General features: G+C 35.7%; 3 protein-coding genes across 8 annotated transcripts; 2 read left to right on the forward strand and 1 right to left on the reverse strand.

The window, feature by feature from the left end:
* The first annotated feature begins 2,072 nt into the window (after window positions 1–2,072).
* Window positions 2,073–34,871, forward strand: LOC119190757 (caldesmon-like). Its single transcript, XM_037443441.1, has 10 exons — window positions 2,073–2,177; window positions 6,651–6,770; window positions 23,625–23,798; window positions 24,292–24,461; window positions 24,887–24,971; window positions 25,231–25,453; window positions 28,093–28,223; window positions 28,958–29,052; window positions 29,277–29,379; window positions 29,891–34,871. The coding sequence occupies exons 1-10, from the start codon at window positions 2,073–2,075 to the stop codon at window positions 30,467–30,469; spliced, it is 1,785 nt and encodes a 594-aa protein (XP_037299338.1). The 3' UTR covers window positions 30,470–34,871.
* Window positions 34,872–34,983: 112 nt separating this feature from the next.
* LOC115455899 (probable ribonuclease ZC3H12C) lies at window positions 34,984–42,263 on the reverse strand. 3 transcript variants are annotated; one of them, XM_037444192.1, is made up of 7 exons: window positions 42,245–42,263; window positions 42,009–42,120; window positions 40,012–40,881; window positions 39,297–39,466; window positions 38,523–38,624; window positions 37,097–37,216; window positions 34,984–36,686 (listed from the first exon to the last, which is right to left on the reverse strand). In XM_037444192.1, the coding sequence occupies exons 2-7, from the start codon at window positions 42,036–42,038 to the stop codon at window positions 36,482–36,484; spliced, it is 1,497 nt and encodes a 498-aa protein (XP_037300089.1). In that variant the 5' UTR covers window positions 42,039–42,120; window positions 42,245–42,263; the 3' UTR covers window positions 34,984–36,481. The 3 variants fall into 3 exon arrangements, with proteins under 3 accessions (XP_037300089.1, XP_030040552.1, XP_037300097.1); XM_030184692.2 differs by lacking the exon at window positions 42,245–42,263 and having other exon boundaries at window positions 42,065–42,238; XM_037444200.1 differs by lacking the exons at window positions 42,009–42,120; window positions 42,245–42,263 and adding an exon at window positions 41,960–41,978.
* Window positions 42,264–43,347: 1,084 nt separating this feature from the next.
* On the forward strand, window positions 43,348–58,342 carry LOC115455937 (uridine phosphorylase 1). Of its 4 annotated transcripts, none has more exons than XM_037444717.1 (8): window positions 43,348–43,421; window positions 51,332–51,446; window positions 51,572–51,695; window positions 54,390–54,545; window positions 55,026–55,211; window positions 55,369–55,507; window positions 56,745–56,938; window positions 58,102–58,340. In XM_037444717.1, the coding sequence occupies exons 1-8, from the start codon at window positions 43,352–43,354 to the stop codon at window positions 58,189–58,191; spliced, it is 1,074 nt and encodes a 357-aa protein (XP_037300614.1). In that variant the 5' UTR covers window positions 43,348–43,351; the 3' UTR covers window positions 58,192–58,340. The 4 variants fall into 4 exon arrangements, with proteins under 4 accessions (XP_037300614.1, XP_030040616.1, XP_030040613.1 ...); XM_030184756.2 differs by lacking the exon at window positions 43,348–43,421 and adding an exon at window positions 46,100–46,361; XM_030184753.2 differs by lacking the exon at window positions 43,348–43,421 and adding an exon at window positions 46,845–47,373.
* The last annotated feature ends 13,747 nt before the right edge of the window (window positions 58,343–72,089 follow it).

Genomic DNA, 72,089 nt, shown 5'->3' on the forward strand with positions numbered 1-72,089 from the left:
TAATTATTTGCAATAACAATAATTTGATTATGGATCTATTTCCGTGCATGCAAAGGTTCCTCGAAACATAAGACCACCAATTGTATAAATATATCTTACATTTCATCTATATGTTGTTTCTTTTATGTTTCATTGGTTACGCAATAACAATTCTAATTTTATTTATAGCAATATATTAAAGCAATATTACTATTAGGTGAAGTATAATAATCATTACTATTTTACTTACCGGGAATATTGTTGGAAAACAGTTATCTTTTACTCGCGGTACTTTTAACGTGTGGTTATGCATTTCTTCACAAAATGTAAAGAACGAATATATGTATTTGGTGTAGGATTTCAATCACGTCGCCCAATATTCATTTTGCCCTGGTTTTTAAATTTTTTGGTAATCTAAAAAAATATTCTAATTTCACTTAGTTTGTCGTTCTGGATAATACAATATTGATGTGTGCTCTAACATTCTTTCAAAGATAAAAATCGTAACTGATAAACGGTCGTCTGTTAAAATATCGATATCAATAATTTCTAAACAAATCCATCCATCCTTAAGCTTGAGAGTAAACAAACATAATGATTTTAATGTATATAAATCACGCCTGAAAGGGTCCAAAGCTAAAATCCAAAAAGTAAATGTACAAAGATATTTACTAATTTTCGGTAAAAACAGATACTAACCTATGAAAAGATATTTCGGGGTCTTTCTTGCGTGAATTGGATTTGCATCCTTTCATACAACACTGAGTCATTTTCGAACTTAATAAAGAAACTAAGCAATTGAGAATATGATTATATTACTTAAGTACTTTAAATTCAATATTTATGAAGATTTGTTTACATCGTTTGACACTACATGTACTTGCTGACTGGGCTGCAATAAATGGCGTCTTCTGCCGCAAACCGGTCCCGGTGTCTTGCAGTAAACTAAATTTTGCCATATTTGAATAAAGCAATTATTTTGTCTTTTTTTTGTTGCGTTGCAAATAACCTTTGAGTAAAAGAGATAGACATATATATTTACAAATCTGCGTCGATTTCCCTAACATAAATATAACTTATTCATATAGCTAACTTTTGAGGCAAAGCAAAGGAAACGAGCAAGTTGATTTTTTAGCCAAGTCAATTGTTGACACAGACAGCGGCATCCCTGTTGATGATGTTGCCATACTATTCTCGGACATAAAGTTAATAATAAGAGAGTCTATTCATAACGAATGGAAAGAATATTGGCTGAATACGTTAAAAGTAAAAGGTACTCATTATGTAGTAATTAATATTCATGTGGGAAAGTGTCCTTGGTTCTGTCGATCCAATTTCAACAAGCATCGAAGATATTACACTATATTGAACCGACTTCGGTTTGGACATGGTTGTTTTAAAGCCCATCTTAATCGAATGCGTATTGTTTCGTCCCCCATATGCACAAAAAGTTGATCAAACATATAATCACAAAATATTTGAGTGCCCTGCCTTTAGTATATAAAGATTCATATTTATTGACAAATTAATTAACATCTACTGCAAATCTGAGTTTGTCCCGCGCTCCATATTAGAAATATTAAAACGAACAGAGACGTACCAAGCAATTTATGAATATATCAGCAATGCAGTAATTGATATATAAGGAAAAATGAAAAGAATGAACTTATGACTTGGCTTTGGACTTATTTATATAATAATTAAACAAGGAAATGATATGAAGACTTGGCTGACAGACTTATCGTACTTATCGTATCGCATTGAAAGCATTATTAATGTCGATGCTGTATGGGCTAGAACCCTTTGCCTTCCCAATAATAAAGGGAAAATCAAAAAAAAAAAGCAGAAGGCCGAATGGCCGAAGCCAATAAACTGTCAAAGGTCAAAAGTAAACGTCTATAGATAACGGTTTTATGCATGTAAATTGTAAACAAATAATTATATTTCGAAGATTATTAAGTCGCTATCTATAAATAAAGATTTTTTCAACTTTGCATTTCTAGTATATAGAACATTTCCTCAATACAGTAAACACCTCATGTCTACAATCGTGTTTTTGCCGCGAACGAAAGCGAAACTTTCCCGTTAAAACAATGTTATCAACAACAGATTTAGAAAGGCTAATTGCCGTGAAAAGGCGTGAGATTGAGAAGGAGAAAACGCATCTCGGCCTTTCTGCACCTCCGGACTCCGACCACGTGAGTAAAATTTCAAATAAAACGCACACCTGTTGCTTTATGGCGGGAAGCAGTATTGATTTTTCGCCAGTTTCAGTAGATAAAGTGCAGTGCTATCGATTGCGCTGTACGCAGTCACACGCCGTCGGTCTCTGAAACTAAGACGTCGCGCAGTGAATGTAAATTAGTGTTTACAAGTTTAGTGATTTTCATTAAATAATAAGGTATGGCAACTAGTCATTATTTTTTAATTTATAAATATAACTACAGGGTAATTTCTTTTAAATTAATAAGTTGGAAAAGTGTTTTTTATTATTAATTTCTAAATGTAATATTTTTAGGTATGTTGACATAAGTGTGAAAATTAACAGGATAAAATATTTTGTGGACCTGAAGGGACATCATCTGTTCCCTACCCTTGTATAACGAATAAGTGAGCCATTAATTACTTTCCATTTTACCTGCAGCTGATTAGTTTAGGAAAAGATCTAATTGAGAATGAATCATGGAAACAAAAGAATTCAATATCTGATATAGAAAAATATTTATTACATTATACAAGTGTAGTACAAGACAATATTTATTAATAGTTAAGGCGATACCTCAAGGTCCATTTTCATACATTTTGTTTCACCTTTAATCATGGATATTTCGGCCTTTAAAATTTAATATGACGAAATTTTAAAGGCAGAAATATCCATGATTATTAATTATTTTTATGTTTTTCTTTCAACTGCGAGAACTAATCACTAACTAGACGTGAATTTAAATTCTTTACTTGCCAATACTTGTTTAGTTACCCAGATTAAAGGTGAAACAAAATGTATGAAAATGGAGCTTGAGGTATCGCCTTAAAGTGCTAAATAGTTTAAACCAGATATACTCATTTTTTTTATATGGTCCATAATATAAATAAAATAATAATATGAAATACTTTATTTATCACAGAGGCAAACAAAGCTGCACTTTGTATGTCAAAATTTATTTTAAGAATAATAATTATTATTTCTAAATAACAATTAAAATCACCAAGTTTTAGTTATGGTACTACAGGTTACAATGGAAATCGTTTGACCTATTTAAGTGTCTAAAAATGTAATTAATATATATTCAGGATAGAGCTGAAGGGATGGGAAAAGTTTGTTCAATTCCAATGAGATTTTTGAAGTCAAATAAACCACTTGGAAAAACTTAGCCTGCTTCTGTTTGAGTATCAATCAATGGCTCCTAAGTAAACTGTTGTATCCGGAAAGTAGCGATATTCATTTTTTTACTGTTTCGTTATCTATGTACTGTTTACTACCAAATCCATTTAATTCAAAGGTTGTTAAACGAAATAAATATTCATTAAAAATCTTGATTTGGTTTGATAGTAAACAGACCCTTGATAACGAAATGCTAAAAGGTGAATAAAGCTAATTTTTTAAATATGATAGTTTACATAGGAATCAAAAATTTGTATAGTATATAGTCAAAACTACTAGAAAGTACAATATGTAATTATAATATTCTGTATGTTTTATGTATGATGTATTGTGTAAATAACATTATGCAAACAATAGTGCATGTATTATGTAATGGATTATGAAAGTATTATTTCATTGGTTAGATGTTGATCGACTCATCTATAATATGAGAATATTGTAGCAATAAAAACTTAGATTGTATGTTAATTAATTTGCAGGAAATTGGTAATTTTCAATAATAAAATATTTTTTATTTGCAATAATTTAATAAAAAAATGTACTTAGTCTGGCCATAAATACTGTTACACTTAATTATAAAAAAATATTACATTTGAATTTCGAATCTGTCATTTTTATACGATTGTTCATTGTGTTTTCTCATTTTGGCGCCAATACATTGTAAAATATTTTGCGATATTAAAATGGTGTGGGGTGATAAAGAGAACCGAATCGCTGTGATAGCATTACACAAAGTAGGTATGGAGCCAAATGCAATTTTTAAAACTCTCCATACACTTGGTATTAGTAAAATGTTTGTGTACCGGGCTATTAATAGGTACAATGAGACCTCCTCTGTTTGTGACAGAAAAGATCTGGCCGTCCACGTAGTGTTCGTACGAAAAAGGTGGTCAAAGCAGTAAGGGAAAGAATTCGAAGAAATCCTGTCCGAAAGCAAAAGATTTTATCTCGGGAAATGAAGATAGCACCTAGAACCATGTCGCGTATTTTAAAAGATGACTTAGGACTTGCAGCCTATAAGAGACGCACTGGCCATTTCTTAACTGATAATTTAAAGAAGAATAGGGTGGTAAAATCGAAACAACTACTGAAGCGGTACGCAAAGGGAGGTCACAGAAAAATTTTGTTTACGGATGAGAAAATTTTTACAATTGAGCAACATTTTAACAAACAAAATGACCGTATTTATGCTCAAAGCTCTAAGGAAGCTTCCCAATTAGTCGACAGAGTGCAACGTGGACATTATCCGACTTCAGTGATGGTTTGGTGGGGTGTTAGCTATGAAGGAGTGACTGAGCCATATTTTTGTGAAAAAGGTATCAAAACATCGGCACAAGTGTATCAAGATACCATTCTTGAGAAGGTAGTTAAGCCCCTTAACATCACCATGTTCAATAACCAAGTATGGTCCTTCCAGCAAGACTCGGCGCCGGGTCATAAAGCTCGGTCCACGCAGTCTTGGTTGGAATCGAACGTTTCGGACTTCATCAGAGCTGAAGACTGGCCGTCGTCTAGTCCCGATCTTAATCCGCTGGATTATGATTTGTGGTCAGTTTTAGAGAGTACAGCTTGCTCTAAACGCCATGATAATTTGAGTCCCTAAAACAATCTATACGATTGGCAGTGAAGAATTTTCCCATGGAAAGAGTGCGTGCTTCTATTGATAACTGGCCTCATCGTTTAAAGGACTGTATTGCAGCCAATGGAGACCACTTCGAATAAGCTTTTATATTTTTAATTGTTTTATATTTATGTATTAAACTGACACACTGTAAAAGTAATAAATGTTATTTGCAGTTAACAATTTTCTTTTTTCTTTATTACAATATTTATGGCAAGACTAGGTATATAGCATTAGAATATATAGAATATATGTAAATCATTTTCTTAATTCATTTACATATTTGTTTTTCAGTAATAATTATAGAAATCATAGATACAAAGAGATTATTTAATTATATATTGGTTGTAGATATTCTAACAAATAAATGTTATTAAGGATTATATTCTGGATATTGTCATCTGGTCATACCATCATAAAGTCTAGAATAACTATTTTTCATATATACTTTTTTATTCCTAGCACAGTGAAGTGATTGCACTGCATCTGATGATAAGCACAATGCTGTCCAGATAAAAATATCAAATGGCAACAGTTAGCTATCTCATGCCATTGCCAATAATTTGAATATCATTTGGTATGGAGTAAGGCTGAAAAAAAAACATAGGCTACTTATAAAGTATTTCACGCACAGAATTCCGCGCAGTCGAGTCCGCGACCAATACCTAGTTCTTCAATAAAGTATAATTTATTCATTCCCACTGTAGTATGAGGACTGAGGCATTATGAGTATTGATTACACATTAGTGTAGTGTTCACTGAACCATATTCCATGTTTAATGCCTACAACCATATCTATCTAGCCCAATAGAACTATGTATGACATAATTTACGTCGACCTTCCTTTATTATAACTAGTTTTTGCTTGCTGATTCGTTCACGGTAGCCTACATTACGCTGAGAAAAGACTGCCAGAGGAAGGCTTCAGTTTCAGTGATTAGCTTGCAAAAATAAGCAGTTAAAATATCCTAGGCATTGATAACGTGTTGGTATGAGATTAAAAAAATAAAATCTTTTTCTTTTTAGGTAAGAGAAACTTATATTTATAATGTAGTTTACTTCGCTAATATTTGCCTATAATATTTTATTACTCATCACAATCTTTATTCGGTTTTCCAAGGCGCCAGATTTTGGCAAGACATTGGGACACCGTAGGCTTCATTTCGACGCATTTACTCTGACTTCTCAATATTAAAGCTTTTGCCACCACTTTCTATTCGAACCTAACAATTATTTTTGCGGAAATGGAACAGTGAAAAATTTAGGTGTTCGAGGCTCCTGGGTAGCAAAGCTGGTTGTATTACCCAAGTTTATTGTATAAAAATTACGTAACGATACTTCAGTTTTATGTGAACAGTGTGAGCGATGCATTGAGCTATAAGAAACAATGTTATGTACCGGCGAACTACCTATATTACGCTGTGTGTAAATTAGTGAGACCTCAGTCCCCCCGTGACCATGAAGGCTGCAGTCTTCGAAACGTCGAGAGAAAATTATAGTATAAAAAACCGTGCTGAAATCCGAAAAATACGGCAATTTCAATTCCTTTAGGTCCTGTTTAGATGGTATTACATTTGGCTAAAGAACGTGGAATAATGGATTATGAATTTATTATTTCAATTGTTATAGGATGACAAAGGACATAATGATCCCAGAAGATGTAAGTAGCAAGTGAACTTCGAAAATGTAGTCAGTGAGAAAGAGGATGCTACGGAAGACAAGAAAGACTGCAAGAACCTGTATGATCTCGAAGAGCACATTCCACCAGATTTAGAGAAGTACATCAGGGTGAGTTAGGAACATATTTTGGATAAAAATACTTTTTATTTCGTGTATGCATTAGCAGAGGGGGTTCGGTTTAAAAATATTAAACCTGTCTCTTCATACGGATTTCCTTAGACAATTTGCTTTGATTAGAACGATTTGCAATCCGTATTTATGCATATCAGTTTATTTACCAGTCACCATTATTTTGTCGGCTTCACTTTGGAAAATTTCAACATGTAGTTTGGGAATTACAGTATAAAACTTTAGAAGCAGCCTCTGGACCGTATGTGACTATGCCAAGTTCAAAATTTATGTTAGACTGGCGTCATCACGTCGGCCGTTTCTTTGGCAGGAACCAGGCAAAGTAAGACTTGTACTCCAGAGCCGTAGCTAGGGGGAGGACATTGTGGGGTAATGCCCTATCTTAAAAAACGAATGCCCTACCTTAAGAATCAACTAAATTATACATAACTCAATCAAAATATATGGAGCAGTGGGTTTTTTATTTCACGATTTGGAAGGTGGTCCCATAGTAACCTGACTCATTCACAGGTCAAGTAAGCCAAAAATCGATCGACCAGATCAGATATAGTAACATTTATACTTCCGCCCTAGCTGTAACCACAGCTGCCCTACCTTAAATTCAAATCTATCTACGGCCCTGTTATACTCGATACTAAAGAAGGGCTATAGTATACTAACACGTAGATCTGGATGGCGGAAATAACGAATATATGGCTTTTTAAGAGATATTATTTCCATTGTCAATGCCATTTCAACTAAACAATGAACAAGAGTGGCGGACCACCCGCGCGTCTCATTATATTTTTTACACTGCCATTAGTTTGTTTAGAACATTAGGCTGGTCGCTAAATGGGCGAAGCGCTGTCGTGAGTTGGGGGATTAAGGATCACTAATCTGTCGTTTTATCCTACTGAAAATATTGATTTAACGCCTTAAATACGATATCAATGCATATTATAAAACAACGTCTCCTTTTCTGTCTGTATGTATGTTATCGATTTTTTCAAAATCTACTGAACGGATTTCTATGAAATTTGGTATGGAGATAGTTTAAGACCCTGGGAAGGTATATATAGGCTTTCTATAACGGGGAAAATATATAGCGGGACTGTTATCCCGGAAAACTCCTTCACGCGGGCGAAGCCGCGAGCAAAAACTAGTAAATAATTTCATGCAATTTTCACCTATGGCTGCTATGATGCAAGAGGAAAGTTTATGTATATAATTCATTGGTTTATACGACAAAAAATCTAGGCATATATATATATGCTTCGCTTTCTCTATGAAGCCGGGACAACTTGCCCGTAATAAAATATAACTACGGTTATTTTATCGTCATTTAAACAAAGAATTACAAGGATTAACCAGAGGTCGAAATCATCTCTATGCAATAACCACACGTTCGCGTGTAATTTAGACAGATCTTAAATCTTGAGGCGAAGATTAGCAACGATGTTATTGTTCGTAATAATGTACACTCGTCGATATAAAGCTTTTACTTTGGAACGTAACTATCACAGAGCCATTTTAGAAAAGGAAATTTAAAATTTGGCTTATATAAAAAAAAAAACTTTGGAACTTTAATGTCATAAACCCATTTTAGAAAAAAAAATGGCTGCTGTAAAAAAACGTCGTGAAAAACAAAAAAAAACATCTTTGTTTTTTATTAGCTTTGACTATTTAACTGACATGCCAAGACCAAAGGCCCTAAAAGCAGAAATAAGTCTTAGATAGTGTATTTTTTATATGGACTAGGAAGAGCGACCCACTCCATCTGGTGGTAAGCGAAGCGGAGTCCAGATAGAATGTCGACTTAACATTATCCCTCGCCAGCAGGCACAATGCCAACGGGTTTGAAACCGGGTATACCTGCAAGTGATCAGGAACGCCTATATATATAGATATAACCTCTGTTTTACGGTGGTTGTCATCCGGGCAAATACCCTACCACCAGCACCTGTTTAGGTATTCCGAGTCAAAAATCACACCAAAATAGGGCTAGTTATGTCCCGGTCTCTTCCTATCAACATTTCAACAAATCATGTCAAATCATTGTTATTACGTTTAATACCACCTAATGGCTATACTTAAGGTAATCGTTCAGAAGCACAAACAAAACGATGTTATTAAAGTAAACATGCTTCCATGTGATTTGTTCATCAATTATTAGTATACGACTTGGTTTCCCAAACTGGAAATCTAGTGGGGTAGTTTTGGTTCAAATTTTCATTAAGTACACAGTATTATAGACTGGATTGGCTTGCAGCTCGACCCGTAGAAAACAATTCTACTTCGGATTGAAATAGCGTAATTAACGGCCGATTCCCCTAAACTGTCTTAACCGGTACGTGTCAATAATAAGGATAAACCAATCACAATAACATATGTAAGCATGTCAACTAACTTTGTTCCGTTTGGACCATTTTGGCTATCCGACGGTAAAGGTTAAGATTATTTATAAAAATAACCCAAAACACTTCTATTTTGAGATAAAGTTCCTATCTCCTTTACTTTGGTTGACAAGAGCCCTTAGAGTACACCATGAGTTATACTAGCCTTTTATGCGCTTGTTACGAGCTTCTATAACTGTGCCCACGCATGACCCCTTGGTCATTACTGAGCCACTATGGGGTCGGCGCCATCTGCCCGTACAACGCTAGCACCGCTCTAGCTACGCCACTGAGTACTAATACCAGCATTGAAGAAAACATCTTATAACGGATCTTGATGATGCAGCATTACAACTGCTGAAGAAATACCAATTTGCTGTGCATTCGTGGCGAATGGATTGAACACGCTGGCCGTTACCGATTGCAACATTTATGAAAGAGACAGTTACTACGTCTCACAGTTTGCGTGGTCTTTCTACAGGGTCATTTTGTAACCCTAGACTTAAATTTAACTGCGAGAAAGTCATCTTGAAAGAAGTAGTTTACTATAAGTTTTTCTAACCTAAGGTCAAAAACAAAAAAGTAAAATTTTCAAACAAAATAAATATTCAAATAGTCATTTTATTTTTACACACCCTTTTGCCACTACTACTATACTAGAATTCGTCGGAGCGGCAACATCGCACACAGTCATTGATAATATTATGCTCACGCACACGAACGAGTGATGCACACTCGGAGCGCAAGGGTAGTTCGTCGCACCGCACCGCAACCGAACAGCTGATGTCGTCGATTTAACTACCTAGGGTTTTGTGTCGAGCGACATCACTCGATCAACAATTAGACCAGCAGCGACGACGGTACGCCGACGTTACAAAAAGACACATACCTAAACATCATTATCATCATCAGCCACATAAAGTCCACTGTTGAGAACATAGGCCTCCCCTAAAGATTTTCAGACAGACCTGTCAAAAGCTGCCTGCATCCAATATGTTCCCGCGACGTTCATCAAGTCGTCTGTCCACCTTGCAGGTGGACATCCAACGCCAACATAAACATCACGCACTAATCATCACATTTCATTAGAACAATATTTTCTATGCTCAAACTATCATCATAAGCAAACGACACTAATCAAACAACCACAACTGCATAAGTTAGGTACACATAACACATGATTTCCGTAATTTTAAAGTGGTTTTCATTCTTTTAAATCAAAACACACACATTCTAATGTAGGTAGTTCATCCATTTTAGTAGATAAGTAGGTATAATAAATATGTTCAACGGTTAGATTTATAACACTCATAACAATAAAATATCATTCTGCAAGTCTGGCATCTGAAACAATTAATAACGAAGTTACAATCTTGATAATAATTAGTTAATGTGATAGTTTGAGGTAAAAATGTCGAGCGACGGGATGCGTCACGGCGCGGCGCGGCATCCCAATAGGTATCTAACATGTTTTCAAAATAGTAAATGCGTTTACCAATACCTAATGATGATTTGTAGATTGCTTGTTCCTTTAAAAGTTGTTTCATACTTCAAAGTATTTTTAATACATTTAATTTGTGACTACCTTGGTGCCGCAGTTGTATTATAGTACGGATGCTTTGCTAAGATCACGGGATCGAATCCCTGGTCGGACAAAATGATATTGGATTTTTCCATTCAGTACCTATCGCAAATTCATAAATCCACATTAAAATCGTAATGACAGCCTCCGATAGAAACATAATCAATAGATTGTGATTAGTTGTTTCGCGTACGCGTCAACGATGCAACTTCGCGATCGTAAAATATTCAAAATGACAAAAATATTTCTAAAAATAGACTCTATTTTATAGGTGTTAAGGTCGCATTTAGGGGACCACTTTAAATTTCTTTGTGCCTGACCGACCAACACGCGACACACGAGTTTAGCGAATTCCACAAAGTAGCGGCAAGGGTCTGGAGTAGTGTTGCCTGATGTCCCGATTTGCACGGGACGTCCCGATTTTCAGAGTTCTGGGGACGTAACCCGTTTTGCACCAATAAAATTATTAAAACCATTAAGTATTATGAAAAATAAACTACGCATTAAGCACTGTGTTGAGTGCGACAATGCAATCAAAATAGCACGTATCTCACTAGCGCTGAAGGTACAGTTTTGTTTTATTATCTTGCTTAGAGATGCGACTACCCGGCGATCTGTGCTTTGATGTTGAAAACAGAAATCCAAATTAAACGCAACTTTAGCATGACTTGCAGTGATATTTTTTGTAAAACGCAATACATAAAACTTAAATTTAAAAAAAATACTTGCTTTTTTATGTCCCGATCTACAACACTAAATCTCGATTTGTTTTACCTTCTTGATTTTAAACAAATTGTCCTTGGCAACACTGGTCTGGAGGTACACGATATTTGACGAGCCAGAGTTTTACAACTATCACGTGCCCTCGCAGTGTTACCAAACTTTTTATTATTAATTTATTGTGCAATATCTTGTTTATTTTATACCCTGTATGCCTATTGAAAATGAATGACTGAATCCAAAATCTCTATTATACTTTATTACTTAAAATAATGTTTCAAAAATACTAAAATATTGCTGTGTATTATTTTAATTAGGTAGACTTTTCATTAATCATTTCATCATAAATCATTACTTATTTTATTTTGTAATACAATTGTGTGTTAAATCTGTTAGAACATCATGTAATAAAAAAAATCTAATATCAGAATTTTTGAAATGCTGTGTCGTTTTAGCAAGCTTTTTGGTAAAAAGTTTATACTGACAACACTGCGAGTTTAGGCGAGAAAGAGTACGACTATTGTATTGAATAATCGCGCGCTCTTCGGACTCGGTCAAAGACTCGGACGCATTGCCATAGTGTCTATCTAGCAAAGAAATGGTACAGAAGGCATAATATGACGTTCGGTAATGTCTACGTAGTCTTCTTTTAGATATTATGACAAACCAAAATATTAATGTTGGAATTAAAATAAATGTCGGAATATTATGTGGAATCTAAAAAAATACGATACCAATAGATTTAAATCTTGTAACTTTAGTAATTATGAAGGTAATTTTTTTGGTAAGAAAACTATTTTATTAACGAAAATAACGTTTATAATTGACGAAATATTTTTTGTAGTAAATAATTATTGACTCAATGAACTGCTGCAACCAAGTCAGTAAACGTATTGGGAGTTCATTTGTGAGCTGACCTTCTGAATCCTATAGGTTCGGTAATAATATCATCAGCTGTGACGTAGTTCATTCACTTCAGTTAAGCGCGCTAAGAAACAGCGTGATCAAAAACCATAAATCTAAAATCGGGATTATTGACGTAAATATTCGTTACTTATGAATAATATTTTGCACGGTGTTAGCAGAGGTCACCACGAACCTGTGGTTTCATTTAGTAACGCAATGTCGAAATGACCCTGTATATAGATAATTTATATATGGTGTCTTCTATCTGTCGTACAGTGGCAAAGGGTGAAATATTTCAAAAGGTAACCCAAGCCAAAAAAATATTGCGTTAGTTAATACATCGCGGCCAATTTAACAGTAAGCAAACTAAGACAAACGTGAAAAGCGCTTCGCCACTACTGCCGTATGAACAATTATGGAAGCACTGCCGGCCTTTAAAGAATAAGGATTGGGCAAGGGTGAAGGTATTTGGGGTGATATCCTTATTTTTAGGAAGCTGTCACTTCAAGTATGTTTTGTGTATCTCAGCCGAGCTCTCCAGTCTGCTGTGGACAGATGTCTACAGCGTGGATCTAAAAGTTTAAGGGCACATAAATATATATCTTTTTTTATATGGGTACAGCCAAGTGGGGGCACCCCTGCGCGTGATGGTAAGTGGAGTGGGCTCCAATAGAATGTCGACTAAGAGATGATTATCCCTCGGTAGTCGACATAACTATGCCGGCCTGTTGGAACCGCATATTCATCAGCTGATCCCGGAACGTGACACACTTACGTGGGCCACTATAGCGGAAACATATTGTGTAAGGTGGTCGCTATCGGGACGGATATAAAATATATCCTACCAGTAGCGAATCTGAATGACACTATCTTTTAGCAAGCCACTCAACACAAGAAGCTCATTCAATGTTATTATTAATGACTAGATGTTTCTCGCGGAAAAGAGTTTTCTCAGGGCCAAAATCCTGCACTCCTCAGGTATAAAAAGAAGGTTATATATTAAATTCATACTAATCTTATAAAGCTGAAGAGTAAACTCTTTTGTTTGAAGGCGCTAATCTTTGGAACTACTAAATCGATTTTGATTTTTTATTATTAGGAAGCTACATTACTCCTCAGTTATATAGGCTATATTTTATCCCAGGAAATTATTTATCCCTGAAAAACTATCTCGTGGACTGAGCTGCAGGCAAAATCTGCTATATTATATGCAAAAGATTATCCATTCACGACTTTCTTCTTTTACTTCTAACAAGTATCTTAACAAATTGTCGCATTTAATATTAGAAAGAAGTAAGATTGGAAATCATTGTTGCCATTCATTTTAAAGCTCAACTTTAAGTTGGAAATATCAGCAAGTTATACCTTCATAAATATCCGATACGGCCTATATTGGTCGATGTTTCGATTAGTTTTATCATTTAATCTGAAAGTGGAATTGTTACGTGGAAATTAATAGATACGTTGATAGCGTTAAAGTGCTTTTCAACTTTTTTCGTCAGTAAAAATTTACTATGCTTTAAGCAGCTTATTCCTGCCATTTACAAACAATTGATTTTATTAATCTTTGTTTTGGTTTTACCTTAGTATTAAATTCAGAAACTTTCGGTTTCATATCATAGCTATTATTTCTTCATATTTCTTACTGGTGCTACGACTACATGCGTATGCGCAATCCTTCGATTTCCAGAATACAGGAAAGTGTGAATCTTTGCGGAGTTTTAGTCAGTAACAGTATAGGCCGGGAACCCGATTTCCACATATAATAAATACATTAATCATGCTTCCAACTACTAAATTGACAATGCAAAGTTTTTTTTAAATTCAAATCACGCTAGACAATTTGCGTCCGAGCGTACCGCGTGTGCAGTTGCGTAGGTGCATAAATTAGCGTAACCACTGAGCAGAACAGTGCTTGTCGACAAGGCAGCTCGTTCGGGACGCATCATGCTTGCTCTACCGGCTTCAGTATAACTCTGCCTCAATCCCAACATGGTGTGAGTAACATAGTTTGGCTTTAGTTTTTTTTCAATTTGAATTTGAAAGCATTTTGATAGACCGACGCAAATATTGGCCAAATTGGAATTTGTAACAAATGTTTGTGGGTTGTTGTGTGTTGAAAAAATCTTATTTGATATTTAGGCAATCCATCTATTTATACATATTATTATAAAACAGTCCCCCTTTCTGTCTGTATGTTATCGATTTACTCGAAATCTACTGAACGGAGTTTTATGAAATTGGGTATGGAGATATTTTAAAACCCTGGGAAGGTTATACACTCGTTTCTATCCAGACAAAATATATAGCGGAACTTTTATTCCGGAAAACTTCTTTATACGGGTGAACCCGCAAGTAAAAGCTAGTTGGTCCATAAAAATCTAGAATTAAATTGTTCTACTTTGTATTTCGTGCTAACATCATTTCTTTTGTCATGCTTCTATGAACGTAATTCAGCGATTTTCTTCGGTTTGTTTACGATTTATTTAAGGTTCGTTTCGTTTTAATTGGTGTATATTCTTTTTGTCTTGTATGTTTTAACGAGGTTCATATCCATCCATATCATATCTCATCACTCGATTTACCAAAATACTTTAATAACAAAAGAAAAGCTGATAATAAAAAAAAAAAATACATACAAATGCAAAATATTCTTTCTATTTCGTGTTTTTATATTTATTTACACATTACATATTTTTTCGAATATTAAGGATTCGGTGTCTACATGCCAGTGATAGATATATTTTATATCCGCCCGGATAACGACCACAGAACACAAGGTGTTAAAACCCGTCGTAGTGGCCCACGTAGAAGTCGCGTTCCGGGATCAGCCTGTGTATATCCAACAAGTCCAACAACGGTTACAACAGGCCGGCAAAATTGTATCGACTGCCGAGGGATAATCATCTCTCGTTAATCGACTTTCTATTGGACCCCTCTTCACTCACTATCCGATCCAGTGGGTCACTTTGATCTGCACGTATATAAAAAAATAATGTCGGTATTTTTAGGTGTGGTTGTGTTCGCAAACGCACCTTTATTGTTGTTTCACCGGTAATTAACCCGTCAAACTTTCATTATGAACTAATTAATGGCACACGTGGCGGAAATTGAAATGTCAAAGTAACAATGCTCTTTTGTGTCCATTTATTATTAAAATGAATTCACTTTCGTTAGCTTCTGTTAGGAAGGTTGAGACAGTTCGATATCTGGTTAGTAGACGCTAGTTCGTAATCTCTTTTGGTTGTTTAAAACATTGAGGATTTAATTTTGTGCATTTTCTAGTGTTTCTTCCAAGACTAGAGGCGTGAGATCGTATGATGCTTTTGTATCCGAATGACAAAATTTCTAATGCCAAATATTTTTACAATCATGGTTTCCATTGGATTTTTTTTAAACTCTTCTAAATGCAACAACTTACGTTTTAAGTTTCCATAATATTTGATTTTTAAACATATAGCTGTAGTATTAGGATTATAGCAGTGAGTGCTTTAAGTGTGAATTGAAATGAAGTTTCCGCCCATAAATAGTGACGTAAGTATGCGTAGGTTATTCATTAATTACGCGTAACTTTAAGTAACATGTATAATACCAGCCCTGTGTTTATACTGTCCCACTGCTGGGCACGGGAGTCTTCTACTACTGAGAGGGTTTAGGCCTTAGCCCACGCTGGTCTAGTGCGGATTGGCAGACTTCACATACCAAATTCCTTATACAGAACTTCTCAGGTATGCACGTTTCCTCACTATGTTTTCCTTTAACGGTAAAGCAAGCGATATTTCACAAAGATAGCACATGAAATTATAATAACTTTCAATAGTTTTATAATTATGTATTAAGTTATTATTTGTTGTCACTAGTCTATTCCCTCTACACTTTACACCCTCTAATTATTATTACAATATCTTATATCCAAAACTTCTGTAATCGTATTCATTAGTTCTTAAGCTGTAATGATGTGCGTATTAAGTAAGAAGGTAAGTTTCATTCATGAAGTACTTAACATTTAATTTAATGAGTGCTCGCATTATTTCGCAAATGTATTCCATGTCTTGATGGAGGGCGAGTCCATTACCACAGTTCTAATAGAACGCTATACTTAGAACACTATCATAGGGGTGGGTTCCATAGGCGCGGCTCACGCGACGGGGCGCGGTGCGAGGCGCGGCGGTTAACCAAAAAAACATTACCTTAATAACTTTTTGCGACGCAGAGCTGGTCTCCTACTACTTTGATCTACGTAAAACTAAATGAAAATCAATTGTATTAAAATATATACTTTTTATCTAACATTATAAGTGCGAAAGTGGATTGGTTTTTGTTACTCAATTACTCCAAAACGCCTTAACGGTTTTAGATAAAATTTCGGTTAAAGATATATTATAGTCTGGAATATTATATAAACTTTTCATCCGGGAATAATATAAATATCTAACAGCAGAGTGATCAGTCTGGAATGAGCAGTGTTGTGTACATTACGCTAACCTTGTATTAATCTAGAACGTCATTTACAGTAAGTGATTGTGGGGTGTCTATTATTTAACATTCTCTTCCGCAATCATATTCAATGACTAAATAGCTAAAACCTTTATGATCTTTAACGAGGCGTTTTATGGTCAGAGTAACTACTGGACATAATGAGACTTAACATCTCATGTCTCAGGATGGCGAGCGCAGTGGTATACCAAACAATATTTGTAATTCAAGTGGTTGGATGGTGTCTCTACTGTATGGGCGGTCGTATTGCTTACCATCAGGCGAAAGGCAAGCGCGTTTCGTCATTCAAAGCAATAAAAACAGTCTCAATTCATAACCAGAACAACCAGAGGTGCCCTTGGACCAGTTGTTTGATGCTTCCCACTTGAAATCTGGCGCTATTCAGGACACCCACTCTGATCTATCGCTATGCCAACAATTACAGTTGATTCGAATTTAATGCCGCATATAGTGTGGCTCCGGACGAAACGTCGCGCGGGCTCCAATGCGGAGTCGTTATTTTGACTAATGGCTGTATGTCATTTGTCATCGTCAATGTAATTTGTATCAGTTTGCGTCACAAAAAGCGATTATTTGTTTGTCTTTGCTTCGTGAAATTTGTATCTATTCTCTGAGCAATGTGATAGGTATCTTTAAGGTTTTAAGGCAAGGTGACTTTCCTGGCTTATACGGTGAAGACTAACCAGAGATCTTTACAGACTATATCACGTTAGTCGTGACAATTATGTCGTCCTGTCTAATTGCTGTCACATATCTGAATCTTTCCTAGCGTGCAACTGTGTATTGTGTGCGCAATACACAGTTGCACTCACTGTTCCTTCACTCTTATAGTCCGGTGAGACGGCAATCCGACATGACCGGAGAGAGCTCAGGCGCAGGACCAACAGCTTTACGTGCTTAAATCATCATCATCAGCTGCAGGTGTCCACTGCTGAACATGGGCCTCCTCTATAGATTTCCAGGCATCCAGCGACCTCCTGAAACTTTTTATGAGGTCATCTGTCCACCTCGTGCTTAGATCGCATTTTTATAATCTTCATGTGTCCTTCAATTTATTGTACGTAAATTAATCAAAGGATTTTTTGTTTTGTCACCTATAGACGCGTACCTTCGCCTCGTGTTGAACAACCGAAGAAACCTCTAATGTTATTTTCTAGGTTAGTTGTTACGTGTTGTCTACACGGATTACTGGAGTCTAGACTAGGCATTAGCATTAGTCCATATTAAAACCCACTCAAGCGCAAACATTTTGTGTATTAGATGACTCGTTTTGGAGTGCTATTTCAATACAGTTCTTGTGTCTTGGTGATGAGGTGTAATAGCTACAATGCTCGTCAATGTCGTATGGAGTAGAGTGGGTGGACCATGAACTGATGTTTGCATTCTTTCTTGTTGCTATTTTTATTTAAATTAATGGCGGCAAAAGACACCGCCATTTTTAATAAAAGATCTCAATCGCTTTTTTCGTTCTTAAAAATGAACCAATCAGAACAAAGCTTTTTTGACTTTCGTACAAATGAGTTATTTTGATTGGTCCATTCCGGGAATCGGATTGACATTGGGTTCGTTTATTGAAAATGCCTGTAAGACAGCGTGAACTGAAGATCTGTCTACATCGCGTTGGTGGTCTCTATTGCAATGTTAATGGCGACTCCAGACGTTAGTATTTAACGACGCTAAAGGAGAGAAAGCGAAGGGTCTAAGCAAACGTTGTTGGGGCCATTGTTATCACGGGGGTACATGCTAATTAGTAACTTATTTGTTATGCGTATTCCAGACATGTGAATGCGCAGACGGCAATTAGTCTGGCAGTAATATTTACCCTGGAGAGATCGCTATTACACAAAAGGGTTATTATTGCATATTTCCCTTCCATCCCTTAATTTCACAGCCTAGTTACATAAGCCATTGCAGTTAAGTCGTTCGCCTGTATATCGTATAGGATATCCTGGTCACTGAAGCGACACTCGTTAAAATTGTATGCGGACGTAATGGAAGTACTAAAGTAAAAAAAAATGAGAAATGGAATTGATGTGTTCAAAGTAACGATATATTCACTGCGACGTTCTGAAACGCATTTCAAGTGAACGAGACACTATTTTCTTACCGAATATCATGTTTTAGCATGAACATTCGTTCGGAAACTCGGTGCTCTTTCGATCAACTCGGTATAAAAAAGATAGGGTAGGAAGTGAGAGGTTGGCTCTTAGAGACTCCGTGGTACTTCAAAACGATATTCCGAAGATTAAATATGAGCTGTATCGTTCCTATGTTCCTGTCTTGGCAATTTTCCAACCACCTTAAAGTTACTCCATTGAAGTTATGGAATACGCCCGGCGAATTAAGAAACTAGCGGAGAATATAGGGTTGATGGACAAAATAAATTTGAGGATTTTTTGAAGTATGTCGATTTGAAATATATTTGGTAGTGGCTGGGCATATTGATTAAGTATGAATTTGACTGTATTTTTAATGTGGAAAACGAAATAACTTGATAGGTTCCAGAAATATGATGTCTAAATTAATGTTCGGTATGTAATATAGATAGTTCCTAAGAATATAGTAATCCCGTCGTATTGCTGGGGCCATCGCCTTGATGCGGTTTTGTATGAAACTAAAATCCTATGTACAATAAAGTAATCGTAATCAGCAAAGTAGTCCTCTAATTGGCTTGACTTATTTTTATAAGCAGTGTAGATTCTACACGTATTTAGAATCAAGTTTTTGTTTGCACTCACTTCAACGATAAAAGAATGTTTAAGAAAATAAATTTACTTTCTATAAAATGGACGAAAATTAATTATGTGTTTATTTTACATGATCAAGTAAAACAACATTTTTATCATGAGTTTTGTGACAACCCTATGAAAATAAAATTTTGTGAAACTGCCGCCAGTAGAGCTGCGGCGACCGCACTAACCCAAGGACTTGAACACAGATCGGTATCTAGTGGCAATAATATAAATTGCTGGAAAGTTCTAGACATCTAGACCGCGTCGCATTGAATTAGGTCGAAAGGTGTGTGTTAATGATTTCAAGAGAATTATGACTATCATGGTTCATTGCTGCACGACAGATTTCAGAAACGCTTTAGTAATCAGTTTAAGCAATGTTTTTGTTGAAGATTTTCTAATGCCGGCGCCACACATAGCAAAAATATTTGAACATTTATTTGAACACTTGTTTGAAGTCATGCGTGGCGCGGGTATTTGCGTATTTGTGCAAAGTTTGTTTAAATGTTTGCGTATTTGTTGTCGGTTTTTCGACCACACATCAAAGCGTTCAAAGTTATCGAGTTGCTTGACGGAGAACCTATTATATGGAAACCTAAAAGTAAAAGCCATAAAAATTGAAATTTGGTCAGTGTCTGTAACTGTGTTCAAATGTGTGGCAAAGTCTTTGTTCAAATATTTGTCTGTGTGTGTCTCCGACATTAAGCATACTCCGTCACATTCAGGGATAACCCTAAATAAGATTCGACAGTGAAACTGTAAGTCATAGCAAATTTTCCATTTAAATTTTGTGCGAAGAATTATTATCAATGGCATTTGTAGACAGTGTCAAATTATCAACGTTCTTCCGATAGCATACGCGATGTAGAGGTCAAGTATCTGGCGGATAAACAAGTTACCGCATTTTGGATTCCCATACTAACAAATTTATATACCTTAATCCTCATTTAAAAGAAGCAATTATTGCTAGCAAAGGTTTCTGAATATCTGCCAAAAGAATTGTATACATCAACGAGGACGATAATTGCCTCGGCATTGCGGATGTTCAGACGGTGTAACTTTTCTAAACAATAATTGCGTACAATTATCGCTGTAAATAAAAGTTTTTATTTCGCATGTTGTCACGGCGTTGGTACGGCGCCAGTGTCTTAACGAATACAGGATTACGTGTAGCCAGTGTAACTACTGGACATAATAAGACTTAACATCTCATGTCTCAGCATGACGAGTGCAATGGAATAGCAAACAATACTTTGTAATTCAAGGTGTTGGATGGTGTTTCTACTGTTTATGGGCGGTCGTATTGTTTACCATCAGGCAAATGGTAAGCTCGTCTTGTCATTCGAAGAAATATAAAATATATATATTCTCGTGTTTATATTCCTAGACAAGTTCATGGCGCACGCTTCGCTTTACGTGTGAAAGATAACAACTACACGCTCGTTAAGTTCATACGAAAGCGAAAACAGTTTAGTCGGACCTGTCGCCTCGGATAACTGCGTCACAGTCAACTTAAGTCTTTATTCGAATATACAGTACGATTGGTATTGTTTATTTCGATTTTGAGCGGTTTAGATTCAGTATTTATTTATTGTCTAGTCCAACATAGCAGTCTGGGTATATTTGAAATTCATATGATGAACTTAGGCATTCGTTTTTCTCAACCGTCAAAGAGAGCGATGATTAACAACGAATATAAACTTTAAAAATCAATGGTCTCCCAATACTCTTACATCCAACGTGAGTCCATTACTACACCCAAGATGATTAGAGCCAAGCCATGGAACATGATCAGCAGGAACGGGTTTAAAAAGTGTGTTCACCTCCCGTTAGGCAACAGCATGGCTGTGCCTCTGGTATTGCTTTAGTACATTGGAGGCGGATGTTCCTTAACATCAGGCGAATCGTTCGCCCGTTTGCCTATTAAGACGAACATGATTCGACCGCTGCAGGCTTCATAAAGATTTAAGCTAAGATGCTATAATGAAAATCTTTCAGTCGCCAGTGGTAGGATATATTTTATATCCGCCCGGACAGAGACCAACGTACACAAAGTGTCAAAACCCGTCATAGTGGCTCACGTAAGTCTGTCGCGTTTCGGGAACAGACTATGTATATCGAACAGGCTGGAACAATTGCCTCGACTATCGAGGTGTCTCGTCAGTCGACATTCTATTGGACCCCACTCCACTTACTATCAGGTGCAGTCGGATAACTTTGCCGGATAGATTCAAAAAAAGTCAGTCTATCGCCGTCGCCTGCTCGCCTAGACAGCCTCTTGCTCTCAGCAGCCCGTTGATTCCGCTACATGTCTTCTTCAAGACAGTCCACCACGCAAAACTATAGGAAATTGAAAAGAACTCTATATCTCCATAGGATCTCGCGTGTTGCAGTTTTTCCGCGCTCGTGGAAAAAATTTCGCACGTAGCGACTTGGTTAATTGAGCCGTCGGGAGCGATTAAGTGCTGATGGTCACGCGATATGCCGGCGACGGTTGCTGGTCGCAACTTGTTATTTAAATGCCGTTGGTAACAGTTTCCCTTTTGCGTTGTGCAATTTGTAATCTGTGGTGCATGGCGTGTAACGTTAACTGCAGGGCGTTGTCGTGGTATAAGATCCGACAAACTTGAACACGCTATCGTGTGGTGGGATTTTTTTGTATCACAGTGTAGCTGCAAGTGCTAGTGCTCAAGTTATTTGCCGGCCATTATAGTATAGGTGTTGGATTCGAATCGATCGTGTAGGAATTTCATTTATACTTAGTGGAAGGATGCTTTCTTTCTTCTAAATGTTATCCATACATACATTTCATACATATTATTCATGCCTCTTATACCCGAAGAGACAGGCAGAGGAACAATTAGTTCAATCACTGTTCGCCTTTTTATTTCATCCCATGATGATCACATCCTGGAAATAGATGATTGATAATGATGATGACATCATAGAAAGATGAAAGAAAAATCTAATACCTAGCAGTTTGCCCGACCTGAGGATCAAACCCGAGACCCTAGCTGTAGTATCGTAATACAACTATACTATCGAGACAGTCTAACAATTTAAAAGAATATTTATAATGTGAATGCCTACGACTTCACTGAATGTTGCCTAATTATTACACACATTATGGCTAATTACAGTGCGCTTGCGCGTGATGACCGGAATTCTTGTTGATGAAATTTTATACGTTAAGTTTGCTTACAAATGTATTAAGTAACTTAGCTAATAGCAAATGAGTTTTATTTACATAGCTGCATAATATTGTAATTATTTTTTATATGAGCACAGGAAAGTGACGTCACTGCACCTGATGGTAAGCGGAGTGGTGATCGAATTTCGAGTGATGAGAAATGATTAACCCTCGCCAGTCGACATAATTATGCCGGCCTGTTTAAACCGAATATATACAGTCTGATCTCTGAACGCGACACACTTACGTGGGTAACTATGTCTGGTGTAACACCCTGTGTAGTGTGTCCGATGGTCACTATCAAATACTATATCTTACGACCAGCATATTCTAGTTGGTCTATAACATTTGTTCTGCACATTGCGAATCACTGTTTTATTGTATCATATTTATAATACAGCTATATTACGTTCCACAGGCCACAAAACAATAGGTTATTGTCGCGTTACGCGCTAGTCACTTTTGTATTATTTCATTGTTCCAAATGACATCATTTTTCGTTAATCTATGCATTCCTCTTTTTTGTATTTATATAATTACAAAAAAAAAAAAAAAACATTAAAATAAGCAGCATAGATGCCAGAGATTAGATATAGAAATATTCTGTATCCGTGTGCCAAAATCCATCCAAATCCGTTCAGCGGTTTCTGCGTTTAGTTCAAACAAACATCTAAACATTTTTACAAAATTTTCCATTTATAATATTAGCAAGAACTGAGAAAATTTTATAGTAATTTAAGTAAGATTAATTTCTTTCAATGTATAGGTAGACACACCGAATTCTGCTGTTTTATAATATGTATAGATGATACTTATTAAGTCTTTTATTTGCAGCGGTACCTAGGCCTCCCCGTTATGTTGAAGGCGGGCGAGTACTCCCCGAACAACCCGCTGATCCGCGCCGAACGCAACACCGGTGACGTGTTGCTCGCGCTGGGAGAGTACGAGCGGCGACGCAACACGCTGCGCAGACTTCGGCAGCAACAGTACAAGGACTATCTCGACCAGGTACCTAGAGTCAGTGTGAACATGATCCGACCTGTGGATTGGTGGCGTTTGGAGTATTCCATCACGGTATCCTGTGCCTTTTTTTTTTTTTGTTTTCGCGGAGCAAGTGTCTTATGACTACCGCTCAGCCTTCGTGGGGGGCGACTGAGCGGTTATGTTGGGGTCACCGTGCCTTACGACCCGGCGTTGCGCCGCTCGGATTTGATGTCGTCCTTCAGGCGACCGCCGGGCCGAGTCCCTAACCTATATAAAACGCACGGCATACCAACTAAAACTCCGCGGTGGCCCTCTTCGGCGCATTAGGGACGACTGCGAGCTTCCTCTGACGAAAATGTCTAAGTCTACATCCACAGCCGCCCCTGCACGGTATCCTGTGCCTGGGGTAAGAAGCAACTAATAAGGGCTATCGAGGGGTCGCGGGCGGGCGTCAGGGGCCGGGCAAGGGGCTTCTGGTATAAGAGATTATATAAAAGAATTACAAACCATTTTCCAGCAAGCCAAAAAGAAACAAGAAGCCAAAGAGCAAGCAGAGAAGGAGCGCCGCGAGCGGGAGGAGAAAGAGAGACTGCGGGAAGAAAGGGAGAGAGAGAGACTGCTGTTAGAGCGAGAGAGACGTAGCCCAGTCCGACGGCCCAGCCTCAACTACAACACGCACGTTTCCAAGTGAGCATTTTTTTAAATTATTATAATGACTACAGTGAAAGACAGTGTAACAGTCCAACTATTGGACATAATAAGACTTAACTGTCTCAGGATGGCGAGCGCAGCGGAATACCAAACAATATTTTGTAACTCAAGGTCAATTAAATGGTGTTTCTGTTGTTTATGGGCGGTCGTATCGCTTACCATCAGGCGAACAGCAAGCTCGTCTCTTCATTTAAGAGAATAAAATAAAACATGAAAAATCCATTTTTGAATAATAATATTACGCGTAGGTATAAGATGGCGTTCATTAGTCTTTTCTCCACTTCCTAGCAACTAACTATATTATAGGTACAATTATAACTGGTATAAGCGCGTACAAGAGCGTATTATACGAGCTTACATACGGTGTGATACACAATGAGTAAAGTTTGTACTGTTTCTAGTAAGGTGGACACCGGCGTGCAAGTGAACGGGCTCACGAAACCTCTCTCCGTAGCTGTTCAGACCGACGATGCGGAGCTCTACAGGGTCAGTTACGAATATATTTCAAAAAAGCTGAAATTATATAGTGTTGATGAAAAGTATGCTTTAAAATTGTTATGCGTTATGCCTGGGAGATATTGCAAGTACATTGTGTCTTTCAAATGTGTGTGATTGTGGATTTTTGTTTGCGTTTTGCATTGGTAGGTGTTGAGGACAGGGTAGAATGTAGTTTTATATTAAAATGTTTGATATTATTTAAATATTATATTATGTTAAGAATAATAATTATTATTAATTGTTGAAGGTGTGTCCGTGGACGGCGCCATGTGGCATGACCCAAGCGGAGCGGGAGCTGTCGCCACGAGCGGCGGCCGAGCACGAACCCACTCACAATGCGCATGCGCATCACACGCACGTGGCACACCCGCGCCCCGCCCCGCGCCACGCGCCGCGCTCCGAGCCCGTGCACAAGCCGCGCGACGAACCGAAAACCGAGCCGCGCCTCGAACATAACAAAACACGATCCGGTAAGTCATTGCGCCCACCTTACCAATGTTTTCTGTTTATTTGATTACTAGCTTTTGCCCGCGGCTCCGCCCGCGTTATAAAGTTTTTCGGCCTAAAGTTTTCCGTTATAAAAGTCACGCTATATATTTTCCCGGGAGCCTATGTTCTTCCCAGGGTCTGAAACTGTCTCCGTACCAAATTTTATCCTAATACGTTGGGTAGTTTTTGAGTTTAACACGTTCGGGCAGACCGATGCAGCGGGGGACTTTGTCTTATGATATATTTTTGTAGAACTTTTTGAGAGAAACAATCCCGTCATTATTGTTGCATAACTTTAACCGTTTACGCAGCGCACCCAACAGAAGCTCTCAAAACTAATAAATTGTCCCCGTTTTTGCATCATGTTTCATTACTGCTCCGCTCCTATTGGTCATAGCGTGACGATATATAACCTATAGCACTCCAGGAACAAAGGGCTATCCAACACAAAAATATTTTTTCAGTTCGAACCGGTAGTTCCTGAGATTAGCGATTACTGCTCCGCTCCTATTAGGCATAACGTGATGATATATATAGCCTATAGCATTCCAGGAACAAAGGGCTATCCAACACAAAAAGAATTATTCAGTTCAAACTCCTAGTTTCTGAGATTAGCCATTACTGCTCTGCTCCTGTTGGTCATAGCGTGATGATATATAGCCTATAGCACTTCACGAACAAAGGGCTATCCAATACAAAATGATTTTTTTAGTTCGAACCGGTAGTACCTGAGATTAGCCATTACTGCATTGCTCCTATTGGGTATAGCGTAATGATATATAGCCTATAGCACTCCACGAACAAAAGGCTATCCAACGCAAAAATATTTTTTCAGTTTGGATCGGTAGTTCCTGAGATTAGTCATTACTACTCCGCTCCTATTGGGTATAGCGTGATGATATATAGCCTATAGCACTTCAAGAACAAAGGACTATCCAACGCAAAAAGAATTTTTCAGTTCGGACCGGTAGTTCCTGAGATTAGGCATTACTGCTCCGCTCCTATTGGGTATAGCGTGATGATATATAGCCTATAGCACTCCACGAACATAGGGCTATCCAACGCAAAAAGAATTTTTCAGTTTGGACCGGTAGTTCCTGAGTTTAGCGCGTTCAAACAAACAAACAAACAAACAAACAAACAAACTCTTCAGCTTTATATAATAGTACTAGCTTTTGCTCGCGGCTCCGCCCGCGTTATAAAGTTTTTCAGGCTAAAGTTTTCCGTTATAAAAATAGTAGTTTCCCGGGAGCCTATGTTCTCCCCAGGGTCTCAAACTGTCTCCATACCAAATTTCATCTTAATACGTTAGGTAGTTTTTGAGTTTAACACGTTAAGGCAGACAGATGCAGCGGGGGACTTTGTTATATTATTTAGAACTTTTAAGTGAAACAATCCCGTCATACATCATTGTTGCATAACTTTAACCGTTTACGCAGCGCAGGCAACGGAAGCTCTCAAAACTCATAATTTTCCCCGTTTTTGCAACATTTTTCATTACTGCTCCGCTCCTATTGGTTATAGCATGATGATATATAGCCTATAGCACTCCAGGAACAAAGGGCTATCCAACACAAAAAGATTTTTCAATTCAAACCGGTAGTTCTTGAGATTAGCCATTACTGCTCCGCTCCTATTGGTCATAGCGTGATGATATATAGCTTATAGCGGTCCACAAATAAAGGGCTATCCAACACAAAAATATTTTTTCAGTTCGAATCGGTAGTTCCTGAGATTAGCCATTACTGCTCCGCTCCTATTGAATATAGCGTGATTATATATAGCCTATAGCTCTCCACGAATAAAGGGCTATCTAACGCAAAAAGAATTTTTCAGTTTAGACCGGTAGTTCCTGAGATTAGCCATTACTGCCCCGCTCCTATTGGGTATAGCGTGATGATATATAGCCTATAGCACTCCACGAATAAAGGGCTATCCAACGCAAAAAGAATTTTTCAGTTTGGACCGGTAGTTCCTGAGATTAGCCATTACTGCCCCGCTCCTATTGGGTATAGCGTGATGATATATAGCCTATAGCACTCCACGAACAAAGGGCTATCCAACGCAAAAAGAATTTTTCAGTTTGGACCGGTAGTTCCTGAGATTAGCGCGTTCAAACAAACAAACAAACAAACAAACAAACAAACAAACAAACTCTTCAGCTTTATATAATAGTATAGATTACATGCAGTACGTAAAATATGCAATGTTTTACAGTGTTTAAATAATAAAATCAAATAATGAGTTTTTTATTTCATAAAAGAATATTGTACTTTTTCCTACACTAAACTTCACTGATGTTCAATAAAAAAAATACTTCTGACTCCGTTCATTATAGCAAATTTTCAATGTTTAATTTTATAACTGTTAGGAATGAGATATACTGCAGTGTAATAACGCCCTTAGAATTTATAAACAGATCAGACTTTATTTACTATTAGGTGAGTTTTACGCTACGTCGTATGTATAATAGTAACATCATTTTTGTTCTCGTTATTTTCCATCGCTATTGAAACTACAATGACATTTACAATATCAGCCAGCTAAATTAATAATATATATAAAACCTTCAACAATAACAAACCCATAAAATCGAATCACATCCAATGATATTTTCCAGAGCTTCCACTAACCGCGAGCCTGGTGAAGCGTTCCAACCAGGACAAGTTACTATCGGAGTTGCGTCACACACACATGCCGTCCATATTCGACGCGGACGCTATACAACTACGCAACCTACAGGCTGAGAAGGTAATATATATAGACGGTTGACAGGCTAATTGACTTGGCGACTTTTTTTCGAAAAATTTTAACTATATAAAAAAAATATAGATTCATAAAATTTGCGAAAAACGATGTGTGGGCCTATACAATTTCAGGGTTGCTCTCGTTTTCTCCAGGATCCAATCATCAGATCCTGACTTGGTGACTATGGGACCATTTCAGAAGTATCCGCTTTCGAACAAAAAACGAATTATGAAAATCGATCTACAAATGGCGGAGTAATCGTGTAACAAACACACAACAAAAAAACCTTTAGTCCAATTGAGAACCTCCTCCTTTTTTCAAGTCGGTAAAAAAAGTGCTGATTTCAAATATGTATGTAACTTAGTGTCGCAAGAAAATGTCGCTTAAGACAATTAGCTTTTCAACCGTCGATATATTTTTGAGCATTTAAATCAAAAGACTACCAAGCCTTTCGCCTGAGGGTAATTGGCAAGTAGATATACATAGTACGTACCCAACCAGGCTACACATACGAGAAACTTACTATCTTAACTGCACTAGGAGATTATTTTTAGAAATTTATAACTTAAGTTACTAGTTAGCAACATATTTTCACTCACGTATTTTTAGTCGGAATTGCCGACAAGTTTAAACCTATTAAGTACGTATCTTTATGGGCGAGTGCTAAGAGAACGTCGCTTAGGCCTCTCGATCACTGTCAGCCGCCGTCCGCAAGTTACAAATGGTTAATGTTTCAGGAGGCGGCGGAAAGGCGCCAGTTTTACCAACAAGAACTCAAAAACCAAATAATGGAACAACAGAGGATAAAGGAAGAAAGGAAATCTAGAGAGAAGTATGAATTTATAAAACAATAAAATTTTATAACCTTGTTAAAAATATCATGTAGTCACAAAAATAAATGTTCCCTTTGATGCTCCCATATTGAAACAAAACTTCATAAAAATTAAATAAATATGTGTAATTTGTTCGAAAAGCATAATTTGTTTTTCGATATATTTTTTCTTATCACTTCGTCGTTTATTATAGCTGTAAATGACAATGTTTATTTCGCAACAGATTGCTGGAGCAGGCAGAGATGCGTCGTCTGGAAGAGCAGCTGCGGATGCTGCGGGTGGCGCAGGACCGCGAGCGAGGGAAACAACTACACCTCGACACGCAGGTACTGGACTGTAACATTGGAAAATAAAAAGATTCCCTGTTCAAAGTAATACGTTGATCATATATATATAAAAAAATTGATATGTATAAGTTGACATATAAAAAAATTGTATTGTCTCTACGGTAGGCAGCGGCTTGTCTATATCCCTAGCATAGCCGAGTCCATGAGCAACGGTGGCCGCTTACCATCAGGCGGGCCGCTAGCTCGTCTGTCAATACTGGCATATACAATTATAAAAATTTCCCCTACCCCTATCGCATTATGGGACAGAATATACACAGGGGAAAGTAGGTGCACTAGTTGCGCCTCTACCTTACCTTTGAGGATAAAAGGCTTGAGTTTGTGTAAAATTTCTCGCCGCTCACGTTAAAACTCACTCCAACATTAAAGTCATCGGAGTTTAAAACCATTCCAGAATAATGTGTAATTGTTCCAATGTTCAGGAATAAAATTATGAAACGGAACTTCACTACATAAATGAAGTTTTTAATAAACTAAGAATTTCTTCCAGATTACTGAAAACGCAATAGAATATAAGAACAAGCGCATAGAAATGCAAAAGGAGATCGATTCGGAACAACAAAAACTCAACAAAGTCAAAACACAACCGCGCAAGAAATCCACAACGAAAAGCGACAGCCAGTCGAAGTTACCGCCGCAGTACCCTCGGACGGACAAAAAGAAACCATTCTCCATAAACATATCCGATAATTCCTTATTCTCGCCCAACTATGACGTCGACTCGTACCTCCGAAGAAATTTGAACTATAACATAAAGGAGGATAAGAACAAAAATTATTTGACAGAGAGTCTTGATTATAAATATCCGAGTATCGATGACTCCATACCGGTGTTGAGGCATTCGCCGGTGAAAAATACGGAGAATGTACAAAATAATAACCTAAGCGAAGCGATGAAGAAAGTTGAGGATAAATGGAAGGTGCCTGCGGTGCAGAAGAATATTTTGAAATCTTTGCCAAACGATGAGGGTAAGAATATAAGCATTTTGACGCAATTAGGGTCGATAAGACGACAGTTGCAATTGGAACAGTTGAAGTTAGACCAAATGTCGCCCAAGGAAGACGCGTGACTGACGCTTTGGCCTGGCGTTTGTCCCGGGTTTTGCGCCAGGAATTGAGCGAGTGGGATATCTAGCCGATCGAACTAACTAAACAATAATGTTTGGTAATTAAAGTCCAAATGAAAATCAAGAACACAGAAGAAAACTTCTGCAAAAATGTTGACGAATTGAATAACTTTTTAGTCAGTGAAATTTATATGTGAAGCATGCTTGTTTGGGTAAAGTGTTAAGACAGAGGCATTCCAGTAAATATAATGAAAAGTATGGTTGTGTTGATAGCAATTTAAACTTGTTTTAGGTGGATCGTTCACATTCAATCAAGATTTGAATTATATTGCATAATATAAAATATTTTTATTAGCATAAAAATCATAAATAAATTTAAATTGAAAACAGTTACAGACACTTAATTCTATTAAAAATAAATTCATATGCATAGCATGTGTCTCGGGCTATCGGAGACAGAGTTAGTCTTAACTGGTTTTAATGGTCATACGAATAAATTAAGGTAACAGAATGCTTAATGTACTTGTGTATACAATAATAATAATTACTAACAGCCATTTTCAATAAACGAGATAATTATATCCGATTTCAATAAACGATCTCAATCTCAATCTTTAACCCGATTCTGAATGAACCAATAAAAATAAGTCATTTGTAATCATGTCACAAAACGTTGTTCTGATTGGTCCATTTGTGAGATAGATTAAAACAAGGTATTTGGATTGTATATTGAAAATAATAGCATGTGAATACAAATATAATATTATTCATTTAATATTTGCTTGAATGTGTAAGGTTTGCCTAAAACTCTTCAAAATAGCGCAGACTACAAAAGTAACGGACAGTAATAGTTTTAAAGTAAATACTGTTAAACTATATGTTTAGCGTAATGATTACAATTGTAATGTCTAGCATCTTTCAAAATTCTCGTGTTACGAATTTCAACCTTCCGTGCTTGGCTTTTGAATTTACATTGGCGTGTAATATTGCTATTATTGGTTTAATATATATTTGATACTAATGTATTATAAAATAGAATAAATAAAACGGATTGGAATTCGTTGTATTGAAAGGCCATTATCGAATATTTTTGTATGAGTCAAAGGATTTTGGCTTCACAGTTGTGCAGGTCAGGTCAGGGTCATATTTTATCAATATAAGTAATTGTTGGACCTTTAATTATGTAACTTGTGTTATCTTAATTTTTTCACTGACAACGTAAAATGGATTTTACATTAACAAGGAAACTTGGAAACAATGTTTAACATGTAAACTTGTGTATTTATGGCATCTGACTTCTGTAAAGCTTGCGGGACTTGCGGCGAGTTGGATTTGTACAATATTATTGCAATATTGCCGCTAGTAAACGCATCTGGAAATTGTTTCGTAATATATTGCTGCGAGAATTTGCAAGTCTAAATTTAGCTAAGACCCTAACACCCACCACCTCTTAAGCCTTGCACAACTGCGTAAACCCGAAATGTACATATTAACACACATTTTCAATAAATAATCCCAATATCAATCTCCAATCCGATTCCCAGAATGAACCAATCAAAATAACTCATTTGTAAGCGTGTCAAAAATACTTTGTTCTGATTGGTCCATTTTTGAGATTGAATAAAGCGATTGGGATCATTTATTGAAAATGGCGGTTAGAATGAATCATGTAAATATCTCATTGGTTTTCAATATTTGAATGTATGAATTTCATTATACTTTATAGTCTGAAGTCGATTTTGTTTCGGCTAGGATAGTGGCATTCTTAGTAGATTTTATCGACTAAAAGTAGTTGCTGCTCCCTCGCCATATTACGAATATAATACTAACTTGTAATACGGCAGTTGGCTACATATTGTAAAAAAAAACGTCGCATTGATAACCTCCTTTTTGAAGTCGCTATTAACTGTATGAAATTCTAAATAAATGTATAATAACGAATGAAAATCTGTCATGTCTCATACATTACGAGAGAAACAGTTGTAAAACTACACAAATATTCCGGTTGCTTATTATAATAATTGAATCATGGTGAATTTTAATATCAAAATAATTGAATTTGCTACTGATTGTTCTACGATATGACACAAATGGACCTAAAAATTTTTTAAAAGATCTAATTCAGTTGTTTAGTCGACTGCCTTATTACAGCATTTCCTTTACGCAAGATGGGTGATTCAAACTATTTTTAAATGTGAAATCGAAAATTTGTTAATCCCCATCTTGCTCTATACTTAATTCTTAATTAAATATTTGTATAGTCATGATTTCTTATGTTTACGCGAATGTTAGACATTGAAATATAACTATTTTTACGGATTTTATCACTGTGAGCTCATTCTGTGTAGATTGGACTGTCAACAAAAATAAAAAATATAATTGTAAAATGTAGGTAGATATTGTAATTTTGAATTTTCGGATGACCAACATCTCAGTCCGCCTCGCTACAACGAAGTCTTCAAAACGTTTAGAAAAAAATATAATATAAAACACCGCGATAAAATCTTTAAAAATAGTTTTATTTCAATTCGTATGGTAAGTTCCAGTAGTAATAATTCAACTGCGTTACATCCGAATCTATACTATTATATAAAACTGACGAGTTTGTTTGTTTTGAAGCGCTAATATTAGGAACTACTGGTTCGAATTGAAAAAAAATATTTTAGTGTTGGATAGCTCATTTATTGAGACAAGATAGGCTATATAACATCACTCTAAGACCAATAGACGCACAGAATCAAAGAAAAATGTAGGAAAAGCGTGGTAAATTTATTCCTTTTGAGAGCTTCCGTTATTTGCGCTGTGTAAACGCGAGCAAAAACTAGTAGGAAGTAAAAAATGTGTAGTAATCTTCGCAATAGGCTAGTATGCATGTCGCTACGAATTTTTTTACTCAGTAGTGAGTTTTGTTATGTTGTGTGTCATTAATCTACTTCGTTATAAATTGTTATGTAATCAATATCGACGCTTGTAAGACAATTATATCTAAGCGACAATTAGCAAACTTGAGTACAGTTATTTAAATGTTTGATTTTACTAAGAAAATTCATAAACCATTTACTTTGTAAAAATAAAGATTAATACTATAAAAATTGTCCTACAGGTTCAAAATCTAGATCAAATGACGCATAATAGTCTGTCTATTTCAAATAAGTACATAACTCACTGGTACATTTATCGCTTAGATATTACCTTTTAAGTGTTGCTATTGTCAGCTTTTTATAATTTTTTATATGTTTTAGTGTCAGTAGTGCCAAAAAATTACTTCCTTTCAGAACTGTTAATCTTTATATGTTTAATTAGTAGGAAGAATTTTCCATTTTCTACCTTTACATTTCTAGAATTATTCTCCTGTTAATAATTAAAAGAAAAATCTGTATTGAATAAAAAAATTAAGAAAAGGCTTGAAACCTATGACAAAGATAGTAAGAATTCTTCCTACTTTATAAGGATTTATAGTTAAATTTCTTCGTTCCAAATGAAAATGTTGAATAGATTAAACAAAGGCTAACATTAAAGCCGTCCTTTTTCTGTTATAGGAAGGTATGGTAAAGTATTTTTTACGTTAAGTGTAAGTAATATTGTTTAATTATTTTACGCGTTATAGCTTTACAGCAGAATCGAGCATTTAATGACAACTTTTTTGCGTTCCCAATTAATTTTCGTCGGGTGTTATACAATGGAAAATATTATAATTATATTTTTTTTAATAATGCTTTTTTTTAAAGGATGTATGATTTTTTCCTTGCACAATTGTTTAAAAATCGCAAGACTGCGCATAGAGGTAAGGATACGAGCTTGGCGGGAAGGAAAGTGAGATTAAACTTAAGATGTATTGTTATTTTTTTATAATAGCGAATTATATTTTTACAAGTGTTATCGCTATGTTTTTTTACGGTTCAAAGGACCGCCGTGGCCTAACTACGGTGATTGATTGCCCCGCGAGACGCGTATAATTTTTTGTGCGATTTTTAAACGCAACCGTCTTGTTCCTCGAACGGTAGTTTTAATGTGCCTTAGAAGGAAGAAAGTTGATCGACTATAACAAAGAATTCTCACGTCAAAATGACATTTGAGCCTTGATGTAATTTGGGATCTCATGTCAATTCCTAAATTTGCTGTGGTGAGAAAAAAAGGCATTGTAATCCTATAGTAATAATTAATTCTACTTTAAAAGAACAGTAAAAATAACAACATTGATGAATAAAAATGGTAATAAAGGTTAGTTAGGTGGCATAATTTGGGAAGTGTTTGGGTGCTTAAAGCGGGGCCGTTAAGTAAAGCCAGATGGCGCTTAGTGCGTGGAGTTTGAGTATATTTTTTGTCAGCACGATTCATATTTTGTAATGTATACCAATGATAATACGCCCAAAACATTTTTGTTCAATAAAATAGTCAATTTGTATATTTGGTTTTATTTATAAAATCTATTTTTTTATTTAGATACCAACAGAGCTTTTCAAGACAACGGCTACGTGTCCACTCAAATTCAAAGGGAGTAATGAATAAAAGCAGAGTATATTAAACATCGATCTTTATTTTATAAATACCGACTTACAATGATGTATGTGTATTGAGCGCATGTTATTGCAACAAAGTTCAACGCTAACGAAAAAAGAACAGGAAAAAAATCATAATCTTAATTAAAATTATAGAAATGACCGTGTTATTGAGGTTTATGTGTACTATGTAAAAAAAAAACAAAAGAATTAAAAACACTGCATTACTATAGTCCTGATTGTACATAAGCTACAAAAGTATTGCGCCGTATCAAGTACAACAAAAGCCGTTCAACACCATTCAGATCTTGTAAATATTTACGGATGCGTATGCGCAAATATTTCTCTGTAAATAGAACGTTCTGTCGGGCGCTGTGAAATACTATGGGATTACAGAAATGAAACTTAGGATCTTGGTTTACAACAGACACACATGAGATTTAGAAAAAAAAAACACACAGCCTCTATCCCCAAAGGTAGAGGTGCAACCAGGGCACACATTTTTGTGGTCCACCCTGTAAAATGATAGGCGAGATATCAGAGCGGTAGTCACAGCGTACAATACAGTTGTATAATGCCACCGAAGCAGTCTTGGCAAATAAAAAATATGAATATATCAATTCTACCAACTCGGAAACTATAATTTAATTAAACTATTGTCTAATTTAAACACGATACTTTACCGAGTAAATAATTATATTCACGCGCATCAAGTATCAAGATGTTTTGAATATTGATATTTTATGGTTTAAATAAAACATTTCAATATCCATATATTACTTGAAATCTATAAATATACGATATTTCTGTTAATAATTCTTTATAGCCAATTTTAAACTTTTATTTTTTCAATCTTTATTTATTAATGAATGCTGAAAACCAGATGTGACCCTAAATTTCGATTGAATTAATTTACCGATATTAATATCAAATAAATAACATAAAATTTGGCCACAATTCACTCTTTTGAGGTAGCGCATTTTATTATAAAACATAAAATGAAATTTACAAACTTAGAATACTATAAATGAAATTCAGAAAATTTAATTTTCTGTTTGTTTCATAACAAACTTGAATATGGTTTTTCATTTACGTTTTAAATAAATAAATTATGTGCCTATGGAATCTTATTTTCTATGTTAAAATGACATACTGGCAATGACGAAAAATGTCCGCAGGTTACGCGCAACACATTGATCCACTCCCAAATAAAATTTTACACATAATGTATATTACAAATTAAAAAATCACGAAATATTGTATTAAACGAGTTTAAAAAATCATAAAATTTATGGTTAATAAAACACCGTAAATCTGTTTTTCGACCGCAACTTGCAAATATCTTTACTCGCCACATGAGATGCACTTCACACTAAATTATAATATAAACAAATTAAAACCATAAGCACTCGTAGATAATATTATATCGCTATCCATACATTTTGACAGTTTAAGACGATATTATCCAGCACGCTATACTCTGAATACTCTTTATAAATAAAGTTTTATCACAATTTCAATGGCTCAAAAACTTTTGCAGGGTCGGTCCATTCCTCCCCAGGGGATCTTTAGGGAACATTATCATATCGTCCACCCAAGTGAAAGGCAACAGTCTATTTTCTATAACAAATCGCCATTTTGAATTTTCGTCTGCCAAGTCTCTGTAGTTGTCTCCGGTTACTATAACACCGTCAAACTCGGCTGCACATTGAATTATGTATCTGAAAATTATAAGCATAATATTATAAGTTTGATATTTATTTCATAAAAGAAATTATGTTAAATAATTAATAGGATAAAAGTGAGTCCTATTTTGTCATCTAAACCAAATATGCTCAATTTTGTTAATAATGACTGGACAGTGGAAAAATTAGAACTATATATATAGATATAGGTAGGCAACGGCTTGCTGTGCCTCTGACATTGCAAAGTCCATGGGACCGCTTGCTGGTGTGCCTATTAAGGCAAAACAAAAAAAAAGCATCATGCTTATTTCACAGGTGTTATCACATCCACATTTCGCCAGCTATATTATAAAAATATGTACTGTTATTTACCAATTATAACAATACAAATTAATTAATTAAATACATGTATGCACACACACACACCAATAAACAAGTGAACTAACCTGTCATCGTAAGGCGTGATAGTTTTCCCCTTTATTTCCCTGGAGGGGGTGTACACGACCATCCCCTGCCTCTCGAGGTGGTCCAGGAGTCTCGGGTCCGTACTCTTACCGTACTTACACCTGTAAAGGGGTTCAAACAGTAGAGGTCTATAGCCTCTCTAATTGCGATAGTGCCATTGCTTAGCAGAATAATTGGCAGTTTAGCTATTGAGTTTGATGTGACTAGTTAGACTTAAAAAAAGGAATCGACTGTTTTAACTTTAATACAATCAATGTTATTTACTCTCCCAGCCTCCATTTTCTTACAGGTCTGCAAAATTCTAAGTTATCTTTGCAATTTAGATGTTCATGGGTGACCATAACATATTTGTAGCGGCGTAAAAGTAGTCACCACTCTAAGGAACACATGGTTGAGTTTCTCTACGGTAGGGAAGATCTCCCGATGATGGCAGATGTTGCGCTTGACCGGCTACGGCCGCTCTGATGTTTCTTATTCGTGGTATATATACTGTGTACCGCGCGCAAATTCTTTACCGCAACTTAGAATTGACTATCGCCATCTAGCGTGATTGCTGTGCATTATCACTACAATTATGTCAATACCACATCGATCCTCTCTAGTTCCAGTGATGTTGACGAGATGGCGTTGTATATTACCCTATATTAAATAAACTCTCTTTGCTTAGTTTTTTTTGGAACCGCTGCAGAATCACCGAGGGCTCCTGTTAATGGGATACTGGCACCCCAGGCTTATCATCTACAGCGGCCCGGAAGGGGAAATTGAGGAGAAGAGGGGAAAGGAAAAGGGTTCTTAGGATGGGAGGGTCAATCAATGTCCGCTAGCTATTGAGGCGCAATGTACAGATTACCACTACATTGTGTTCCTCGGCTTGCGACAATGTCTCCAAGCGCTAGGCGTGCATTTGGTATGGAGACCATTTGCACGGTATCGCCTTAGTAGTGACATTGTTTGGTTTAATGTTATAATTTTACTTGTGAGTCCGTCATGAGACTTTCTCTTTATTAACTGTTGCTACATATTCTTTCGGGGACAGCCTATGGCGTCTTAAGCCGTTAGAGATGCCCAGATAAGCGATACATTACATACACCTCTTTGAGCTACTCTATAATCAGCAACCAGTCTGAAAGAAATCGCCGATAGCGATAAGACCGCCATTTGTATTTCCCGTTGGATCCTAATGTCTAATATATACTTTACTAATGTCTAATATTTACTTTTCTCTATGACTTGATCTACAATAAAGACTTTAAATAAATAAACCTGCTTGTTTTATATAACCCAACAAACCTGCTAAAACAGACTGCTCGGTTCACTTTTATTTACAAATGTGTACTGAATCTTGATATTTACCTACAGATTTCTAACTACTTTGCGGGTAGATCTACCTAATATAAGAAACCATACCTGAATCTGGGCACAAACGCCTTAACTCTATGTCCACGCTTTAAAAAATAATCTATACATATCTTCAAGCCAGCTACAGAAAACACTTTTCCTTTCCCGTGCCTGTAATTACAAATAGAGATCAAGATTATTACATATGGCAACGGCGGCCAATCTCAACGGAGATCAACTAGGTATGCAGGGATATTATAATACACAAGTGTCTCATATTTTGGTGAGACGGCAATCCAACATGACCGGAGAGAGATCAGGCGCAGGACCGGCGGCATTAGCTTTCCGAGGCACAGGAGTATCACACCGCTAACTTCCTGACTCCTGAACCCACGATTGAGTTATTTTTAAGATGGATAAATCCAGTCACAATTATATTTGGTCCTACCATAGATTCGAGCCTAGGATTTCAGCAGGGTAGTCGTACTCCTGGCAGTCACATATAGTAGTATACTAGGTAATAGGTATAGCTCGCGATTTCATCCCCTTGAAGGAACGATACAGGAACAAAAGCCCCACAGTTTCATTTACCTTTCGTGATAAAAAGATGCCTATATCTTTGTACAATGTCCATTTTGTGTGTGCCAAATTTTCTCCATAATCGTTCAGGTGTTTTAGTTTACTTCTAAAATACATGCAAACATCTTTACAAAATTTTCTTTATTACAAAGAACAATAACTCTGGCAAGTAACTTGATTGCTCAATGAGTTGGTTAAGAGACATCATGAATTCGCAGTACATGCACTAACTACTCAAAGTTTAAATCTAAAGCATTAACTTACTCCATAGCCACATTGCTACCATCTATGACAATCATTCGCAGCCCAGACTTATTATTATTGCCTCTGTCGGGATGGTATATGTTACTTCCCACACTATTTCTTGATGGTGACTGACCCAACAAAATTTTCTTTATCCGATCATTTTCATCACTGTTTGTAGTGATTGAGTCCTGTAATTTATATTCAAAGTTATATTAAGGTTTTGGTAGCCTTTTTTTAATATTATTTATTATTAGCTTTTTCATGGGCCTTGCATGAAAATATTTTAAGTTACACATCTAATAATGTATTGGTGAAAACTTCATTCAACTCCATACAGTCGTTTTTAGTATGATGCGTGTACAAACATACAGATAGACAAAATTCTAAACTGTTTTTTAGCTTTTGTTGCTCATATAATTTAAGGCCGCTTATATTAGTTATTCTTCAATATCTATAATGTACAGACACACACCTGTTACAATTTTATTATATGTAAAGATTTATTATGAAAAATCTTTCCAAAAAGAAAAGGCCCACTGAGTATTCTTTTTGAGTAAACTTTATGAAAATTCATGTTTAAATGCAATGCATGGAATCAATAACTCTTACTTTCACTACAAATGTACTTTTCGCATTGTTATTTTAACATGTTATTTATTCCATCCAGTTGCATTTAACAACGAATTTTCATTACAAATCATTACAAATATAATAAGAAAAAAAATATACAAACCTTTATACTTGTTAAACTTTTTTTCACATGTTTTGGCATGTTGCAACCATTAAATATTTTCTCCGTAATAAACTCTAGCAGCTTGCCTTTCTCCATTGAGTCTAACTGAGCGATACCATTCGCGATTTTACGCATTTGCTTTGTGCTTGATTGCTGCGGTTTTCTTAAGACTGTAACATCTGATTCTCCGCTCAAACTATGTTCTGACACATCTGGTTTAGTCACAGATATAATAGAACAATCCGGTAAATCTGTTGTGTTAACTAAATCAATAACAGTATTCTCAGATTCTTTGGTGTCATTAGTGGATGCTGTTTTATTTACACTTCCAGATGCTTCATTACCATCAGTTAAATCTATTGTTAAATATGAATCCCTGTTAATCTGTTTGGTTAAATTAATGTCTTTGTTTAAATTTATTATTGTGGAAGAATTGTTTTTAGGAAATGTGTTCACTATGAGTTCGGATAAGGTTTTACTGTCTTTGTTTATTATAGGTGTGGAGCATTGGATGGTTGATGGTTTTTTAGGTGTCTGTGGACATAGACCTTCATTGATTATTAGGTCTTCATCATTTAATATTATAACACTGTCGGATTTCTGTCTCTTTCTCCTGTTGCCTGGTGATGGACTCAGGGTTCTTTTAGATGGCCTATCATTTAAAGTCTCTGTACTATTATGCAATGAGTTATCAAGGGAGATAATCGAGATATTTTGTGAAATATTCTCTGAGGCATCACTCTCGCTTCTTAATTGCATAAATATATTCTTTATGGTTTTATTTCTTCTTCGCTTGATTTTTCTGTTTGAAGCTTTCATTTTTGGTAACATTATATTCATTTTGGATTTACTTTTGGATACAGATTTTCTCTAAAAAAAATGTTATTGATTGTTAAATTAGATTGAATCTAGCCTACAATTTACTGAATTGATTGAATTACATAGACATATCAATATATATTATGAATAATACTACAACTTGAACAAGACAACTTATGTAGAAAATATTTTCAACAAATTTACTGTAATAATGTGAGATTTGAAAGCAGTTAGTTGACTAATCTTATAAATATTAAAAATGAAAAACCATGTATAATTTTTTTTATAGGTACAATTAGTGTAATTTTCAAAAAATCATAATATTCAATTACTAACATGTAAATAGTTTCTTACTTAAAAAAGTACATACAGCCTAATCTACAAAGCAAAATCATATAGCAGGCATACAACGCCATATAATTAGAAACTTATTCTTACATAATGTAAATGTTACATGTATTGTTCATGCTTTCAGTAAAATATGACATGCAAATGATTAAGGTTATAAAAAATGTACATTAAAAGACATTATAAACTGTCACCTAATATTAAGATAACATGGTGGCTAGCGCTGGGCAGCGGGTTAATTTCATTTCTTGCAAGATATCAAAGTTTTTACAAATGAACAAACGATAATTCTAACATAATTGCTTTTAAGGTTGAAAAATAATCAACTTACAAGCAACTCTATATCATCTTTACAGATGTATTTACGAAAAATAGATGAGACTCATACCACAGTGCTTTAGAATGGTAATCAACAACTAAGTCAATGAAGAAAGAATTAAAATATATGAAGCGTGAAAAAATTTGGAAAAATTATATTAAGTTTTTTATACGTTTTCGTGGGTATTATAGATATCAGATTTCCAACCCTTAGGGCCTAATCCTAATATTTTAAAAAATATAACCTACAATTTTGTTTTCATAACATTGCACAACAACAAAATAAACATAAAAATTGGAATGTTAAATAGTGTTTGGTCGTGACTGGAGCTGATGTAAAGGAATCAACATATTTTTTACGAAACATGTACCTACCATAGAACAAAAAAGATGTTAAAATTATAAGTAGTGAGAAAGCACTTTTACAACAGGCAATAAGATTGTAAAGCAGAGAGATAAGCACCATTTTTGTCCCAAGAATTCACTCGCCGTAAAATATACATATTTTTTACCTTAATTTTGTAAATAAACAAACTACGCATGTGTAGTAAGAAAGTTGTTAACTAACTGCTAGTGATGACGACGACGGTTTGCCCATTTCGTAATAAGAATTTTGTATTAGCACTGAAATATAAAGAACTTTTACTAAACTATTGATACAAACTAAGAAATTCTAACAATTTATCCAAATAGCAAAAAAATGAATTCAACAATGGAATAACTGTCTTAAAAACGGCAGCAGTGTTACCACATAATTTTCTTTGGTTACCACTTGCTAGATCTGTGTTCGCTAGTAAAGGTGATCGTTCAGAAACTCCCAAGATTTTTTTATTATATTGATAATATCCATTTGCTTTTCAAACTCGACATTGGTAGAATTGTCGTAAAACGATACAGTCAATAGCAGCAAATTATATTGCGTTACGTTATTATTGTCATAAAATACCTCAAAAACATTAATTAATATCTAGATGCAAAATAGCTTTCTGTTTTTTTATTCTTGCGGGTACAAGTAAATCACTTCTTTAGACAGAAAGGTGTGTTATCTACATGCATTTCTTAACCCTAAAACTCCTGCCAATATTGTATCAAGATATTTAGTCCTTAATTAAACTTGCAATTAAAAGCCTCCTAATTTAGGGGGAATCCCGGAATTTCCCGAAATTTGGCAGGGATGGGACTGAGGATGGGTTAGGGTTTGCCAGTGTTGCCCGTTTAGAAATTTCATTTGTACATTTTACCCGAATATTAGTATAGCCTCTGATCCGCCCTGTGGACTGGGGGCGTTTGGAGAATTCCACCACGGTATCCCCTGCCTGTCGTAAAAGGCGACTAATAGAGGCCATCGGGGGGTCGCCGGCGGGCAGCAGGGGGCTGTCGGCCGCTGGTGTAGGTTGTGCATGCTTAGCACATTGTGGTGACCCCCGGGATGGACGGCAGTGTGTAGTTGGCCTCATGCTGCCGTAGACGCCGAGGGCGTCCTTCGGTGCGCGGGGGCTTCTGAGCCCCCCACCCATAGGAGACGGGCCGCAAGGCGGCACCGCGCAGGGGCGGCTGCGGTCGCAGACTAGACACTTCAACGTCAGAGGAAGCCCGCAGCCGTCCCTAATGCGCCGAAGAGGGCCACCGCGGAGTTTTAGCTGGTAGGCCGTGCATAGGTTAAGTTGTATATAGGGTTAGGGACTCCGGCCCGGCGGTCGCCCGAAGGTCGTCATCAAATCCGGGCGGCTCAACGCCGGGCCGTAAGGCACGGTTACCCCAGCATAACCGCTCAGTCACCCCCCACGAAGGCTGGGCGGTAGTAATAAGGGACTTTCTCCGCGAAACCAAAAAAAAAAAAAAAAAATAGCCTCTGATGTGTATGTGTGTATGTAACTTTTGTGTCGCCATTCCCTCGCGTAGATTGATAGAAGCAGGGCTACCAGGTATACAGGCTTACATTAATTTATTTCTCTTTAAAAGTCTGCCCTGTGGTAGTTAAACAAATTTGATAATATGGATTTGTAATAGATACTTACTTACACATATTTATACAGACTTTTCCAATTCATATTTTTAGGTTTTGCACTAGAAGATATACTTAAGCAAACGAAAAGGTTTTTAGTTGCTGGAAAAATTGGATAAGTACAGATTGTTCATGTTACAAATATAATTAATCCGCCACGGCAACCTGGCATCGCTGTGTAACGACTTCTACCAAGGTCAGATCCGCGATGGGGAAAGGAGAGAGTGTGAAAATATATATTTTTTTACAATAGAGGGTTGTTAGTTTAAAATGTGTAAACAGAGGTTTACAATATTAATATGTTTAACAGATTTTTAATGATTACAATTTAAATGTACCTATAATTTTTGGGATGCATTCGTGCATATTGCACGTGCATATTTGTACTGTTAGAAATACATTATGCGGTTACTTTGTAGTAGATAAAGACATGTGTTTTTTGAAATATGATGTTTAATTAGATCAAAAAGAAAGGGACAAAGAGTGAAAATAAATGTAGTGATGATGTTCCGCGGTCGGGATATAAAGTCACATCGTGGGACGATCACACATTTTATTTTTCCGGGATAAAAGTATGTAGGTTAAGGGCAGCTAATAACCCCGTACACATTAGCCATACGAAGAGGACAGGTAGTAAAACATATTACCCATCTGTAGAATGTTTGCCCAGTCTGGGACAAAGAGCACCTCTCTGGGATTCAAGGGGAGCGCCAGGTCCCGGGGCGTCATGGGTCCTAGGATGATAAAGCTCGGTGCAAGTGTAGTAAAAAAAAGGAAACACGAACGTACCAATCCCTTCCACCGCTTGAAAAGGCGAAGGAGGTGCTGCGTTGGTGGATAACTAACCGTTGATCAATACACTAAGGGTTGAGTACATGTTTCGGGCGGTTCGTACTTTTCAATTCACCGTAGTCAATGTATGCTCTATAAAAGCAGAGTCTAAAATCGTATGACGCTTATGTCAATAACGTCGAGTTTTGCGTGAAATTACTGCGTGAAGTTATGCATCGAATTTTGTAAGTACTTATATAGGATCAAATTTTTTAACATAGCGAAACAAGTTAGCGGCTTTGTTGTTGGCGGCTTCGTTTAGGCGGTGAAAAATTTATACTTTTGTTAAGGTCACTCAATGTGTGGCTTCCCACATATATTGCCTGTGGGTGCGTATTTTGCGGAATCAAGAAACAAGGCCCCCATAGAAACTATACTACCTCCTAGGCCGCGGTCTATACGGCCTATTGACAAATACGGTACTGAGTCGAGGAACGCGTGGGAGGTCCGAAATGATCAACGGTGCTTTAGCAGTTTTTAATGAAATAGCAAGGCTGCACAGAAAGCAATCGCCGCCAACACTAAGTCGCCGAGCTGTGTCGGCGTGCCAGCGGGTATGCTGTGTAGATCATTTAAAGTTGTACACGAGTATGACGCCTAGAATTCTCGCCTGAGTCATAGGTTTACAATAATTATTTGTAACAAGTATTGGCAAGTAAAGAATTTAAATTCACGTCTAGTTAGTGATTAGTTCTCGCAGTTGAAAGAAAAACGTAAAAATAATTAATAATCATGGATATTTCTGCCTTTAAAATTTCGTCATATTAAATTTTCTTTACTTGCCAATACTTGTTTAGTTACCCAGATTAAAGGTGAAACAAAATGTATGAAAATGGACCTTGAGGTATCGCCTTAAAGTAAAACAAAAGAAATAATATCGTGAAGCCAACCAAATAACTAATGATATATTAAATTTTGTGACTGTTCAATTTAGTCGGGTCCGCGATATCACTTTTGTTGAGTTTCAGAACGCGACATTACATTATTATATTCTGTGCTCCAACGCACACTGCTTTGATGTTAGGAACACACCTACATTGCTTAGGCAACAGTGAACTTTATACAATAGCAATAAAGCTCAAATTGACTCTACGTATTAGTTAGAAAACGTTTGTATGGGAAATAGAAAAATGCTGTTTTGAGGATTTTCCCGGCAATTATTCGAATTTTTCTCACCTTTTAAACCTTCCCTAGACCTCCACGAATAATTCAAGACCAAGATAAGATAAATCCGTTCAGCCGTTCTCGAGTTTTAGCGAGACTAACGAACAGCAATTCATTTTTATATATATAGATTAATTATTGCTTTCGGCTTTGACTGCGTAAAAAATTCATGATAAAAGTTAGTTATTTTTCCCGGGATAAAATTAAGTCCATATTTTGAGCTAGAGACCTCTAACAATAAATCGCTTAAAAGTGCATTCAATTCCATGCGTTTAGAAACATACACCAAGACACAAATTCTAAAAACTGTTACTTTGTATTTTGTTGTTCTAATAAATCCCCCATGTTCGGTTTTCTTTTATATCTATAATGTACAGATATCGGCTTGTAAGATTTTATATGTATAGATTGTCTAGAACTAGTGTTAGTCTAGCACATAAACTGATATTACCAACACGTGTTACTAGACCTACAAGAAAATGATAACCTCCAGTGTAGTAAAATATTGATACATAATTTTCGTCATATTGAATCCTTGACCGGGTCTACGCACATTTTGATAATAAGTTTATCGTTCGCATTAACCTTTCTAAATTGTTTTATTTAATTCAATTGGCGTAGTGACGTGCTTGGGTAACTAGTTTTAAGGAAGCGAAAGGCTTTAACGTACCTATTTATCCATTATTTTGATGTGTAAAATGTGATATAGTGCCGTGAAATAGTTTACCGGTATACGGGTTCTGTCAGACCTTAAAAAAGAGCGTCAAAAAGCAATAGGCCGACATAATTGTGTTGACCGTCAAGCGATACTTTCATTTCTTGCCGGTCGACGTTTTTTTTTTGTTCAGTTCACGTAACTCCAGGTGTAAGTAAAGTTATGTCGTTGTGCTAATTTAAAAAAAAACAAGAAAAAAACGTGTGTGTGTCACATGTATGCACGTAAGAGGTATACTTCTCCGGCGTAACAAGATAAAAATCTTTCTAAAAATTTTGTCCTTCGCCTATTGTCCTATGTTTGTAGAGAAAATAACATTAATAATAAAAAATGTTATTTAATATATTGAAAGAAAGTTTTATTATAACGCATTATCTAGTTAAATAAATTATATTAAAATAGGTATAAAATAATAAAAAAAATCCGGAATTATTTTTTTTGTATGTATTATTAATGTATTATTTTTTTTACACTTATTACATATTAAATAAATAAGAATGTAATAATTTAATTAATGACTAGCTAATTTCATGGTATCGGTTTTTCGCGGCGCGACGGTGTGCGCGCGCATCGTAAAAATTTACTCTCATAATTTTTGCCTAAGGCGCCAAAAGAAGTATAACTTCAAAAAACATGCATTGTTTAGATCTTCAATTAAAGTTATATGACTATTAAAAGGTTCTAATATAATTGAACCGCATTTGAATACTTTTTTTGTTATAATTTGCACGAACGTAACAGCGGGAGCATTCTCTACCAGTCAGCTACACGAGTTGCAGATATAGAAATGTTTTTGGTGTTGGATATTGAGGAAAACATTCTAAAACAAAATATTGTTAATTTTAGAATCCTTAAAATTGTATGTGTATTGAAATAGCAGTTAGGTACTTTATAATTCTGATTAAATATCCGTATTAACTGCTAATTATTTTCCGCATTTTGTGTATTTATACGACTTAATAAACCAATTAATATAATATATCGCATAACTCATATCCTTATCAAACGATGAATCATGCAGCAAAATGCATTTATTTATTTGAAACTCCATTCCGATCTTATTTGCACGCCTCTAGCATATTAGGCGGTAGAGGACGTGAATAATTTTATTAATTAACTGATCATCGTCCTGTTTGTTCGTTTAGCAGTTTTGCAAGACAAGGTAAGTGTTAAATATAAATGTTATTATTGTTAAGTAGTTGTGGTCTAGAATTTAAAAGCCGCCATCTCTCCCTTTGACTCCTTACATTAAAATAATTATAAGTAATTCTGAATCAATGTTGGAATGCAATATTATTCCTTTAATTTAAATACATGAAATAATAATATATTTGTTACACTATTTCCTTACTATATAACATTGTTTTTTTTATTATTTTTTAGATTAGTAGTTTAAAAATAAACAAATTAATAACTTCTTTGAATATTTTTTATTGAAGGAAAAGTTTCTCCCTCTTTTCTATGTTTCCGTGCCCTACAAGGTCCATGATTATGTACCTACTTTCCTTAATTTGTAAAACCTATATTTTAACAATTGTGGAGTGCAATAAATATTGGGCCTATGTTTTTTCAAATTGTAAAAAAAAATAGATCAACTTCGATATTGTACTTATAAAGATTTTATTAGTTAATAGGTTCATTAATAATGACATGATTTGACTGTGTGTTTAAAAAGGTAAAATAATCTAGAGTGTTTTCTACGTTAGATACCTCTGGAAGTATTGGAGGATTCTCAAGTTAGATTTTTTTAGTGTTTAGTTTTTGTAATGAGCATGGCAAAGTGACTGCTGCACCTGATGGTAAGTGGAGTGGGGTCCAATGGAATGTCGATTGACGAGAGATGATTACCCCTCAACAGTCGACACAATTATGCCGGCCTATTGCAACCTGATATACACAGGCTGCCCCCAAAACGCGACACACTTACGTGGGCCACTATGGAGGGTTTCAGCACCTTGTTTACGGTGGTCGCTATCCGGCGGACATAACATATCCTATAACCATCAATATTAAATCAGTATAGCGTTTAAAAGGTCTGACGTCACAGTAATGTTAGTTATAAGATAGCACCGACATTATTTACGATGTTGATATCTATGTTTTTAATTTATTCAAATTATGTCACCGCGAGCCTTCGATATATATGTACTACGTACTAGATTTGGCGTTCCGAACATTCACTGTGTTCAACTGAATTGAACTGTAATCCATTCTAACTGACTAGTATGGTCAATATTGACAGGTTGTGGATGTGGACGGAGACGCTCATTATATAAGAACTCGAGTCTAAGTGTAAACCTGGATTTGAATAAAAAATATTAGTCAAATAAGTAAAATTATTTGTTCTTCAAGTGAATATATAATTTATAACAGTGACGTCTTGATCGGCATTTAGTTAAGATTTTGAACAAATATAATAATACTAGCTTTTGCTCGCGGCTCCGCCCGCGTTATAAAGTTTTCCGTTATAAAAGTCTTGCTATATATTTTCCCAGGAGCCTATGTTCTTCCCAGGGTCTCAAACTGTCTCCATACCAAATTTCATCTTAATACGTTGGGTAGTTTTTGAGTTTAACACGTTCAGGTAGACAGATGCAGCGGGGGACTTTGTTTAATAATATATTTTTGTAGAACTTTTTAAGAGGAACAATCCCGTCATACATAATTGTTAACTTTAACCGTTTACGCAGCGCACGCACGGAAGCTCTGAAAACGACTAAATTTTCCCCGTTTTTGCAACATCTTTCATTACTGCTCCGGTTCTATTGGTCATAGCGTGATGATATATAGCTTATAGCACTCCACGAACAAAGGGCTATCCAACACAAAAAGAATTTTTCAGTTCGAACCGATAGTTCCTGAGATTAGCCATTACTGCTCCGCTCCTATTGATAATAGCGTGATGATATATAGCCTATAGCACTCCAGAAACAAAGGGCTATCCAACACAAAAAGAATTTTTCAATTCAAACCGGTAGTTCCTGAGATTTACCATTACTGCTCCGCTCCTATTGGTCATAGCGTGATGATATATAGCCTATAGCACTCCAGGAACAAAAGGCTATTCAACACAAAAAGATTTTTCCAATTCGAACCGGTAGTTCCTGAGATTAGCCATTACTGCTCCGCTCCTTTTGGGTATAGCGTAATGATATATAGCCTATAGCACTCCACGAACAAAGGCCTATCCAATACAAAAAGATTTTTTCAGTTTGATCCAGTAGTTCCTGAGATTAGCGCGTTCAAACAAACAAACAAACAAACTCTTCAGCTTTATATAATAGTATAGATATAGACTAGCTGACCCGACAGACGTTGTCCCGTTTTAACCATGAATTTGCAACGCGCATTCTGTCAATCGCTTACAGTTATTTCAAACAATTGACAGTCATATAAAATTTATATTTTCGTTACGTTTTCTAATTTTCCGCGCATTTTTTGAATATTTTCTTTTATAAGAACCTTCTCCTGACAATAACAAACACAACAAAAAAAAATAGTGAAATCGGTCCAGCCGTTCACGCGTGATGGCGTGGCCAAGGGAAATAGAGATTAATTTTTATATATATAGATGAATCTTCGTGTCTAAATGCCGGGAACATCATCTCGGAGATATTGCCACGCGCAATGAATAATCTGGCCATTGAAAATTTCTAATCTGGGTAATCTGGAAATCTTTGGGGGAGACCCATGTTCAGCAGTGGAAATCCTGCAACTGATGTATTTTTTTCGGAATTTCTCAGGTATGCAGGTTTCTTCACAATGTTAAATAAAAGGCAGGGGAGGCAGGTGAACTCTCCCGTATTTTATATGCCTACGCACTGTTGTATATAGATACTTGTAGGTATCTAAATTTAAATGAGGCGTCCCCCTGGACCAAAAGTTAATGCCTGCTTCTCTATGAGTTAAAAGCTGGGTACACCGAAGATTAACGTATTTAAATAACAAGAAGCAGTGTATTAAAACAGCCACAAACAAGGAAAATATACGAAATGAACCAACAATTAATAACGTATTGATTTTCGAATGCTTATTTTTAGAATTGTTTAACCAATAACAAAACTTTATAATATAAGGAAATATAATAACTATATTTTACCCGGAATCATTATAATCATATAAAGTTTTGTTATTGGTTAAGGCGATACCTCAAGGTCCATTTTCATACATTTTGTTTCGGCTTTAATCTGGGTAACTAAACAAGTATTGGCAAGTAAAGAATTTAAATTCACGTCTAGTTAGTGATTAGTTCTCGCAGTTGAAGAAAAACGTAAAAATAATTAATAATCATGGATATTTCGGCCTTTAAAATTTCGTCATATTAAATTTTAAAGGCCGTTATATTTCTGCGCTACTCTGTACCCCTTAATAAAACATATGATTATAATGATTAACTTTTGGTCCAGGGGGACGCCTCATTTAAATTTAGATACCTACAAGTATCTATATACAACAGTGCGTAGGCATATAAAATACGGGAGAGTTCACCTGCCTCCCCTGCCTTTTATTTAACATCGTGTAGAAACCTGCATACCTGAGAAATTCTCTATACAAATTTTCGAGGGTGTGTGAAGTCTACCAATCCACACTAGGCCAGCGTGGTGGACTAAGGCCTAATTCCTCTCAGTAGTACAGAAGGCCCGTGCCCAACAGTGGGACGTTATATAATACAGGGCTGACATTATTATTTAGATGTAGCTATGGTGTTAATCGACCCTGGTGACTGGATTTGTTTGGCGTGTGAATTAAAAAAAAATATTATCATCACATACCAATGGCGAAAAGTGAAATTTCCTGAAAGGGCGCCCAACATAATAGGTACTAATATGTATAAATGCGGTATGCAAATCGTTCTAATGATAATTATTGTAGCGACAGCGTCGCACATAGTATCACCACATTACCACATTAGTATATAAACACCATATGTACATAGAATAAATCAGACCAAATACCACCTCGTGTCTCATTACATCTTGCCGTAAATTAATGGCAAAATTGTCATCAATTCTACATAAAGGGACGCTGTGAGGAATCGGATTATATGGACTCTTCATCACTCCAACAGACTTTTCTTCATAATTTTGTATTCTGATAAAGCCTGAACGTTTGTTTTTTAGGAAGAATGAGTTGTGACTGCGACTACGTTTTGCCCAGCAGAAAAGGTTTCATGCCACACTATGATAACTGCAAGACCGTGTGGCAAGCAAAGCATCCTGGAAAAAAATATCCCAAGTAAGTTTTGTTTTGTTTTCTGCAAAGATAGAATAGTTTACAAGACTCAAGGAATATTGCGTCCGTGTCCGTCTCACGTACCAAGATTTCCGTTTGGTACACGAAGTATTATTATTTGTTTTCAGAAATGACGACGGAACAATAGCCCTGCCGAATGAACACCTTCTGAGCTTGGATGTGGACATATTGTACCATTTGGGTTTGGACAATAAGAACTGTGATTTAAAAGCAATGTTTCACGACGCTAAGGTACTTATGGGCAATTTTACAGAAATATATTTGACAAATAGATATATAATTTTTATTCGAGGACGAAATACAGCTGGTGAAATAATGATGAGATTAGATCTCTGTCTACCCCCGAAAAGGAGTGCATATATCTTATAATATAGTAAAGTATTGTAAGGACATATTTCGATCAAGTTAAATTACTAAGAGTTGATTTCATAAACAGCGGGATAAGCTAAATAGCTTAATATTTGAAACATAAATCATAATAGTAATAGCTAAAGTAAAAAGCAGTATAGTTGCCAAAACACAAACGTTTAAATGTAGGCAAAAGTAACAGTATCTTTGGTTGTTAGTGTTAATGACGAACTGACTGTTAATGAACTGTTATTACTGTAAATGGTAAGGCATACTTAGATATCGCGAGGAAAGACTGATTATATCACTTATATGACTGATAATATTTCATATTCCGTAAATATATAGATGATTACAAACTGCATCAAACGAAACTGCATATCAAGACAGCAACAGTCATAGCAACATCGATAGCAACTTGAAGCTATCATAATTTGTATTATCGTTGCTTTTGTGAAATATCTAAGTTGATAAGCAGACTGTTGCATTGTGTAAATATTTCACTCATTACACTATGTGGTAGATTTATTTAGGCAAGAGTATGTCTAATAATTCTCTCTGTAGTCCTTCATGACTGAGGATCGTGGTCATCATTGGATGTATGATTTAGAGCGGATTATTTATCTCCATCGGTTTCTCTTCATTGCATCTTCAAATAATTTATGGAACTTGGTGGCAGACGAGTCTTCAATCTTATCGGTCTATCGGGTTGGTGCTCAGCCTCGAGAACGTTTGCCTTCGGTGTTGCCAATGATCACAAGTCTTTCCAGATTTTCGTCACCTTTTCGTATAACATGTCCGAAGTATGCAAGGATGCGTTGGCGACGTATGTTGGCTAAACGTGTCTTCACTTTAAGCGTGAGAAGATCGATTCCTTTGTGCGTTTCGTGGTCCATGCTATTCTCAGCATTCGCCTGCAGCACTAGATTTCAACTGCATCGAACCTCTCTCTTTCACTAGAATTGTCCACGATTCGACTCCGATAAAGGAAGATAGGGATAATAATTTCCCTATTCATCCATATGCTGTTAGGTGGAGCTGTAGCGTCTTTAGCCATGCCATTCTTTATGTCGATTTATGTCTAGTGACAGTACCGGAGCTATACATAAATTCAGTATAAGCCACGCCCGCGTCATTGACATTATTTATGCGTGACAAAAACAAAGTCCATAATTATAATAAGGTTTAGTCCACCATGCTGGTCTGGTACGGGTTGGTAGATTTCACAATTCACATAGCGTAGGTAGCAAAACTTTACTTAACTTTTTAATTCGGAAATAGTTGACCCAAATGACCTAATAGAAATCTACCTTCTGCTAGCGTAACTTACTTAATACTTGTATTTAGTTTTTTGTCGTTACTAATAATATCATTATATTTTCAATTTATTTGTTAATCTAAGTAACTTTTCCCGCCTTATTTTGTTTAATAATATTGTTACTTCTATCTTTTCTAATGCATATTGTAGCAACCTTCCAAAGTAGTCACTTAAACTTTTTGATTTTATATTGTGTATTAACCTTAATATAATAGTGTAATTCCTACTACTTGTTCATAAATAAATAAATACTATTGAAATTCTTGAGAAGTATTCTCATGTATGTAGGTCACGCAGTTCGTTCGGCAGCTATATTTGTGACTGACATGTAGATCGGATATTCTGTTAAATAGCTCATATATATAATCGGTTGGTAACATTGATAATAATGCAAATTGTGATTCAAATGAAATGCGTCCTTTAACTATTATCATGTAAGTCACCTTGGCAAAGGACGAACATGCCTTATCATAAATTATATTAATAGATTTTGTTCACACTTCCGTCCGCATGTAGAAGATTTGCAGCATAACATTCCTGTTTTATATTTTTCCGGGACAAAATGGAGCCTAGAATTTAAGTTAGCTTATTCCATGTAGTAATTTTTGCGGGACGCGTGTACGATCACACAAAAAGACATACAAAAAATCATTCATTCAGGTTTTTTTCCTTTACACGTGTAAAGGTAAAAAACTCGAAAAACGTAAATAATGTTCTTTAATAAAAAAGGGTATTTATCGTTACAAACTTATTATTTGCGGTTGGTGCGATAACCTTATCAAGGCATTAAACGGTAAAGTTAAGTTTGTCAAGTTTGAACTTACATAGTACGTACAAGTTTGTACGGAACCCTCGTGAGTCAAATTCTCACTTTTCCAGTATTTTTTTCTTTATGTACAGACCGTAAACTATATAAACAAAACTATACATATTTTTTAATTACTTTAATTTATTTGACAAAAAATTGGTATATTCACTTACAAATAACATTATGATAATTGAAACAATGCAATATAATAAACATTTATGAAATGTTTGTTCGAACGTTTGGGTTCACATTCATCAATACCTAAGTATATTCTATCGTGTAGTCTTCTCAGCAATGCGAGTTTAGCTTTTCTAAGCTTATCTTTGGTCTGCAAACAGCATGTAGCGACTACTTACTTCAAACTACTTTTTCTAACAATAATAAGTAGTAAGTTAATAACACTACCTTAATTTTTTTGTTTTAAAGTCGAAATTTCTTTATTCTATTTCAGTTTGTGTGTATGGGTGGAACTAAATATCGTATGCGAGAGTTCGCGCAATACATGGCTGGCGTATTGAACATACCGACCGATGGTGGTCTCAAGAACTTGACCAAACGCTCCCAAAGGTACGCCATGTACAAAGTTGGTCCAGTCCTTGCTGTTAGCGTAAGTATTTAATTTATTCTTTTAATATTCAAGTAATATTGATACTTGATTACTATAAATATAGAAACAAGGGATTACTATGATAAAGAGCTCTTCTGCTATCACATGTCATATTGTAGTTTATTACAATACTAGCTGACCCGACAGACGTTGTCCCGTCTTAACTATGAATCTGCAGTGCGCATTCTGTCAATCACTGACAGTTATTTCAAACAATTGACAGTTATATAAAATTTATGTTTTCCGCGCAATTTTGATTTTTTTCTTTCATAAGAACCTTCTGACAATAACGATCACAACAAAAAAAATAGTGAAATCGGTCCAGCAGTTCACGCGTGATGACGTGATCAAGGGAAATAGGGATTCATTTATATATATTTATATATAGATTGAGTTATACGTGTGTGTTGTTTTTGAAAGCCAAGAGCAGTGTAGATGCCATATCTATACATTTTTAGTATAATATCATTGCTTTTACAGCACGGAATTGGCATACCCTCAATGACGACGCTCCTCCAAGAGGTGATCAAGTTGCTGGCGTACGCAAAAGTGGCGAACCCCATCGTCTTCAGGCTGGGCACATCTGGTGGGCTGGGCATCCCCGCAGGATCAGTGGTGGTGTCATCCTGGGGGCTCAACGGGAACCTGGAGAAGACTCATAATATTGTAGGCACTCTTTTTAGTTATGTTAATGTTCGTCTAGATGGTGTTGCCACGTCTCAATGAAAATAGTTCATTAGTGTTCTTGATAGTTTTAATGTATTCCGCAAGATGTCGCTAATTCAAGTATAAATATTACTAGTCCTTATATTTTTTTTTGCAGCCAATTTTAGGTAAAACCCGAAAGTTTCCATCCATCTTGGATACACGGCTGAGTCAAGAGGTCCATTCTTTGGCGGATCCGTCTGATGAATTCCAAACTTTCTTAGGAGGGACTATGGGAGCTGATGATTTTTATAGAGGTATTAAAATCTTGAATCGGTAAATTCAGATTTCATTGGTGAACGGTCCGTATTTATAACATGATTTCTACAGGCGTATCTTTGTCATCTTATTAAATAATTGGTAATAGGCAATGAATTGGTATAGGTAGTACACATTTACAGTAGTAAAGCCGTAAAACATCATCTTCACTTTGAGCATTTGAATTTTTCGCCCTTAATGTTTAAAGTTTCTTGTTGGATGGATGGTTTTATGACTGCACTAGGTATTGTTCGCGGCTTCACACGCGTTATAAGCCTTTCGTACCACAAAAGTCTTTAATGCATTGTGTCGGTCTAAAGCTTTATCAGTACAACATTGCCATTCGTTTAAAGAATTTGTTTAAATAATCTCTTAATTTCCTATTGGAGCTAGTTACATGGTTATTAAGCCTATGTATTAATGCAAGACATGGTCTATTCGCGTGCCAATTTCATCTAAATTTGTTCAGTTGCTGCGTTTACTTCTAACAAACATCACAACATTTTCACAACCTTTTGTATTTATAATGTTAGTTAGATTAAATTATGGTGATATATGATTGGATCATTAAAAAGTATTGACGTTCAGAACGATAAAAAATCAGAGATAAGAGATAAAGTCTGAAGATATTATCAGCTATAAACTCACACTTATAACTTATTTATTACATTTACATACATCGTTGCTGATGTAAATGCAATATTGTATAACAGTGGTGCAGGGTAAAATTTTCTGAAAGGCATACACAACTTATAGGTATTAATAATATGCATAAATGCGATCCGGAAAACGTTATAATGATAATTAGATTTTACATAAATTATGGAAGGGAAGCCGGCAGGAATACGGTTATATGCACCCTCCATCACTGGTAGAGATAATTGAAATTAACCAAATATGTAACTGGCTCATTCCTATGTAAATTTTAACTTATGTTGCAAAGATGAAAAAACAAATTTTCGTGTTGGAAAAAATTAGAAAAAACAATAATCTATGGTTCCCTTTTTATTTATCTTTCGGGTTTATTAGAATTTTTAAATGCAAAAGACATAGAATCATGTGATATATATAAATCCAATTACATCATATATAATATGGAACCTCATAAAAGTGAGCCAGAGGTCTTTTGACTTTTAGTTTTTCCTTCATTTAATGTTGTTACGATAATTTTGATGAATGTTCCTTCATCGTTTTTAATGTTTAATGCAATAAATTGTAATCATGATTTTATTATAGGACAAGGTCGCCTGGATGGTCCTTTCTGTGATTATACAGAGCAGGACAAATTGGCTTATTTAACTAAGTTATCAGAGATGGGGGTAAGAAATATAGAGATGGAGGCGCCGGCCTTGGCAGCGATGCTCACGGAGGCTGGCGTGCGCGGCGGCGTAGTATGCGTCACATTCCTGGATAGGCTGCAGGGAGACCAGGTATGGCGACTTCGCTGTTACTAAAAGTAAAAGCATCAGTTAAAATGCTATATTGGTAAGTTTAAACTAGCAAGTTCTTGTAGTAATATATTGAGCTGGAACTTCTCCATGAGTGTACATTACCGACAATTTTTCAATAGTTCTATAGATATAAAACTTGCCCTGCTAACTAAAAAAATTGCAGAAATCGCCGATTTTTTACATGGTAAAATTGCGGAAGTTGACTTACGCAACTTTTCTTGCTAACCTAAACTTCGTTTAAGAGTTTCCGCGAATCAACGCCAAAGCTTAGGTAAAAGTAACTTGGACTGTAATTGTCGTTGTAACTGGTCGTTATACGACAAAGGCCTGTGTAGATAGCAGTGGAGAAGGATGAAATTTTCCTAAACGACACAACATATAGGTACTGAAAATATGTAGAAATGCGATTTGCAAATAGTTCAAAGATATTAGATTTTATATAAATTTCGAAAGGGAAGCCGGTAGGAATCGAGTTACATGAACCCTTGCCACTAGCAGATAGAGCAAGATTTTGTAACAAATCACAGCGGGTTGCCCCGAACATGTTATGGGTAAATAATTACTATGAAATTGGCTAAATTCAACGGGGAAATACATGAAATTTACCGAATTAAATGGGGTAGGAGAGGGGTTAGAGATACAGAGTTTTCTTGGCCTTCTTATGTTTACAATGCAGTTTTTTTTTAATTCGTATTGAATATGTTTAATTCATGATTACCGCCACTTAGGTCAAAGACCTATAATTATTTTTCAATCGCTTTTTATTGAACCAAAAGCTGGATATAGCTATCATTATTGTCAAAGTCGTAGCAACCGCAATCAAAAACTTTTGTAACTAAAATACTTCCATCCACATCAATGATTGTTTTACTGTGGCGAAGAATCCATATAATCTGATTCGTAACGGCTTCCCTTTTATAATATATATATAAGCAGACTATTAAAATAATTTTTATTTTTTATAATAAATAATTAATATTCATGGCATAGTGGGCTAAAATCTAATTATAATTAGTATTAGTACAAATATTTTGTGTCGGCTTCCCTTTCGGAAAATTCCACCGTTCACCATTGTTGTTTTGACTTACTTGTTTCCGAAATTTACAAAATCATAATTTTATAATACTAAAATATATTTTCAGGTAACTCCGAGCAAAGCTACTCTGACGGACTGGCAAAACCGGCCGATGATCCTTATCGGCAGATACATAGAGAAATATCTAAAGAAATAAACATATCAATAATTTTAATATAATATACAAAAATTTTGTTTTTGTAACTATTTCTTTATCACGAGACAACGTATCCATCAAAGTATATAAATTATTTCAAATTGTATTGAATATTACTTTTTATAAATAAAAATATTAGAATTCAAATCAACTTATTTTTTTTGTCATGAAACCTAAGGTCTCATTTCGCTAAATGCTGCTTAAGCGATGTTAACTCGTCAGTTCGATCTGTTCAGCTAATATAAACATGGCTCTAGTGCTACGAAGCCCGTAGCTCAAACGCAGCTACGGTGCTACGCGGTTCAAAAATATACGGGGTTTTAATGATCCATTTAGTAAACTTTGAAACGAAACCGTTTAACTAGACTTTATAAAACATAAAATAGTAATTATAGTTTATGAATTTATTTATAACTCCATGCTACCTACAAATTATTATCTTATACGCTATTATACTATAAGTATTTTATTTAGGCTTGTTCAGGAATATGAGGCATTTTCATACATTATTACAACTGAAAAAAATAGAATGAGATAAATACCGGCTTTGAAATTAATATTTGAAACGACATTATGGTATCGAACTACTATTAAATACCGTTTATTCTTTGATTTTTTTTTACAACAACTCTTTGGTATGATATGTTCATTTATTTACACACTTTTTATATATTCATATATAAAGGCGGATTTAACACCAGATGCGTTCTGTACCAGCCAACATTTGGGCGATGCAAAGATGAAACAAAAAAGATAGATGTGATAAATATTAATATGATAAAATATGGAAAGAAAAAAGTTAATATAATATTATAGCACAAATATAAAAGTATAACTACACATACTCAATAAATATAACTATATTTAATGTACATAACATAAACATACATAAATATGATTATATATTCAAATATTCCTCCACACATTCACGTACCGCGTAGCACACAGTGCGCAAAGCCCGTTTTTCCCTCCAAACATCGGCTACGTCAGTACGTAGCGGTCACTCGTAGCCGTCGGGTCTACGCCTTTTTCCGCTCTATCCTTTTGTTGTTAAAGCATTCTATTTCTTTATTAAACTCATGTTAATATAACACATATATCGCGTATTTTAACTGTTTTAGTGTTGAAATGTGTTAAATACATTGAATTGTTAAATTGTGTTTTGTGTAATACAGTGGTAGAGTTAATCATAGCGTGAGATTACGTTATTTTTTCGCCGACATCTGTGCTTTATGTTGTGTGAAATTTTAATTATGGTCAAATTAAATGAAGTGAGACGTGAGTATTGATCTTATTTATGTAAGAATAGAGTTCAAAATGTAACATGTAGGAGGGGAAAAAAATAATATCGTTACTGTCTTTGTTACATGCAAATTTCAGGTTGTTTTTTTTAAAAAAAAAAGACTTTTTTATTCATAAATGGAAATGTGACCCAACTGCACCTGATGGTAAGTGAAACGTAGTCTAATAGAATGTCGACTGACGAGGGATGATTTCCTCTCGGCAGTCGAGTCTATTACGCCGGCCTGTTGGAACCGGATACACAGGCTGATCTTGGAACGCGACGCACTCACGTGGGCCACTATGGCGGGTATTAACACCTTGTGTACGGTGGTCGCTATGCGGGAGGATATGAAATATATCCTACCACGAGCAATCCAATCCGCTCGCGTTCCGGGATCAGCCTCTGTATATTCAGTCCTAACAGGTCGGCATAATTGTGTCGATTATCGAGGGCTACCCATCTCTCGTCAGTCGACATTCTATTGGACGCTCTCCACATACCATCAGGTTCAGTGGGGTGGCATTGACGTGTCCATATAAAAAAAATGATAGACATACCTGAAATCTCAGAAAATATTTCAAAAATTACATCTCTGGGTGTTATAGGATTTTACCTCGGAAACAGATTTGTATGGGCGGTACCGCCAGCAAAAGCAAGTTAAAACCCTTCGAGTTGAATGAAATAGTTCATGCATATTCTAGGCGGTAGAATTAAAATGCGATGAACCTACCATATAGCGACAACATTTACGTTTTCATGAAATATTGACTAACATATAATCGAACCTAAGTTCTTACATTTAAAGTTTACAATTGGGTAAAGCGAATAGAACTTAAAGGGTAAAAATAATCTACACTACGATCGAGGTCACTTCACATTCGTACAACTCTATTATAACTCACGCAGATATAATTCGGCCCATTAAATAACATAGATAACTTACTTTAGTTGCTATTACAAAATGTTATTAGTCAATTCAATAAGAGAGCCATGCAGTAGACATTTTTATGTGCATACGCCGGCTTCACTGAGCACTGTTGTCGATACTATCACGCTCTGTCACTCGCCACTGCACTATTGGACCCCACTCCACTTACTATCAGGTACAGTGGGCTCATTTTTTCGTGTATGTATAAAAATACTCCATCTGAAAACAAGATAATGATACGCAGTGGCGAAGAATGAAGTTTTCCGAAATCTCACCCGACACAACATATAGGTACTAATAATATGCATAAATGTGGTTTGCAAATGTTTCTAATAAATATTAGATTTTACATAAGTTACGAAAGGGAAGTAGGAATCGGGTTATATGGACCCTTGGCCACTGAGTACGCATTTTACAACACCAACAAATAAAGATAGATGAGAACACTAATTTCGACGGTCCCTACGTAAAGTATCGAAACGTAGGGAATAAATTAAGGAATTAGATTTTTCAGATCACCACGGAACAATATTAAATATGAAGCTTCCCGATCAATCATCCCACACTACATGGTACACTAATAAAAGACTATACAATAATAAAAATGTACAACAATTTAAGTCTCAACTTCAGGCAATAAACTGGACAGAAATCATAAAACCAAATAAAAATATACATGAAAACTATAAAGCATTTAACACCACATTACTTACAATTTTAGATGAATGTATCCCAAAACGTAAAATAAAAGTAAGCTCTAATTTGAAAAAATATTGGTTAACTGTTGGTATTAAAATGTCGTGTAAAAACAATTTTGCAGATGCAATACTTTACGTAGGGACCGTCGAATATATATCGCTTGTTATTGTTATATTACTATGGCGATAAGAACTTCGACCCTTATTGTCTTAAATAAATGCAGTTCCTTTTAATAAGGACCGTTTAAATATCTTTAATATGTAAAGTATCGAATCTGCAAAATGCAATTTTGCAGATTCGATACTTTACGTAGGGACCGTCGATTTGTGTTCGGCACGACTGCAGTGCTGAAGTCTCGGGGTCGATCTCTGGGTCGGGTAAAGTGATATTGGATTTTAGTCAGTATCAGCCTGGAGACTGTAATTTGTGTTCAATTTGACGGGAGGCTTACCCCCTACAATATAATGGGATGGAATACTCACGGCAGAAAGTAAGATCAGTTGCGCCTCTGTCTACTGTTTCGGAGATAAAAGGCGTGTATGGGTAGGTTTGAGTTACGCTACCGTCTGAGAAGACACACTTGCTATGTCTATTTTACTACCAAGCAGCAGTCTGCACACATTTGAACGGCACCGCAGCCAGTGTTATGGCTAATATAAGATTTTACATCTCAATCCTCAGGGTGACAAGCGCAGTACAGAGTTTTGTAATTCAGGGTCTGGAAGATGCTGCTACTGTTTATGAGCGAGTTGATTGACATTAGACGAGTGGTATGCTTGTCTCGTTAGTAGAAAAAAAATTAAAGGTATTTTCTCACAGATAACCAAGTGAGGCGGCAGTTTGCACTTGCGTTTAAAACATTCTTCCTAATCCTTACGTTTTTCTTTTAAGGCTGATATTCGTGGTTCACTAAAATTAAGTTGACCTACTTGTTCGAAATTAACGGCTATAAAAAACCTAATCGGTGCTCTATCTTCCAGACTTTTAAAATTATTTGACTTGAATATCAAAGCAATAAAATTTTTTGATAACATTCGTAACAATGATTACTTTTGAAAAAGTTTTTTTGTTTATGTTCCGATAGTAATTTTTTATAGTTCACTCGTTATTTGATTCTGCATTTATAAATTCCAGACGTCAGATGACATTTCGTAACTTTAAATTCGATTCAAAACATTTATATTCATAAGCTTTCATAAAATTATAAATCACTTTAGTTATTGGAGGACTGCTCATTCATTTTGCCACATTATTTATGCTTTTAATAACACAAACGTAAATCATACAGAGAAAAAATGGCGGAGCATTCATAAAATTATTTAGGTGTTTTGAATATTAAAGAGTTATGTGTTAATATGTTCGTTTATATATTTAGTCTAGAAAAATTCGCGCGAGATTACATGGTTGGGGCGTTAAAACAATGGACGGCGCTTTTTATTCCTTTTCTTTGTCTTAAACATAGTAGTAGTGTTCAAACTGATTACGGGTCTAAAAGACGCGTTAATAATACGATATATAATATGAATGTGGATTTATGCAAGTCATTATAAAATATTTGTGTGATGAACTGCCTCGATGGCGCACTAAATATTCGCAAGCTTTCAAGTTAAAAGTGTAAATCAGCATTTTATAACATACTCGATTTGGCTCGTGGCTCCGCCCACATGTAGAAATTTTTGGGGACAAAAGTCCCGTACATTTTCCAGGGATAGAAAGTAGCCTGGGTAGGTTCCAGGGTTTTGAACTATCTCTATACAAAATTTTGTAAAAATCCGTGATGTAGATTTTGAGAAAATCGATCATATACAGACAGACAGCTTTTGGTGACTTTGTTTTTTAATATAATGTTCTTTTCATGCAGTCTGCAAGTATTTTTGGTTCTGATTTAATTTCTGATTTAAGAATTCCGACTGCCAGATTTCAAGACACTGTAAGCTTTTTCAGCGTAGATCGGACCGTCACCAGCTATTTATAATTATAATAAAGATATTGTTACTTTTCGGACGATCAACACCTCAGTCCGCTCTGTGACCATGAAGGCTACAAAGTCTTCGAAACTGGAGAAAATTATAATAAAAATCAGCAATAAAAACCGAAAACTAGTTTTATTTAGACGTTTAAAATTCGCGTAAACATAAGAAATCATTAAGCTATCTTAACTTAGTTTTTGGTTTGCGACTGGCGTTAGGTCCATTGTCCATGACGTAACACAATTAATTGCACGTTCAAGGGAAAAATATCTCGATTTTTTTTTATCTTTCGCCTTGTTTGGTCAAATTTGTAAGACACTAACAGTGGTGGCGTTATTTCGTGTTACAATTGAATAATAAGACATGGCAGCTGACAAAGGTCGCGTAGGGTTGTCACGTATAGATAACACAAAAATTTAATTAAAAAACATTGGCAGAATTGTCATATAAACGATACAGCCAAATAAAATAAATTGGATTGGACTGGAATTAAAAATAAATCTCTGATCATAAAATAGAACATGTTTAGTTATTAGTTGTTAGACTAGGAACAAATAATTTATTGAGGTAACTTACCATTCTATTTGGATATAGATATCTTATAAGTGAGAGTTTAAAAAAAATTATAATACATGTAAAGTCAACCTCAAAAGTAGCTCAACAGATTCAATACTTTTTGTTTTAAGTAATAAAAAATTGGTTAGGTCACAATTGTATATATAATTTTAAGTATAGTTTTTTTTAGCTGCTTGTGGACTGTAGTACATACAACTGTGCGATTTACAGTACTCTTCGCCGGAATGCATTATGCATCCCGGTAGGCAACGGCTTGGCTGTACCTTTGGCATAAACCCACAGGCTGCGATAGCTGCTTACCATCATGTGGACCGATGGCTTGTTTGACTACTAAGGAAAAAAAGTGTTCCTATTCCCACTGTGGTCATATCACTTAACATAAGGCGAGGGTAATGTATTTCTCGCTATTTAAATAAAAAAATAAAAAATATTTAGTAATAAAAAAATTGGCTGAAATATTGGATATTCTTGGATTACTGGCATAATGTTAGCAGAGCTACAGACACAAATATTGTTTCATTTAGTATCGTAATGTATGACTCTGTATGCGGACAGACTTGATCTAATCAAAGTAGAGTGGAAATGTTTGACTTTTGGCGAAGTTAGTTGTTGCTAATGGAGTATCGAACGAGATTTGACAGGAGCGCCAACGCGAAAAGCTGCGATGAACAACAGACTTTCCTGTCTCTATGATACTAGAGATAAAGAATATTTTTAAATGCTTCGAGAACTATAGTGGTCATTATAACCTATTATTATAAATACGAAAGTTTATGAAGATATTTGGATGTTTGTTGGAAATAAAAGCAGAAACTTCTGACATGATTTGGATAAAATTTGGTTAATATGTAGCAGAGGTGAAAGGTGAAATTTTTCTAAAGGGAACTTAACACAACATATACATACTAATATGCTTAATGCAGTCTGCAAATCGTTCTAATGATAATTAGATCCTACATAAAGAAGCAAGCAGGCATAAATGCAGTCTGTAAATTGTTCTAATGATATTCTATATAAAGAGAAGCCGGTAGCAATCGGGTTATACGGACCCTTCGTTATAATATGAAGACTATACCTAGGATTGAGGTATTATGATATAATAATAATAATATCCGCCTTGTATTATATACAGTCCCACTGTTGCGCACGGGACTCCTCTACTACTGAGGGATTAGGCCTTAGTCCACCACGCTGGCCTAGTGCGGGTTGGTAGACTTCACACACCTTCGAAAATATATACTCGTTTTTATCCCTAAAAGGTTCCACCACACGAGCAGAGCGAGCTCACTTAGTAATTAGAAAAATATGGACTGAATAAAGAAAGAATAATATGGCAATTGAGAGTTAAGTCTATAAATCCAATGTAAATTTAATAAACATTTATTCAACTTGTCAATTTTCCCCTCATTCCATGGCGGTTGGAACTTTCATTTCCCGCTGAGTTTGCCCGGCAAAGTTATAATTTACCTCCAACGTAGAAAGGAGTTACTTCTCAATGTTATATAAAGTAAGAACCATTCACATCTCTATAAAGAGCAAACAGCTACTGTTGAGAACTGGAAAGCAAAGGATTGAAATTATGAGGAATTGATATTTTAGAGAATGGCTAAAATGTTTACAAATCTCATACAATTTATAGCAGCATATATTTTGTATCTATAGAAGATTTGAGGGCATTATCTCGGGGTTTTTGCGGTGTTTGCTTTGTTTTCATCGACGGAATATTATTAGTAAATTTTCATTAGTTACAAAATACAAATAACTGTTGTGGATAATGACTTGTTTAATTGTTTTTTACCTCGAAGTGTTATGTTTTTTTCTGTATTTTTTCAAATAAAGTAAAATAAAATAACTGCATATAAGAAATAATCGAGAAAAATGCATAGGTCTTTTGTTTTGGTATCGCTTGTGATCGAACCCGCGAGCAATAACAAGCGGTTTAATAAATAAAAATAATTTTAACAAAAATTAAACCGCCTTCAAAAACCACTCAAAACCAAAAAATAATTTCACATAACAAGTATATATTGGATACCAATTTTGGAGTCGGTGCCTAATTAAAATTGCTAGTTAGCTATATTTGTTGCATAGTCCATCTATGAGCTAAATTTCTTTTAAATCAATTAAAAGGAGTAGGTTTGCGTATACTACAACATACACAGTGAAAGGTGTAATACCAAGCACATGTATGGTGTTTCATCTTTTTATTTTCTCTTTTTTCGAGGCAGGGAGTGTAATACACCCACATTTGACCAGCTATATGTCGCAGGGGACGAATTTGGGTAGTGTACTGTTCACAAATTTAAATATTTCCTTAATAGCTTCCATTTGCTGTGCTGCGGCGATGTGTTTATCTCCGGTGACGATCTGACTTGCTGACTTTGTACACTGGCAGCACATTGTTTTCGTATATTCGTTAATGTATTTATCTAGCTTAACTAGCAATTTTAATTAGGCTCACAGTACAACTATCGCGCTGTAGTGTAACACCTTTGACTACCCCTGAAAAGGGTAAAAGGTGTGATGCTACATATATGTATGTATGTAAAAAGTGCAGTCAACTAAACCCAACGCAAAAACACAACTAATGTGTTTCGCACGCAGTACGACTATCGCGGTGAAATTATACGCCTCTGCCTACCCCTGACACGGGGAAATGGTGTGATGCTATATATATTTATGTAAGAAGTAGATTCAAGCTAACCTAACGCAAAAACACAACTGATATATTTCGATCATAATACAACTATCGCGCTGTGGTGTTACATCTCTGCCTACCCCTAAAAATGGGAAAAGGTGTGATGCTATATACATATATGTATGTATGTAAGAACGTAGAGTCAATTAAACCCAACCCAAAAACACAACTGATATGTTTCACACACAGTACGACTATCGCGATGAAATGTTACGCCTCTGCCTACCCCTGACACGGGGAAAAGATGTTATGCTATATGTATAAGTATGTGAGAAGTACAGTCAACCAAACTCAATGCAAAAACATAACTAAATACGTCACAGGAAAGCTAAATTCGCGATTTCGTTTTCTTGGACGACATAATTATTCTAGTTTTTTTAATTTTAAAACCAAACTACCAAAGCGATCTTGAAAAAAATTTTATGGGACCAATCTGGAGAGAAATTCTTTCGAATAAAAAAAGAATTTTCCAAATCGGTTTATAAATGAGCGAGTTCTGAAGTACCAAACATACAAAAAAAAAAAAAAGAAAAAATAAAACTCACGTCGAATTGATAACCTCCTCCTTTTTTTGAAGTCGGTTAAAATCCGTATAAACAAAACATAGAATCAGTTCGTAGTTTAGTCATGAAATAAAAATTTATGCTATCAACGCAATTTCAACCTTATTACATTAAAATATCTGTTCTCGTACATAAAATCCTAGTTGAATTGGGTATCTCCTGCGATCCTATAGGACGTCTCCTGAGAAAGCCGCGGAGATAATATTATACAGTTATAGCCTGAGCAGCAAAATAATAAACCCACTTTGAAGACGCCACTTTTGTTTTTTCGTATTAAAGTTAACGCTTTCAGTTCAAGAAATTAGTTCAATATTTTACTACAATACGAGTTCTTTTTTATGTTTTCGGTCAAGCTGTAGATGCTACTAATAATAAACTAAAGTTGTTGAAATAATTTAGTTTCATTACTTTACAAAGCAGATAGTCTAGTTGGGACTAGGTCTAGTTGGAACGGACTGCCGAGACGAATGTCCGCAGGTTCAAATCCCAAGGGCACACACCTTTGACTTTTCTAAAAATCATGTGTGTATTCTTTGTGAATTATCGTTCGCTTTAACGGTGAAGGAAAACATCGTGAGGAAACCTGCACATCTGAGAAGTTCTTTATAGGAATTTCGAAGGTGTGTGTAGTCTACCAACCCGCACTAGCCCAGCGTGGTGGACTAAGGCCTAATCCCTCTCAGTAGTAAAGGAGGCCCGTGCTCAGCAGTGGGCAAGTATATAATACAGGGCTGATATTATTATTATACTTTACAAAGACCTACGATTCGCAAATATACCTTAATAGAGCTCGAAACCTTACATTAAGAAATATCCCAAAGGAAATTCAAACGCGAACTCCATAAAATTACGACAGAATACACTTTAACCATTGTCCTTTCGGGATGACCTTTATGGACCCAAGATTTAAAGATAATAAAAAAATGGTCAAGTGGTAGTAAAACTAGTGCAGGGGGTTCCGTAACATAACTTGTGCAAATCATTTATGTTATGGCGTCGTCCAATGGCAAAATAATAAATAATAATATGAGCTGTATTATATACTGTCCCACTGTTGGGCACGGGCCTCCTCTACTACGGAGAGGGATTAGGCCTTAGACTTCGACTTCACACCCTCAAAATTCCTATAGAGAACTTCTCAGGTATGTTGGTTTCCAAACGATGTTTTTCCTTCACCGTTAAAGCAAGCGATAATTCACAAATAATACACACATAATTATTTAGAAAAATCAGAGGTGTGTGCCCTTGGGATTTGAACCAGCGGACATCTCGGCAGTCCGTTCCACAACAAATTAGGCTGTCGCCGCTTCGTAATGGCAAAGGCTACATAATCTGATTCCTGTCGGCTTTCCTTTATGTAGAATTTATTTCTAATCTAATAATTATCATTAGAACGAATTGCAAACCGCTTTTATGCATATTAATACTTATATGTTGTGTCGGGTTCCCTTTCGAAAAAGTTCACCTTTCGCCACCGGTGACGTCACTCTGCAGTTTGCAACTAAATTGAGAATCCAAGTTAAAATTCGGTTTCAATGACTTGCATAATTTATTTCTAAGGTACATAAGACTTTATACTTAAGTAATTAAAGTATCGACTTAAGTAATTAAAGTACCGGACATGCAATACAACTACGCCACCGACTGCCTCGGTGGCGTAGTTGTATTGCATGTCCGGTACAATAGCGCTCTGAGGTCCTGGGTTCGAATCCCGGGTCGGGCAAAGTGATATTTGGGTTTTTCTGCTCAGTATCAGCCCGGAGTCTGGAATTTGTGCCCGATATGGCGATAGGCTCGCCCCCTATCACATCATGGGACGGAACATACTTGGCGAAAAGTGGGTGCCCTAGTTGCGCCTCTGCATACCCCTTCGGGGATAAATGCGTGATGTTATGTATGTATGTAATTAAAGTATATTTCCGTTTAATACCAAACACAATTTTGTGGTGAAGCCAATGTCAGTTCCTATACAGTATTTCCTTTACGTTCGAAAACAAACTTTATTATGTTTATGTTATAATACAGAACCCTAAAACCATTTGACATTAAAATAAAAGAATAAAAAAACAAGATCCATTGAAGTTTATTGATAAAATGGAAACATCAAGGGGCCTTGGGATTGTGACAGTTCGCCTAATTGGAGTGGTGTCCTTACTCCACAAAAGTATGAAAACGGCTTCCGTTTTTCCTTTGTAACTTTTCGATGAATTTTTCGGGCCGGATTAGACGGTTGTTACAATTTACATAATTATCCTTTGTGACTGCCGGTTGCTGTTCGTGTATTGTGTGTGATCTAGATTTACTTCTGTACAGCCGAGACAAAATAAGCTTCTAGTTTCCAGGTGCGGGAGTCCAACAACCACCTTTTTCATTGCTTTGAATGACGAGACGAGCTTACCGTTCGCCTGATGGTAAGCGACACGACCGCCCATAAACATCAGAAACACCATCCAACACCTTGAATTACAAATTATTGTTTGGTATTCCACTGCGTTCGCCATCTTAAGATATGAGATGTTAAATTGTATTATGTCCAGTACTAACACTGGCTGCAATTTTCTTCAAATTGGAATATAACAGTGATTATACACTGCTGCTTTGCGGCAGAAGTAGACATTGTGGTGGTACCATCAGTCAACTTTCTTATTTACGAATGAGCCTTATCACTTAACAATACATATTTTTTAGTTAACCGTTCTACGTATTGGCCGTATAAAGGATTTTTTTTATTGAACAGGTTGTCGGAATAAAGGGTTGCGGAATGCTGATATTTTTATATTAATCCCTGTTTGTGCGGGATGAAGAACAGGTATTACTTTTTCAAAGGCAATTTAAATCATCGTATCAATTTTGTACAATGTCCCATTGATACGTGAGGCTATTCACTTCGAAATACAATGGGATTCATATTTCATGTCGGCAACGTCCAGAGACGAAAGCAGTGTCGTGATTGGGGCCCAATTGTGCGCTGAAACGTTGATACTTTTTTTTACAATCGACGACGTATTATATTCGTTATTTATTTACAAAAACGCTTTAAATGTTTGTGGGTAATACTTGTACAAATTACAAATTATTTCTTTTTACTTTTGCGTTTTGTGCAGTTGACAACTCTTTTAACCAAAGACAGTCAACGGAAGTGATAGCTTCCTGATGCGTTGCGTATAGATTATGGCGAATGAATTGATCTCCTTTCAGTCATGTCTTGATTGCCGTTTCACCGGACTATGAGAGTGAAAAAACAGAGAGTGCACTTGTGTATTGCGCACACTTGTGCACTTTAATATCTTCTGCGTACCTGGTTGATCTTCGTTGAAATTGGCCGCCGTGCCCGAAATTCGGCTAGGAGGGATTTATATGTAGAATAAGATTTCTAGACACCCAAACATCTGTTTTACTTCTAATGCCTAGATTCAGTTCTTTTAAAGCCATACTCATGATTATATGATGGTTTTGTTGTTTTTTATTAGTAGCGGAGATTACTTAACATTACAACACATTCTCTCGTTTAACAATCCATGAAAAAGGCATTATGTTAAAAGGAAACGGTCTTTTTGTTTACATTTAGTTTCCTTATCTAAATTAATCTAGTTTTATTTAACCTTTATTTTATACTTGCAGTTCATTTTCTATTCTTATTACACATAAAAGGATTAAACGTATTCAATAGAACGATGCCGCTCTTTTAGTTTTTGCACTGTAGATAAATTTATTCTTTATTTCGTGAAAATATTTGTTTATTTGTAAATAGAACAGAACAATATGCATATCCTGCACATCCTTTGTTTAGATACTGTGGAGGGATATAACGAAAAATGACGTTTCATTTCATCTAAACAGCTATTTTATGTAGAGAAAGATGAATGTTTTAAACTAAAGCGCAGTTTCTTTCAGGGGCGGCTTTAGGGGGAGGCGAACCGGCCAACCGCCCAAGGCCTTGCGCCTACGGGGGCCACGAGCGTGGTGCTTTGGAGGACTTTTTATACGATTTTAAACAGTTAAAACCAGGGTACTTTCTTGCGCCGTCCAACGGGGCAACGCGTTGTGTATTTGATAACGTCTGGGGCCTCACGTCCACTAAGGCCGCCACTGGTTTCTTTATACATGTAACCTGGACGAGATGTCCAATTAAAATAAAAAATATGTGACTGCTAATTATTAAATATTTGGCTTTTGCTTCCAGTTCCAGTCGAGTGAAAACATTTTTTCCGGAATTAAAGTACCGCTTTATATTTTCTTAAGATAAAATGGAGACTATATTTTAAGTTAGACTTCTAGCATTACATCGGTGAAAGCTGCATTAAATTCACACAGTAGTTTTTGTGTGATGCGTTCGCAAACATAAAAACAGGCAGATAAAAATTCCAAAAACTTTTGTTAAACTTCTGTTGCTATAATAAAGATTCCCATATTAGTTTTTCTTCAATATCTATAATTTACAATTTTATTATATGTAAATACATGTGTGTAATAACTTGTCCCTACTGTAATAAACTCTGAATCCGCCCCTGTATGTTTTCATTATATATTCACACAACAAAAACATTTCCGAAATTATTGAGGTTGTATTCAAAATAACTTGTTGAAACAGTAATTAAAATTAGTTTTCACGTTAAACATTTCATTACAAAAGTTAATACTTATTCCAAATTCTATAGATACTGCGGTATTTAACTTTCCCGTTTTGTTAACCCTACCTTTTGTTCAAGTTACAATGCCAGTGATAGCAAACCTTTTACGCACTTTTTTTACATTTTTCAATACTTTTGTAATAATTTCCTGTTGCATTGCAATTTAGTTACTTTGTCGTTTTAGTCTAATGGGGTGTGGAACGGACTGTTGAGACGAATGTCCGCAGGTTCGAATTCCAAGAGCAGTGTACACCTTTGATTTTTCTAAAATGATGTGTGTAGTCTTTGTAAAATATCACTTGCTTTAACGTTGAAGGAAAACATCCCGAGAAAACCTGCGTATCTAAAAGTTCTCTTTAGGAATTTGAGGATGGGTGAAGTCTACCAATCCGCACTAGGCCGGCGTGATGAACTAAAGCCTAATCCCTCTCAGTAGTAGAGGAGGCCCGTGCCCAGCAGTGGGACAGTATATACAGGGCTGATATTACTATATTTTTATTAAACGGCAAGATTGGTGATAAAATTAAGTCCTAAAACTTTTCTCAACA

This window comes from Manduca sexta, chromosome 5, assembly GCF_014839805.1.
Source record: "Manduca sexta isolate Smith_Timp_Sample1 chromosome 5, JHU_Msex_v1.0, whole genome shotgun sequence".
In the NCBI taxonomy this organism is placed as follows: domain Eukaryota; kingdom Metazoa; phylum Arthropoda; class Insecta; order Lepidoptera; family Sphingidae; genus Manduca; species Manduca sexta.

Coding starts and splice junctions, on each gene's coding strand:
- LOC119190757 (XM_037443441.1), top strand. CDS start 2,073: ATGTTATCAACAACAGATTTAGAAAGGCTAATTGCCGTGAAAAGGCGT. Junction 24,972..25,230: donor ACGATGCGGAGCTCTACAGG/GTCAGTTACGAA, acceptor TAATTGTTGAAG/GTGTGTCCGTGGACGGCGCC. Junction 29,380..29,890: donor AACTACACCTCGACACGCAG/GTACTGGACTGT, acceptor AATTTCTTCCAG/ATTACTGAAAACGCAATAGA.
- LOC115455899 (XM_037444192.1), bottom strand. CDS start 42,038: ATGCGTAGTTTGTTTATTTACAAAATTAAG. Junction 38,625..39,296: donor GGTAGCAATGTGGCTATGGA/GTAAGTTAATGC, acceptor TTGTAATTACAG/GCACGGGAAAGGAAAAGTGT. Junction 36,687..37,096: donor ATCACGCCTTACGATGACAG/GTTAGTTCACTT, acceptor TATAATTTTCAG/ATACATAATTCAATGTGCAG.
- LOC115455937 (XM_030184750.1), top strand. CDS start 50,912: ATGGTGTTAATCGACCCTGGTGACTGGATTTGTTTGGCGTGTGAATTA. Junction 55,508..56,744: donor AGCTGATGATTTTTATAGAG/GTATTAAAATCT, acceptor ATTTTATTATAG/GACAAGGTCGCCTGGATGGT. Junction 56,939..58,101: donor ATAGGCTGCAGGGAGACCAG/GTATGGCGACTT, acceptor ATATATTTTCAG/GTAACTCCGAGCAAAGCTAC.